Genomic DNA, 72,089 nt, shown 5'->3' with positions numbered 1-72,089 from the left:
AAGTACGTTGGATCCTGGGATAAAATGTCTCAAAGTTTTCTTCTCTAAAGTATTTTTAAAAAATCTACACACATAGGTTAACCAAAATTCAAAACACAATTTTGGGGTCTATATGCTTCTTTTGGCGCTACGGTGTATTTAACATGACCTTTCTGCACTGAAAGTTCAGATTACACATAAATCGCTTTTCCCTCTATATTTAATTATCTGAATGAACCATGGCATCAAATACAAATCTATATTATTTAAAATAAATAAAATTAAAATTATCATGAAAAAAAGGTTATAATATTTTCACCTCATTGATGTTTTGACCTTTTTGCACTGATAAAACGCTATTTTTATCCATTACCAATTTAATATGTAATGAAATTATTTAAATTCTCAAATTTTTTCTCAAATTATGATAAACTTGTCAGAAATATCTTAAAATTTTAGAAAATCAAACAAAAGTATGTGTCTATTATGTAAAATTTGAGATATCGAATGAAATAAGCTGTTTTTAGGCCAAAGTTGGGATTCATTTTTCCTTTACTCTTATGAAATATAAGTTAAATTTGCCAGTATATGTGCCGATAGAAATATTGAAAAATTGTAAAATTGTGTTTTTCGTAACAAATTGAAAATACCGTATAACGGGTATTTTTTAGGTGCTGCTAATTTTTACTCATTTTTACGAGTGTTATAAATCCGTAAAAATTAAACGCGTAAACTTTCACAGAAGTAACAAAACTTCGCACGTAAATTTTCTACATCGTACGTTTGAGAGAAATGTTCATGAACTTCAGTTCAGTCCCTGGCGGCTGTACATGTAGGTATATTTGAGCGTTTTTTGGTCACGTGGTGATAACAGTTCAGATCTTTCTATTCAGTCTTGAGTATTTTCTAAAGCTACGTTTTATGCCACGTTAGTAGCTAGATTTAAACAGCTCAGTCAATAACTATGGCAGTGATACGAAGCTATTTTAAGACCGCGGAACATTAACTGGCAAGATTGGAAACATACAGCTTACGTCAACTTCTGCAAGCTTATAGCTTGCCCTCCGGAACAGACTCCCTTTATCTGCAGACTACGCAACACCATGTTTGTAGACGTTTTTCAACATATCGCTTGTTCCTGCCCCTCTACTAATGACTGACGTACATACTGGTGGGATCAGATCACCAACTCCTTTGATATTCACCTCTCCGCGGACCTGTGTGCCATGACTGAGGATGATATATTCTTCTTCCTTCTAGGTGGAAAATATTTCACATGGTTGTCAGAAAAAGATCTACGTGCAGTTCGTATATTTAACTTTCGTTACATCCGAGACACTGCTGCACGCTAAAATCGGACCCTCAAAGCTCAACCTAACCGAATGTTAGCAGCATAACCTGATTACGTGTGGGCCCCGTCCCCCATGTAGGATCCCCCTTTTTTTTAAATTATTTGTATATATGTAAATACTTATGCTTTGTCTTATAATTATATGTGTTGCATGTATGTACAATTGTATGTTCTGAAATAATCCTCATATGAGGGAAATAAAGCATGAATGAATGAATGAACCTGTTACAGTCAAAACATTTGAAATGGGCGGGACAAATTGACGCGGACGTCTGAGAAAACATTGGATTGAAAAGCTGGTGAAAGTAAGAGTATCTTCAATCCACCTCAGCATTCCGTTTTTAACTTGCTATATAAGTTATATCGATCGAAAAAATATCTTATTTAGTATCAGAAAAGTGAGTGAAAATATTAAAGAGAAAATATGAGAAGATCCCAATTCGGGAGAGAATATACTCAAGGCAAGGCGTTGTCTGAAGACTTTAGAACATCAGTAGTAACAAGTTTAAAAACAAGTGGGGCCATCGCTGAGACGGGGTTCATTCCCAGAGGAGAGTTAGGTAAAGTTTCAAAAATGTTTAATATAAATTCTTCCACCGTCAAAAGAATTTGGCTGAAATATTGTAAAGAAGGGGTCGCTTGCGCAGGACAACGTGGTGGAAGAAACCCAAGGAAACTTAGCGAAGATGACTTCGTTTTTATTGAAGCTTGTTTACGTGAAAAACCGACTACTACTTACAAAGAAATAGTAGAAAAGCTGAAACAGTTTAGTCCCACCCCTGATATAACAGAAAAAGATATTTCCAATGCAGTTCTTAAATTTCTTCCATCTGGAAGAATTTACATTTAAAAAAATCACACGGATGGCAAAGGAGCGTTTTACTGCTGAAAATATGCAGTACACACAAAGATACATAGATTTTGTTAGCCAAATTAACCCGAGAAAAGTTAAATTTTTCGATGAAAGTGGGTTTAAAACAACTGTTGGTCATCGATTTTATGGCCACAGTAAATATAACGAAAGGGCAATTGAGCTAGGGAGATTTATTCCAAATGCAAATATTACTCTCAATCTGTTCGTTTCATTAGATGGACCTGCTTATTTCAATTTTGTAGATGGACCGTCTAATGCCCAAGCATTCTTGAACTTTTGGGCTGAAGCTTCGGAAACTTTTACGCCAAGTGGTGTTCCAGCGATAGAACCTGGCGACGTTATAATCGTGGACAATTGTTCTATACACAAATATCAAGCAGAGATTGAGCTAACAAGATTTTTTTAATCGAATGATGGTCACATATTTCTTTCTTCCGACATACTCCCCAGACTTGAATCCTGCAGAAAGATGCTTTAATAAATTAAAATTACTGTTAAAACAACAGCGCTACCATGATTTGGTAGAAAATAATCTCAAAGTTGCTGTAGGAAATGCAATTTAAGAATTAAACGCAGATGATCTTTGTCTGTTTTATAAGTGCACTGGGTGTTTTAATGTGTAATGTTTTCACGGACGTCTGCACTGAACACTTGGCGCAATTTTTGGTAAAATACATGTTATCCCGCCAGAGTTGGAAGTTTTAGTTGCGTCCTAGCGTTCAAGATGGAGACACGGGTATTAAGCATACGTACATGGCTCGGTGGAATCGATAGTTCCCTTTTAAAATACCAGGATGATTTTGAGAAATTAGATTTCATAAACAGTAATTGTGTGAATTTTTTGTGTCAATCGGACTTCACGAAATTCGAAGTTTATCCAAGCGATCTACACCAGCGCATGATACTGAATGCCGTAGCAAAGCTGCAGACTCCAAACAGCAAGAAAGGACTCGAACACGTTCAGGAGACACGTCGACTTGCGCCCCCAGAAACTTTATGATGAGAGCAACTCAACAGATTTCGGATGGGACGAAAACAAAGGTAGTGGTAGCGCTAGTACGTCATGGAGTGATTTTGAGTATAAATCGGATATCCCCTACTGAACTTATGATGACAGAATTGGAAGAGAATCTAAAAACAAAACGGGTCGAGCTGGAGAGTGCTAAAACTTATTTGTCAGATCTTAAAAAACGCTTTTGTTCCGATTCAGTAATCATTGACAAAACTATTCCACAATGTAGCAAATGTCACTTAAGAGATGGCCATTCTAGCAGACGCTGTCCGTGGGGCGAATGTCAGGGACCTTAGAGCTGCAGTGATGTCGATAAACATCCGAACGAGAAGAAAATGCTGTTAGAATCATCGGCCGATTGTCGTGCTAAAGAAAGCGAAATCCAAAAAATTGAAAGAGATATTGCAACCACAAAAATTGCGATAACTGAAACCCAAACGCCATTCAAGTACCGAGTAATGTCTACGTTGATAAATACCAACATTAATAAATATACATTTTCCACAACGGCGGGACGTGCTTTGCGTCAAACTATGATCAACAATGATGTCTACATTCTAGAAAAACAGTTCCAGTACACCTTAAAGAGGCCGCCAAAAATTTCCAAAGCATTATTAACGATTTCAATGGAAAAAATACTGATCAACAGGGATCTTGTGGATCCGGAAATCCGATGCAGAAAATCCTTGAGAATCACGATGTGGAATTTCCATCATTCACACCCAGGGCCACTACAACCCCGACTAAGAGGAGAGCGGGCAGAGAGCATCCAACATGTGTACCACCAAAAAAAACGATATACCTATTAAATTCTTGTAAGGAAAAATTTACTTTACTGTGACAGTTTTTGTCAATTTTAATTTTAAAATTAAATGAAGACATCACATATGTATTTTTTTAAAATTATACTTCTTGCAATAAATTGTTCTTGACAAATATACTCAATTAAACTTAAAAAATATTTGAAGGATTGACTGATTTTTTGGTTATGTATTGTGACAAAAAAGTAAAAATAAAATCAGATATGTGGTAACTGGAACTAATTTCCTTACTAAAAGGTGACTTTCGAGGATAAAATTGCGGGGTAGAGACGAGAAAGATAGCTATTCCTTTGAAATATTGGTAAATGTTTCGTAAAAAAAATTATAATAGAGAACCGAATATATGAAAGTATTGTAAATTCCGAAACATTTTTTCAAAACTTCAGTTAGCTGTGCATTGTTGGTGAATTTTCTTAAAACTTTGGTTGTCTGGCAAAAAGATATCCAATATATATTCTTGTAAATTGTTCTTAAATTAATCAATTATCTTTTACTTATAATTATACTATAAAATATTCATTATTATTAAAGTTACCGACTGTTGAAAACTACATTCATTTTATAATGTTCGACGGTCTTAATATTACTAACGAAATTTTCATAAATATTTACGTATATAAGTGAATTTTTTGTGTGTGTAAAGTTAGATTAACAATGAACGACTGATTCTCTGCAGTCATCGGACCATGATGCGTATAATCTCTTCCGAATTGGGATCTTCTTGTATTTGCTTATTATATACTTGTTGATGAAATAAAATGTTTTCAATCACTTTGGTTTTTAAATAAAAATGTTTTTTTGGCGCTTTTACTTGTATAGCAAGTTAGAATAGCTGAGGTGGATTGAAAGTTTCAATCCAATGTTTTCTCAGACGCCCGCGTCAATTTGTGCCGCCTATTTCAAATATTTTGACTGTAACAGGTGAAGTTGACGTAAGCTGTATATTTCCAATCTTGCCAGTTAATGTTCCGCGGTCTTAAATCAGTATCTACAATGCCAAATCCCAAGAGAGAGAGAGAGAGAGAGAGAGAGAGAGAGAGAGAGAGAGAGAGAGATTTTGAAATGGAGCTGTCTTTCTTTATTTCCCGGTAAATCGAACTGAGACGAGCACATGGTGTACATCAATGATGATACCCAGATTAATAGAAATAAGTTAAGTAGATATCACATGTGAAATAAAGGTAAATGAATAAACACAATCATAATAATTAAGGACTCGTTAACAGAAAAACGATTTTCTGATTTGTATGTGTGTTAACTGTAACAAAGTCACAGGGAAATCCCCCCCCCCCTTTTACCACAGATGATTTTAGTTTTTACGGACATGTCCAATACGTAAAAAAATATTGCGCGTAAAAATTCAAATGGCCCTAATTTAAGACACCTCTTAAAAATAAGATGTTCATTTGAGGGGGCTATTTAAGCCTCTTGTCATCAAATTATATTTCATTAATTTGCATAAACTTTCGAAGTTCAGCCTGTTAGAAAAGGTTGGTATTTTTTGTACTAAAAATTGATGAATTTTAATTATCATATCCTTTTTAAATATCGTTTTGATTGTTTTGAACATATTTCATTGACTAAACAAAAGGATCAGAAACAAGTTCTAACAACTTACAAGTTCCTCTCCTTAAATATAACAATAGGTGTCATGCATATGAATATAGAACAAAAGAAAATATAATATTGATATACACAAAGAAATATTATTCAAATCTCAAGGATTCGTCTATAAACTTTTGTACAGAAGCAAAAATGCTTTTGTTGATATGTAAAGTAAGGTTGTTGTTGCCATATAAAAGTAAATCAGTATCAATATTGACTTAATCTAACATAAATAATTGATCAAACATGTTGTTTCTCGCTCTAGAGTATTTTTGTACAAGAAAAAAAGAAATTAATGATACACATCTTCTGTTTGACCACATAAACACAACGGATCATTTATAATATAATTACGTTTACAAAGATCATAGTTTAATACACAGTTATGTCTCAGCTTTGTATGAATAATGTTGGTACAGCGTTTATCAAAAGAAAAATAAATAGGGGGTTTCGTAACTTTAGGCATATGTTTGCAAAACAAATTGATTGAGTTGGCTGTTCTGGCTTCTATATTTAGTGAAATCCATTGATTGACAGCATTGGGTACAAATGATTTTTTAAGTATATCTAACCTGCACTAAGGAACATTAAACTGATCCTTGTTTCGTGTGTTGTATCGCGATATATTTTCCCTCTTGTTAGGAATAATATCACATAAATAATCAGGCAGACTCCCCATGTTAAATTTGAACATAGTTTTCATCTTGGCGATGTATCGTCTGGTTTGTAAAATTTCCCACCCTGTTTCTAAGTAAAGCGCTTCCCTTGGTACAAAAATTGGCAACCCAGTGACAATTCGTGCAGCACACAATTGAACCTTTTCAAGTTTGTCCGCATCATGCACATAACAGCCATCCCACACATTTGGTATTTCAATATGTGTGATGTAATGTCAGCTATAATTATATGAAGTTTACCTGATAAATAATTATTTAGAAATAAATTAAAAACTTACTTTTATTTTGGACAACCAAGCCCGAAATAGCAAAAATGAGAGTAAGGTGGTGGACATGCTATGGCGGATCCAAGTCAATGGGAGTTTGCATCAAAATATATGCTTGCCAATGAAATAATATTGAATGATTACGTAAAGAATAAATATATTTCCTGGAAATTTATTTAGGGTATATATAGAAATTAAGATTTGACAAATGTTGAATAAATAACATGAGTCAATTCGGTTTTTTTAATGCACAGTTATAGCTTTGATGGATAGACGCTCGCAAAGCACAAGCTCTGGTGTTAAAATCTGATAGAATTTTCCAGAACGGGGTAACCAAGGATGCGGGTTGACAGGACGAGTTCGTCATGCATCGCAGGCTGATCACCTTGATTGGCAATCTATGGTTACTAGTAATTAAAAAAAAATAATAAATAAAATGGATTAATTTTAAACGATTTTTGTTCTGATTGAAAGAACATTCTAGAGCGGGGATGTCGAGGAACGCGGTTAGACTAATAACGTCATGGCGGAAAGTGAAGGGCGAGTTGACCATTGGGCAGATACTTTATATCTGACAACTGTGGTTTAAATTATGCAAATAATTATGCATTCACTTGTGTTTTGTTTTATTTCAGACGTTTTTTAACACGGCAGATTGGTAGTAAACATTATACAATAAATTGTTAAAGGGACTTAGACACGATTTCACTTAAAATGTTCAAATTTTATTTTTCCATTTTCAATGTTTATAATGATGAATATAGAAGTTTTTAATGCTATGTCAAAATTTGAAAGTCAAATATCTAGGTATAAGCAAGATACAGATTTCATAATTCTTTGTTTTGTAAACAAACTCGAATATTGTCATATTTACACATGTGTTGTATTGGTGTAAGTTTTAATGAAATATATCTTTCTTTTGTTGATAATAGTATTTATGAAGATACTGAATTAGTTTGAATTGTTTTTTACTTGTCATTTTGTCTAAGAAATGGCAATTCTCTACATAACATTTTTGTAAACAACTATAAGACTCGAGCTTTGTTTACATAACAATCAATTCTTACCTCTGTAGTTTGATTGTAACTTGACTTTAACATTCAATATTTTGGTCAATAATTTAAAATGTACCAGTAAACTATTTTATACATAAAAAATGAAAATAAATTATTGATCTCAAATCGTGTCCAAGTCCCTTTAACTATGAACATATTGTGTTCTACGTCGATCTATACATGTATTTATTTAATCATAGTGGAATTTGGCCTTAAGAACTAAATTAAAATATACGACGCACTAAATCCCGATTCACTGGCTTAAAATTAAATTTTAAAAAGTTTGCTATTTTATTCAGTCAGCTGCAAAGAAAAAAAAAGAGAATTAAGGCCACGTACAAGTATATATCATTCATTTCGTTTTATATATTTCATCGTTGTCCGTTCCTCTAAATATCCAGCCATGCTGTTTTTTATTTCAATTTTGAAGACTATGAAAGTAATAATGAATCTTTTATTATTCTTGTAATAACAGTTTCGTAAAAATCAATTAAATCTTTGATAAAATGAAGATAAAACAAACAGACTTCAATGTACGTAAACTGTTGTTGCGATAAAAAGGGCTAACTGTAAAACATGTTCCGCTACGTTGGTTAAACTTCAAGGGAAAAAAAGAAATTTTCTAAACTGAAAGCTAATTTTGTTGTTCGTTCCTTAAGAAAGTATGTCATAAACAAGCATGCATAATCAATACACACCCCCTACAGGTTTGTATTATTCTCTGAAAGCTTCGAACATCTATTTCAAAACTATTATAAACGAGATGTTATGCTTTAATCAGAGATAAAAATACAGAGGAAATTCAAACTACATTGTTGATAAAGAAATTAAATAAAAATAGGCAAAATAATACTCTTTATTTTATCTCCTGTAATTTCGCCAAGTCCAGAAATTTGTGAAAACAATGCACTGTTATGCAAAATATCATTTCTTACAGTCTTCTGTACCCCAATTCAACAGACCAACCCGATCACGAACCCGATTATAACTAGAACTTTTTTTGCCTTCAACAAAAAGTAAGGGCTTTTCGACATCCCATTTCCCCTTTTTTTAAATGCAAAAAAAAAATTCATCTCTCATCGATTTCCAAAATTTCTGAACGCCTTGGTATAACTAGTTGCAGAGATAGGAACTTATGAGTAGTGCAATGTCACAAGAAAGATAACTCCAGAACTTCACAAGTAGCTACACTTCTAATTTTCAGAAGAATATTTTCAAAAAATCATTTAAGGTAAGTATTCATTCCTGGAACACAAAACTTGGTATTCCTACAGTATTTATGCTTTACATTCTTATAGCAAAGCGAGATAACTCTTTCTAAAAAAAGTTTGAAAAGTTTGAAATTTAAACAAGTTGTGATCTTTAGGCCTTTCAAACCCCCTATAAGGAATCAAAAAACAATTTTTACATTTATCTTTATGTTTTTAACAATAAATTGAAAAGATTTTAAACATCGGACAAAAAATAAAAAAGTTACAGCTAAAGGGCTGTTTTCAACGTTGGCCCCTGCAGACCCCTAAATTTTTCGAATTGTCTACCCAAAACTTTTTCCGGTCTGCGGACTGAATGTGTCATTATATAGATGAAATATTGTAACATTTAACTGAAAACTTTTTGAGAAAACGAATGATGCGTGATTTTTGTTTAACATTGAAACTCCCATAGACGATTTTCATTGACCTATTAAACCGGAAGTAGTCAACATATTTTAATGAAACTCGGAATGTATATTAATTTCTTTTACCTTAATAATGTCCAGGCATCAAAAAAAATTTAAAGGTCATTTGAATGTTTTTGTTTTTTCATCCCCCCTTTTCTTAATTTTGTGGGCTTTATATTTCAAAAAACGGTAAGATATAGATACTTGTCAACGCTTACCATTTTGTAAGGCTAGACAAGGTACATCTAATTCTAAAATTTGAACGTTCAAACTTAAAAAATAAACAAAATATTGCGTTTTCTTTAATCTTTAGAATTGTCCCTCTAGGTTCCGGAAGTACCGGAACAGGTAGTCCAAAACCTTACATTCCATAGATTGAGGGGTTTACTGTATAACTGTAGCATAATTGAATCAATATATCTGACAGCTTTTAAAAAATCGCTGTCAGAATACTGTCTAGTATAATAATAAAAAAAGACGAAAACAATAGGTCTTTTCGACCGAAAGTCGAAAAGCCCTATTAATACAAAAAAAACCTGTCGATTAAATTTATGACACAATGCTTGACACTATTTTACAGAACTTATTTCTTTGTTAGAAACAATTAAAGGAAAGGTACAAGTAATGAACGACATTATTACTGACTACATACTTTCCTCGTTTATTCAATACACACCGAACCCATTAACGAACCCGAACATAAAAGAATTGGAATATGAAAAATTAATTTTCTCGAAAATGTGTCAACCAGACACTACAAAAGTGTAAACTTGATCTGTAGTTTGACATTTTGAAGCTGTTCAGCAAATTTCATATTATTTCTCAAATGCATAAAGAAAAAAAGTGTGGAAAACTAAAGTGGGACAGACAGACAGACGGACGGACGAACGGACGGACAGAAAGACGGACGGACTGACGGACGCAGAGAAAAGCTATAGTACCCTCCGATGAAACCGATAGGGGACTGATAAAGGTATCAATTATACGTTTCTTAAGTACGTCCCCCTCCCAATAAAATAAAAAAAAGAAAAGAAAGAAAAGAACCTCAAAATTCACTCCCTCTCCAAAATAAGAAAGAAATGGCACACGGTCAGCCGTGTACCTGATCCTATACAAAGACCTGTCAAAGATGTTTATATATGCATTTAATTAATAAATTTTATTCCGGAGTTTAAAAAATTTAAAATATTGTAATGACCCCCCCCCCCCCCCTTTACCTAAAATATTGCAATCACCACTTGCCAAATGCCTCTTGGAAAAATGTAAAAGCTTCCATTCAAAGTATACAGATATTCCACCTGCCTGTTGATTATTTCAACAGGTTGGAATTTATCCCTCAATATCGCAATTGTCTCTAAAATGAAGGATGTTTCCTTTATGGTCAAATAAATATCGTGTCTGCGAGACAGTGTTAACATCGTTCGTTATTTAAAGCTTTATAACACCCCTGCGAATGTGTTCGGAATATTTTCTTTATCGTTGCTAAATATGTAATAAATCCAGAGGTGCTCGAATGAAAGTTCACGAGACTTCACCGAGATTTGTTCAGTTCCTGTGAAGTTTCGAGCGGAAGTATAAGTGTTCGGATAATATTCTCAAAATACGTAAGTACTGGTCAATTTTCATATCATATCCTACTTTGATTTATGTTAAAACATCAAAATCTTTTAAGATGTATGTCTTATTTCACCATCTAGCGGTTATTTAAATTTAACGATGATATTCAGAACAGAGTTATCGTTCGTGTTCAACCACGTGTAGAGTGGTTGAAATATAAACATTGGGTTGCCAAATAAAATCATAGCCATGTTTGTTGCTTTTGGTGTGCAATACTATGTTTTTTAAAAAATAATGGGTGAATGTTTTGCCTAAAAACTTAGTATATCGAGCCATTTTCAAGGAACATTCTGCATAAAATAGTATAGTCTCTTTCACTATTGATGTTATTACTAGGTCAGGCGCGGATCGAAAATTAATTCCTAGTGGCGATCTCTACTACGCATGTTAATTGATGCAACAGCAGAAAAAAAACTATTTTTTGTATTGTCACATTTATTTCTAAAACACATTTTATCCACCAATTAATGGAAATAAAGTTTAAAATCAATATTCGTCTAGAATTTACATTTGACAAGTACCTAGATTCTATAAAATAGACTATAAATACGACGCACAATTTTTACTGCAAAATTGAAAGGGTCAAATTAAAACCACATGGTCTTAAATTTAAATGACAATAACATTCGCAGGGGTGTATAAGCAAAAGCGTGAAATTTCTGATACAGTTTATGTACACGTTCAGGAATATTTGAATAAGACTCCGGTGTTGCAACCACTATTTAAATAAAACCACTATTGCAACCACTATTGAAATAAAACCACTATTGAAATAAATTATTTCAATAAGAGTTTGGAATGTATTTCATTAGAAGAATCACTTTGCAACCACTATTGAAATAAAACCAGCATTGAAATAAATTATTACAATAGTGGTTGGGGTGTATTTCATTAGAAGAATCACTTTGAAACCACTATTGAAATAATATATTATTTGGTTATTACTGCACAACAGTCAAAATCCTAACATAAGTACATAAATTTCTTGGTCTTCATTATATCCGTAAAATATACACGTTTGTAAATCCTTACATGTAATTGTGTATTTGAAATTGGTCGTTAGATAAAGTGTGTTTAAAATAATTTGCAAAAATGATAAACAACTTCTTTCTTTCCAAATGTGTTGCAAAAGTGGTAATAAAGTTTATATATATATATATATATATATATATATATATATATATATATATATATATATATATATATATATATATATATATATATATATATATATATATATATATATTGCTTCTTGTGACGGAGTATGAATGATTTTCAGTTTCAAATATATGAAGCTCTTGATATGATGTTTAAATTAAATAATGTCTTCAATTATTTATCGCTTTCAGAGATAGACCAAACTATGTACAGTGGTTGTGCTAACACAGTCAATGCAATAAATGATTTAAAAACTGTATGTTAGCCGAGATAATCCCGTGAGAAGTTACTGTAAACTTATTCGCAAAGACTTTTTTATTTCGAGATTTACCTAAGATGAACTGGTTCGCGGCGACTAATTTTTGCGCCCAAGCCTTACCCACACCTGTGTTTTTAATACAACTTTAAAGCAAATACTGGTCTGCGAGTAATATTTGCGACAATGAAGTTCTCGCAAAAATTCTCGAACGCAAATGAACGTACAATGTAGTTTACAGTAGATCATCGTATGTGTTTTCGTTCAATTTTATCTTTTTAATTCATTCATATTCTTCCGGTGATAACAGTGATAAAATCGTTCAAAACAAAGTATGGCAGATACATGGGCCATGCAATGCACTTGCAATTTTTACGTTTGCACCTCTGCATTAAAGGCATATTACAAGGCAAATGCTTCCTCGGCCAGTTTCTAGGCAATGTCTTAGCATCAATCATCATAATAACATTTTAGTAACTTTTCTGATTAAAAAAGAATGGAGTGATATTATGTGTTTATGTCTTTAAACAAGCGTGGATCTAGAATTTTTTTCAATTGGGGGGGGGGGGGAGGGTAAATGAAGATAATGTAAACATGCGCGTAACATGGTTTTTTTGGTGATTCATGCAGGCTATGGAAGTGGCGACATTGCAGACAAAATACATTATCCGCTAACGAGGGTTATGTAATTTTTTTCTGCAATGATCGCCACCTTCATAACCCGCATGAATTATCAAAGAAAGAATTGCATTTTTTATATTTACATCTTTTTTTTATATAAATCATAAATTGATTGTAAAATTGAGTTACATTAACTATATTACTGTTAAATTACTGTTATTGTACATCAGTTCGGTGGCTAAAAAAACAGCCATATCGTGAGACACTAAAAACAAAGAACTGGTAGGGAAGGGGTCAAAGCCGTCGGGAGCTATTTAATTTTTGAGATGTTAAAGAGTAAAACGACAAAAATTGGAAAATGCAGAGGACAATATTTGTAAAAAAGAAGTGATAATAACGATCAAGGAATACCTTAATGATTCTTAAAAGGTATTGATTCTGGTCTGTTTTGTGAAGAAAGTCTAGGTAAAATAGCAGATAGTATAGGGCGGTTATTAGGAAAACAGGTTGTAGAAGATGTCAAACCCTGCTCCAATTGCTACAAAGAAGCAACTTTTATACAACAACTACAATATCATGGTAAGATGAAGCATTGAAACATAAATGAAAAAAATAATTGTTATGAAATAAATCGTTACCACTGAGCAAGTCAGGGATTTATTGCAATTTACTTTTAGATTTACTTTTATATTGGATGGAAAAACGCAATTCGGTGCTTGTTAATCTAATACACGTCTTCATGCATTAACAGTTAAGTTGAAATAAAAAGAAATTTAAAGATGAGAAATTAGTTTGTGTACTCATAATAGCATTAACAATTTAAAAAAAATATTTATAGAACATAGACGGTAAAATAGATATCACCCATTATTTTCTATGATAGAAAAATACTTGAGTTATATATTTTCTTAGCGTATCATTTGTGAGCTTGCTCACGGTATCTCTAGTTAAAGACTTTGATTTTCGAATAGCGAGTATAATTATGACTCAGAATACATCAGACACTAGGTTTGTGCCATTTTATGACACTGTCTAACAAAGTATCTCAAATAACGGCACTTATTTTATATTTTGGTTTTTAAAAAATTGATTCTCTAAAAAAAATGTATGCATCCATTTGTATTCCAGATATATGAAATGTATTTTTTTTTCATTTCTCACATGTAATCATTTTGTTACGAAACATTTTTTGTAATAATGATAGTCAGATTTTAAATGGTACACTGTACGATCAATTTTGATTGCAGATAGTTAACCAGAACACAACAATCAAGTGCTTCGAATTTATTGTGTATGCGGTCAAAAACTGAAACAAAATCAAAGTATGAATTACTCATACGTTCTCCATAACAATGTTCATGTAAAGACAAAGTGCATATAATAATAGTTTGTAAAGAAAGAATAGAAACAAAAATAACAGTATTAAAGATAAGGTTCAAAATAATGCATTTTAACACAAATGGGTTTCCATAGAAAATTGTTTTAAACGTACATGTAGTTTATATATTTAGATTGACAATGACACTAATGGTATTCCATACTTTTCCAAGAACATGAAAGATTTACTTATGAACTGCATTAATTATAAAATACAAAACAGTTAACATAAAAATGAATAGCCGCGTATGTAATATAAATCAATAGAACACTACTTACCGTGTGTGGAAGCATACAGATACAAAAATATGTTGACTGATTGTCCTTGTGTTGGTCACACAAACAACAAAACGAGAAGTCAACAATTAGGACAAGTAACTCTAAATTTGTAAAATGAAAGGATAACTCTAGGTTAAAAAAAGAAAGATAACTGCAGGAAATACACATCAATATGAAAATGGAAGATAACTCTAAATGTTTTTTTTTAAAACAATAATTAAACTTTAGCAAAATTCATATTTCGAAATCTTATAAACAATACATTGAATATTCTTAAATACATTGACAGTAAGAATATGTCAAATATCGATGCATCCGGAAACAAGAAGGAAATTATCTATCCAAGGGTGCTTTTTCGACTGGAGGGGCTATATACCGATTTTGGTTTCGGCATATGGAGAAATCACGTACACTTTATTCATGAGCTAAATGCCACGGGACACTGTTCTCATTAATATTTATGTCTCCAAATTGTCTCCCTTACGAATGAAAATTACATACCTTTTATGTATGAAATTTGTGTGATTACGTCAAAACTTTCATTTTTGAATGAGAACGTGTGTTTAGGCAATGTATAGATTATCTGAGTATGTTTTTTGTCACCACAATCAGTGATTCACACTTAAAATTCACTTTGAATACCTCTTTATCCAACCATAGATAATTTATAAAAAATATGACTATACCGGCTAAAATGAGTAAATAAATAGATAAACAGCTAAAAATATCAGCTTGAAACAGAATAAAATTATAAAATGAAAAATTTCATTCAATTTATAACGATAATTCTTAATAAAAAATATGCTATATGCCTAATGATTCAATATAAAGCCTATATGCCTAGTTGCAAGTCCGATGGCTTACAGAGAAAGTCTTGAAAATGCTAAATTGGAAGTAAAAAGGAACCGACAAGACTTTCTTAATTTAAGTCAAAATTTCTGACACAACTAGTTTGCAATGTAAACTTTGTAAATATATGAGGCACTACTTTACCTAGCTATGAATGGCAAATATTATAAAATAATTCCAAAATCCCTTCATGACGCCTTTCATCACTAAAACACACTTTATTCCTACAACGCCCCGCTTCGATATTTCAGATTCAAAAGGAACCGCCATCTCAATATCTAATGTAAACAAAACAAGCACATTCCAATCCCGGATGATGTAAATGACAGAACCAAATGAGGAGAAAATATTTCCGAAATACTTATTTTTTATAATTTGTGATTTTTCTCATTCCTTTCTATATATTCTATTGTAATGAAAATCAAAATGGCCGCTATGCAAATTAGTAAAATGTACACCATTTCTCCATATGGGGAAAATAATATGATGGGAAGCTTTTTCACCTATAAAGGGGATCTACTGGGGCCGTTTTCCGGTTGTGCAAATTATGCGTAAGTGGCGATCGTGTCGTATCTTGTTATTATCATAATACAAGGGACAATTTATTATCAAAAGAAATATTTTTAACGTCAGGCACCTGTTTGAGTTATATTCCATTTCCTAACCCAACTTCCTTTATACAAAAAGTAACACAAACACCAAGTTAGATAAATGAAATTGTAATTTATTAAAACTGATGACATGAAATTATAATAGATAAACAATTCAGTAAAGGTAGAATCTAAATTACACAATACATCACTTATAAAAACATGATACAAATTTCCTAAGTGTATCAAATTACCTTAATATTCAAATTAAACAATCCAGTGGGAAAATGATAACAGTGACGTGCAAAAGAGGTGGCAGACAAAATTTGAAACTATTTATCAATGGAAGAGTATCAACAATTATGTATATAAAAGCTATGAATTACACTAATACTTATACAACTATTACAGATGTGGTTGGTGGGGAAGAACTTGAAAACCCCCACTGTCCTAAGAAAAAGTGACGTACAATGATCAGCTCTCTTTCTCTCTCTCTCATTGGCTGATAAAATTACCCCCATTACCCCCATTGATAAGACTATAACCTAGGTAAAACATAATAAGGATAAACACGGATATAACATATAAAATATAAACATTGGACACGTTAAAATTCTAATTACATGTGTTCATAAATGCTATTATTTACAATAATGCGTTTCTCTGTACAGAGCTTCTTGATAAAACCCACAAGTCTACATGTATGTTTTCTTAGAAAAGTGACACACTGCACAACAATAGGTTTCTGTTTTCTGAATTAACCCCATTAAAACAGATATACATCAAGTCACAATTATGAAGCATTTTTTCCGAGTGATATTGAAAACTTGAGACAGCTCAATCAAATTCACACAAAATGTGGTGCAAGGAAAGATGTTCACAAGAATAATAGGATATGCAACCAGGTACTTTAAAAAGCCGATAATTTTTTGTTGTAATATTCTATAGTCATTGCTTACTTATAATAAATTTTAAGATGATCAGTCGAAGTCATTACATGTAAAGTACCGGTACGAATTTGGATATGTACTTTTGTTTAGCTGGAAAATCTTAAGTTGCCATGCATTGTAATCAAGTGCTACATGCACCTGTGTAACACCTGTACAGCATTTTACACGATTTTCAATAGAAATGATAGTATATCAAGCTACGCAGTTATTGGAATAACCTTTCATAAAACAAGATGAAGATTTATTGTGTAATTTTTGGGAATTTGATAAAAAAAAATGTGAAATTGGTTTAAAAAGAAAGTATTGGAAAGTTTTTAAAGTAGCTTAAAGAGACAGTACAGCTAAAAATACGTGTGAATAACTTCAGATTTACCCATAGTTTCGTTAGGAAATAAGAAATAACGTTGATTGTAACAGTTGAAATCGATAAAAATTCCTTTCACGTACCTAATTAATGTAATTATGAGCTTCCGGAAATTTAAGAGTCGTACAAACCAGAATAATCTTATATCGTTTATTTGTACCAAGTGGATTTTGATTGACAGTAATTGACACGTGCCGAAAACTACAAGCAATTAAGCAAAATGTGAATCCAGGATATCTTGGGACAGAGTATAGTCAACTCCTATGATAAGCACGCAAAATACATGCTTACAAAATAATAATTGTGGTTGTTTTAAAAACTTTGAACAAATATTACCTGGGAGAAGTAGAAAAAACTTATATTTATCAACAAACATGTACCATTGTGTACAGGAGAATCTTCGCGAGCCCTGCATGTGTTTTGTTTACATTAAATACGCATGCGTAATAGTATAGAAGGCTGACCCCGTAACACGTTGCGATGTATATATGTGATAGGTTATACGTAATTATTAATTTTAATGAAATAATTAGATTTATTTAATGGAGAACGTTGTAATTTTCTAAAGTTTATACATTAATGAGTAGTACAAAAATACCGAACCCGATCGGAAAATTTTTTCAAGTCGGTTTTTTGATAAGATGCGCCGTGGTGTCTCTTTAATATTTCTGAAAATTTTGATTTCAATGGAACCATTTTTGATTCTGACAAAGAGAGGGTTCCTCTAATTTTCCAAGCTTTTAATTCCACGAAAATGTATAGCCATGTTTCTCTGGCCCTTTTCAAGAATATATTTTAAAACCTTAAAATTCGTTTTTCTTTTGTATATCGATGAAAAAAGATGTAAACCCATATGACCTGACTATCTGTAGTAAGAAATGAAAACCATAAACAGGGATTCTGAAGTATATGCTCTGATTTAATTATGGTGAAAAATACAAATAACAGGAACGAAAAGAGATTCTTACGAAGATTAATAATGGGAAATGTTGACATCTTTTCTCCATTCGGAAGTCACTCTGAATACCTCGCACAATCTTTTAATGTTACTCTCCGGGTACTTTCATCTCGCTGGCAATGCAAAATCCCCGTAGACCCTTTTATTTTAAACCGTGTATTCAAAGCTGCCAAGCTAGAGGGGCGTTTAAAAGAAGAAATACTGTTGAATATGTACAATTGCAAATACATTTTCTTTCATGAACCTACAAAATAGCGAGAACGACTTAAATATAAGTAATAAACAGCAATGTTAAAAAGCTCAACGGGATATGAACTTGGTTGGTACGTGATCAAATCTTCTGAGAAGCCCTTCGGGCTTCACAGGACTTGATCAAGTGACCAACCAAGTTCATATCTCGGTGAACTTTTTAAATTGCTGTTTATTTCTTGAATATTTACATTTGCAAATATGTTTTCTTTCATGAACCTACAGAATTCTGCATCAACTTTTTCATGACGCCACAATGACTAAAGCACGCGCTAGTCGCTTGTTTACATGTAATTAAAAACATAAAATATCGAGCAGCCCTTCAGGCTTCACAGAATTTGATTACGTAACCAACAAAGTTCATATCTCGGTGAACTTTCAAAATTGTTGTTTATTTCTTAAATGAACATCATTTAAACTCCGAGGTACATTTTTATTTATAAATATCGAACAAGGACACCGCACAGCGGAGCATACCCTCGCGAAATGAATTATTGTAGGAGAGAATGCTTTAATAAGGAAAATACAGGTAAACGCAACAGATCAAAATAAATATGACACACGTTTTTATACACTTCCCACCAAGTTGATTTCATAATATCTATACTATCCCAAATCCCCTTGCTGTGTTGTGTATAAATTTGGGATGGGAGTACATTTACGTACATAATTATCATTGTTGGCATTCAATTTGAATTATGGGAATATTAAAAGTAAATGTGCATCAACTAAAATTAAAAATAAATTTCATATTGCATAAAATAAATTATCATACAAAGGGAAAATAATAGATTTTAATTCTTATTAAAATGTCTCTTAAACACTGTCTGTGTGAATCTTCCACCCACCGCCACATCACCAAGATACAAATGCATATGAATTGAAATTTTGTAAATATAGGTATATTTACATGAATGACTTGTGGTAATAACGAACAGTGTTCAAATAAAAATTCAAAGGAAAAATACAAAAAGGAGAATAGCAAACACGGACCTCTAAAAAAATTAGGGGAATGATCAGGTGTCATGGAGGAGTGAACATCCTCTGCTAACCAGTCACACCCGTCGTGTGCTCTTTGTCGTAATCAGAAAAGCGGGAAAAATCCGTAGACAATGAGGAGATTAATTATGGTCTAACAATAAGTATCAAAAACGTCGGTCACCATGCGACCCAGTGGATTATATTTGCTGACAAGGTCGTTGTATCGCCCATAGAACTTACGACAAGATGAATTCAATCGAGACTGTAGGTAGATGTAGTCCTGTTTTATCAACTTGTTTGTCAGTAGCTTGCCTCGCCTAAGAGACTGTTCATGCGTAGAGCATTGTCTTGCGTATCAAATCAACTGAGAAAATGTATGTTTTATGTCAATTATTCAACTTTAAATTAATTTATTCTCAGAGTACCATAAGGCATAAGTCAACAAAATTAAACATAATTCTATAATCACTACAAATAAATCAATTAACGTTTTCCAACCTAAATCATTCATTCTTTTACTTGCAAGTTCTAATATGAAAATGGTATATCATGATTTAATTGTTATATGGATTTTAATTTTAATATTAACGAATATAAAATTTTTTGTGCATACAACTATCAAAATAAACAATAAAATCAAGAAATTTTCATAAAAAATGGTTTCTTTCCCAGAGTTGTTACCTTACAGTGTAGCACAATAGCCCGCGGGGGTTTTGATAAATTTGACCATTCCAAAATTGTTACAAACATATTCTTTGAGTCAAATATTGTAAAATTAAAAAAAATTTAAACGGTGAAATTTTTTACATTATGAACTTTTATCCATATTATTAGCGGCAGGTGTCCTATAGCACCGTGTTTGAAACTAAAAATCAACGCCACAGTGATTTTTTTTACAAGAATTGTTTGTATTCACTTAATTTGGTCACTTGATATATCTCTTCTAAAAATTTCTTTCGCAAACAACTGGTCTAGTAACTGAGCATGGCATATCAACCCATACTCCCATATATCCAGTAGATGATGCAATACATTTCTCAGTACCAATGCCTGTAGAATCATTCGGTTCACCAGTGTACCAGTTAGTGTAGGTTGGCTGATTTTGACTGTCAATCCATGTAAACGTCCCGGAATTATCTGTATCGTATCCGTTCAGCCAGTATTCGTGTGGTACTTCACATAAGGTAGATGCTATGTATTGACAAAAATGATTTTATTAATAAATCACAACAAATTAAAATTCCAACTAAATGTTGAAGATTTATATTTTGTACCTATTTTTGTTTATCAAAACTTTCTTATCAGAAAACTCATGGTAAAAGAGTAAAAAAATTTAGTGCAAATGTATGAAAGCAAATGGTTCATTGAATTTCAGAGCTGAAAGGGAAGAGCTGCATGTCGGTTCAATTCCGAATATGAACAAGAAGCTCAGGATTGGACCGGAATATCATGCATATTATAGTTAGTATCGAACCATTTTTTAAATTTTAATTTTATTCGAGATAAATTACAAAATTACGGACAAACAGCAAGTTGGTAGCACGGTATCAATTTTAAGAATCGGTAAAATAGCCATACACCGACTTTTTGAAATACCCTTAATATGATGTCACACATTTCATAAAAAGGCGTTTCTCTGTGACCACCTTTTAATAAAATCTTCCGAGCTTTATTAGATTTTACTACCTGACAGACTGCTTTGAAATCCACATCAAAGTCAATGAATGATACCTTATATTTACAGTTACTTATATTAATAGAATTTCAATTATTGTAGGTACAATTTACAACGTACTTCATTCACACATATTAATTGTGCTGACCGCGTATTGCCAAGCGCACAGAGGAACCATGTGATGTTGATCACACCCATTTCAGTTCATGTGTAAACTAGCTCATTGAGATGGTGTCTATCTCAAAGGGCACCGCTTTCAGAAAACAAAATGAAGATGCCAGTTGCTGAAAAGTGTTTATTTTTAAGAGGAACATTTGTGTACTATTTAAGGAATGATTTGTTTGAAGCCCCCCCCCCCCGCCCCTGCATAAAGTGTACTATTCAAGAGTCTAAGACATAGCATAGACATAGCCCCCCCCCCCCCACTTTTTCTCGCAGCAACTATTTTTTTTTTAAATTTACATATAAAACATTGAATTATCATTGGAGTTTTCATTGATATGAAAATAAGGAAATTAGGATTGAAATTAAAGCTATATAGTACGCCCCCCCCCCCCCCCCCCCCGGATTAGGATTTGAAGATTTTGGGAAATTCCTAATTTCCTTTTTTTTTTCTTTCCGAGATTTTTTGTTGGATGAGTCTGCCCCCCCCCCCCCCCCCCACTTTCAAAAACGATGCTACGTGCCTGTTAAGGCACAGGTTCAACATGCTTGTCTGGGTTTTGGTGTTGTAAGTAGAGAAAGATGAATATGATCTTTCGTTGTGATGGAAATGCCACCACCTATACCTGCTGAACGGATTTTGCGCAACTGATGAGGAAAATCTTGAATGTTAATCTGTCTTGTTTTTTTTTAATTATGTTTTTGTAAAGGCTATAATATTTCCTGATCCAATAAACTGATCATTGTTTAGAAAGGTTTCCTTATGCTGCGAGTATTGAGCCAGACGATATGCAATTGGTTTAGATTTTGTTTTTGTGACAAATTCTTACATTTCCTAATTTCATATATGGTTGAAAGCGTATAATCTTTTGTTGCTTCTGAAACCTTAATGGAGTTTTCATGAAAATCTAATAGATATAGGCCCTCTTGATTAGTACTTCTGCTGAGGGCAACATACATCATTCCTGGTGTTCGTATAATAGCAGTAGATAAAGCAACATTTTGCAGTGTACCCCAGCGAACTTTATGCAAGGAGCAAGCAAAGCACAAAACCAGGGGAATTAGAATTTTGGTTATTTTTGGCGATTATGGTTTTCTGCCCACATGTATGACTTCTAATGGCAAGACAGGAGCTGTTATATTTGAAGCTTGACGTGTCATAGTTTAACAGGATGGATCATCAAATATGACAACAACGCAATTCGAAAGAGAAGGAAGCAGGCCAATATTTTCATAAATTAGGTCAAGAACTATTCCTGTAGATCCATTGACCATTCCGTCCGCAACATCAATATTCCTAATAAGCATAACTCTTGCTTGTGGGGTGATTCTCATTATATTTGGGATATCGCAGACTGATGAATCAAAGTGGCGTCGGAAGCAAATTTAAAGTTGGGGGGATGGGGCTAGACTAATCCTCAGAAATCTTGACAAGCAAAAAAAACCACCCTGATTTTCAAAATCATGAAAATCCTTATCCGTGGAGGGGGGGGGGGGGGTGTACACCTATAGTTAAAAAAAATTCTTTCCTACCAAAAAAATGTTCTTCCCCAAATCATGAAATTCCTAATGCGGGGGGGGGGGGGGGGGGGGGGGGGAGGGAATATACCTATGACTCCAACTTCTCAATATTCCAATCTTTTCAAAGTAAAATTAGGAACAATTATCTTTGCTGCGATAAAAAAAAAGCCCCCCCCCCCCGGTTCCCCGCCTATGAATCAACATCAAATGATGTTACTGTTGATTGAAAATTCGTTATGGCTTAAATAACTTTATGAGTACTTGGTCGTGAGGAGTTTATTATCATTTCATTGTGCTCTTGAACACTTGCTCTGGTAGAAAAAAATGTGTAATGCTGACATAGGATACTCTTCATCATATCTGATTCTGGATTTGAGAGTGTTAGTTTCCGTTTTAGATGTTCTCCTGTTTTTATATTGTGTGTATTGTGGCAAATGAGGTATCATCTCTTTGTCGCATGATTGTGTGTAGTTCATGAAGTTTGAAATTTTCTGACCACAATTCTGATAAAATAATGCTCATTTCCTGAGGATCTACATAAGGAGGTTCATCAAACAGCTTATATTCTTTCACTGGTGGTTACTGGAACATATCTCCGACTGCCAATGTTCAAACTCCTCCAACTATACTGTTATATACTGTCAGTATTGTCAACATTTTTTGTATCTTGTAGGTGCTTGTGCACATTTGCAAAAGTCTTTCTCTTAGCATCGAAGCCTCACGAATAATGAGAATTTTCAAATTTGCTTTGGTATGTTGCAATTAATGAAATATTTTCTTTTAAACTATAAAATCCTTTTAGTGAAAGTATTCATGCTGAACGCAATGTAGCACCTCCAGTATTGAATGCTGCACATCCTGTCGGAGCTGTGAGTTGAACTGAAGGATGTTCTAGGTTTTGTCCTTGTGTCTGTAAGATACAAGAAGCTTGATGGGACAAAGCTTTTATAAGTCTGATTTTTCCAGTACCTGTACCTCCACTCAGGAGACATTCCTATTTTCAAACGAGTGCACCAATCAGTAATGTGTATAAAGAGTTCTTTTTAATCACTGTTAAGAATTCACACAATTTCTTGAAGTTGGTTATCTGATAATTCCCGAGGTATTATTGTTGATAATGAGGTACCTGTGTGTACGTGAACTCATTGATGATCTTCAGAGTCTTCAATTTTATTTGAATCACAATTTCATCCTTGATTGACACATATTTACCTCAGGAGCAAGCATTTGAGGCATCCCATCATAAATACATTGTTCCACTGCATATGTTGCATTGTCTAAATGTTTTTCTATTTCATTCTTGTTTTATAGAATAATTGGTTTCATGTCTTGATAAGATTCATCATACAGTGTGTAGCCTTCAAGTAGATCTTCCTCTTCTTTTCTCCATGGAATGAAAAGTAAGAGCTGCTGATGATAACATTTTTCCAGAATCTTCGTTTTCAGATACTACATGATATCTGGGAACAGCTGGTGTGTTTCTTCTCTTCTTTTCAATACATGTGCCATGTAGTACAATGGTTTTAGTCATGATGAGTTTGGTTTTCTAATGGTGGGTCATCTAGAAGATCGTTTTCATGAACTGATGTAGATGAAGAGGAACTTTATTCAACACAGATGCAAACTTTGCTAGACACAAGTCAGTAAAGAGAGTGGTGTATGGTCTTATTGCATACTTATCAACAATGCTCCTGTAATTTATGTCTGTGGATTCTTTCTCTAAGGTGTCTTTATATATATGTACTTTTTGACTTGAAAATACAAATACTTATTCTATTTGGAGTCAGTTGATATCCAGATAATTTGAATAATGCACCTTTTCAAAGGTAAGCCAATAATTATATGGGCAGCCTCTTGGGCACTTATTTCTCTATTTCTTAAGAAAACATGACCTATGTGTTTTAGCCGTGTTTTAACATCAGGATTTCTCATTTCAGTAGCTCCATTTTTTAGCATTGGTGACATTTCTTTCTCATCTTTTGTGACATATGCCACAATGTAGACAACACAGGAGTATTGATCACATATATCCTGGAGATCCATATTGGCTTCCAGTATTTAATATACGACTATCTGGATTGTAGTTGTTGATGTTCCGTTCTGCTGGTGTTCTTTACCAAAAACAGTTCTGGATTTGGATACAGTCAAGGTTTTGTGGTATGTGTCTGATGACAAAATACAATTCTAAAGTATGTCTTTGACATTTGTGGTATGTGTCTGATGACAAAATACAATTCTAAAGTATGTCTTTGACACTGACATTATCAAGATAACCAGCAGTTGTTATATAAACTAAAACTGTTTACAAAGCCATTTTGCTTCTCCCTGTGTTATGTCTGTTGCAGCAGCTGGATAACTTAATATTGTTTTTTCATTAGGCGGCTTTGGATAATGGAATCTGCAATTGTTGCTGTATTTCTTGGAGCCAACAGAATGACCGTGACTCTGTTTTTTCTAACATGTTCATACGATGATTGGTTTTTAGGAGGTAAAGCACAGGTAACATGCATATCTATAAATGATGTAATTGCATCTTCTGTAGCTGTGTCTAATTGTCTTCACATTTTCTACTCATTATGCAATATGAAAATGTGAAGACCCTGAAGTGAAATTGTGTACGTTGAATATAGCAAGTAACCTTTCCTAAAGGATATCTTTTGCTTAAGACCACATGCTAAAAAGTGGTTTGTTTTCCCCTTGGATATTCTTAAGGTTATAATCAAGTTTCTTTTTTTTCTTTTCTAACAGGGTGATTTTCTAGTCATATTACATGTTGAGCTTTACAGTTCTAAAAAAAAGATCATAAACAATTGTTAATTTCTTTATGGGATGTAAACCAATATCAAACACTGAACCCCCTTGTGAGGCCCAAGAATCGCCAAGGGGTCAGAGTTTAAACGAGGATGCTTCCACGTAAGTTTCAGCTTTCCTGGCCTATTGGTATCTGAGAAAAAGATTTTAACCTACATATTCATATGTAAAAATTTCCGCCCCCCCCCCCCCCCCCCCCCCCGATTGTGGCCCTTGTCCCCAACCCTACTCCTGGTGTCATGATATTCACATATTCTATGTAAAATTTATTGATGATATTACTAGGTCAGGCGCGGATCGATAATTAAACCTTCCGGGGGGTGGGGGTTGCTACTAAGCATGTTAATTTTTGCAACAGCAAAAAGAAAAAAACCTATATTTTCTATTGTCACATTTATTTCTAGAACTCATTTGTCCATTAATTAAATTAATTAATGAAGATGAAGTTTAAAATCAATTAACGTCTGGATTTTATGTTTGATTACAAGTATCTAGATTCTAGAAAAATAGACTAAAGACACTTGGCACGATTTTTTACTGCGTAACTGAAAGGGTCAAATAAAAATACGTGGTCTAAATTTAAATGACAACAAGCATTCTGAGAGTATTGCATAAGCAATACACGTCCCCTACCGGTTTGTATTATTCTATGAAAGCTTCCAAGCACACAACTATTTCAGAGCTATTGTAAACGAGATGTCATGCTTAAATGAGAGATAAAAGAACTGAGGAAATTAAAACTATATAGTTGATATAGAAATTAAATACAAAATAGTTAAAATAATACTCTTTATTTCATCTCCTGTAATTTCGCCAAGTCTATTCTGTATTCGCTGGTAAAAATTTGTGAAAACAATGCACTGTCATGCACAAAATCATTTCTTACCGTCTTCTGTACCCCGAATCAAACCAAACAGTTAAACAGCCCAACCCGACAACGAACCCGATTGTAGTAATACAAAAAAAACCCTGCCGATAAAATCTACAACACAATGCTTGACACTATTTTACAGAATTTATTTGTTTGTTAGAAATGATAAAAGGAATGGTACAAGTAACGCACGATATTATTACTGACTACATACTGGCCTCGTTTATTCAATACACACCGAACCCGATAACGAACCCGAACATTAAAAAATTGGAATATAAAAAATTGATTTTCTCGAAAATATGTCAATCAGACGCTACAAAAGTGTAAACTTGATCTGTAGTTTGACAATTTGAAGCTGTTCAGCAAGTTTCATATTATTCCTCAAATGCATAAAGAAAAAAAGTGTGGAAAACTGAAGTGGGACAGACAGACGGAAGGACAGACGGACTGACGGACGCAGAGGAAAGCTATAGTCTCCACCAGTGAAAACCGGTAGGGGACTAATAATATTCGTAGGGGTGTTTATTGTTCAAGAATAGTAAAAGTGTCTCCTATGCTACTGCATCCTGGCAGTTCAGTGTCGCTGTTGCCTTCCTTCTGACTTCCGACATATGGGTCTTCTTGGCTCTTGCACTCGGGGTTCTCTTAACTTTCTTATTTTGGCTTAAAATTGCACCAATGCATCTATTTTGCAGTACTTCTCCCCAAATTGTGCCATTTCATATAGATGTATTTGAAAGGCAAACGCAACACTTTTTCCATCCATTTCTTTAATTGAAAAAGCAAATGTGCATTTACGAAAGAAGATCGAAGTTTGATATACAAAATGCACAAATCTGCATAAAAAATTAATGCCATTAATTTTAAAAAAGAAAAAAAAAAGCCCACTGATGTAATTGAACCAGGGCACAAAAAGATCATGTGTGACATAGCCAGCGTTTTTTTTTTGTTTTTGTTTTATCTTTTATTAGCCAGCGGTTTAACATATGGAGCTATCCAGGACTTTACATTTTCGAAATGTAAATGTACACCACTATTATAGAAATCGGTTTCCGAAACTTGTGTCTTTTTATGGAAAAATTCGACTCCAGGGCGGGGGTGTCCTTAAAAAAATTTCTACCTTCATTTATTCATTTGAACAAAACCTATCAAAACATTTAAGATTTTTAAGGGACGGGCCGGTCTTGAAGGATATCTAGGCGAAAGTGAATTTTCCGAGAATTCCATCTCACCATTAGGTCCATTCTTTTGTTATTTGCATTATAAATCGACACCCCCCACCTAGCAAACCCAGTTATCCTTCTGACCCCCTTCTCTTGGGAAATAAATAAAATATCCAGGTTCCGCGCATGAACATGTATGTACGTTTTAATCGCCAATTAACTTTGTGAGATAGAATTTATTACGGAGATCTGAATAAGGCAGACATTAGGGTTAAAGCATTGCAAAAGATAATAGATTTAAGGATAAAATATTAATTTTGTAATAGTATCAATCGTAAACTTTAGGATTTCTCAAAATGCGTGTTCAAAATGAGAATACATGCAGTGGGTGTAGAGCATGTTTGATGGTTACATTAATCTAGATGCTGAAAACAAATAAGTTTTATTACGAGTGCAATTCTTTTTTGGATTGTTTTCCTTTAAACCTTGACCCGTATGATTGAATAATCGTTACATACATACTTAATAATTATGAATAAAAATTATTAAATATAGTCTTTTTCAATTACAGTAAAACTTTTTTCTTAATAGTAGTCAATTAGTGGAACCTTGTATTGATTTTCAATCATCCGTTATTTTTTTGTGAACTCTGAATTAAATAAACCTTTTAAGATAAATTTAATGAAAATTTTAAAAAAAGTTTAAAGTGAATGTAGGAAGGAATCAAGCGTTAGCTGTGTAGTTCTTAAACAGGTGTGACATTTATTCATTAGTAATTTTAAACTAGATGCTGTCATTAGACAGTAATACCCGCACCAAGTGTTTGCCCCTAAATAACACTGTTTTGTACCAGTTTAATTAAAAATGAAGGCCACATGCAAACTCCGGTTATACATTTAAAAATTATAATTTTCATAACTGAAGGATGAGATCCCTTCCCATATGATAATACACATGAGCAGCACTTTATGTGCAATTTGGGGTTGAACTATTTGCAGTGAATTTTCAGTTAATCAATAATCTTAACATTTCATGTCATAGAAAGTATTACGGTCTATATAATTATTACAAACAAAATTAAAAATTAAATTATGCCCCCTCCCCGTGGCGGTTGCCGGTTTTAGATTTGCTTCTGAGTGCATACATATGCACATCATCGTGTTCACAGATTTAGAGAAGGAGTGGGAGTGAGGGGTCCAGGCCCCCCCCCCCCCCCCCCATGAAAATTCATTTATATCAATTGTAAAATTACCAAAAATACACCTTGGACCCCAATGCTCTTACATACATGTAAACGCTCTAACCCACTGCGCTTCAATGTTAGGTAACATTATTGGGGGGGGGGGGGGGTTAATATTTAATTAATATTTATTTATTATACTTTATTGTTTATCTCAATAGGAAGTATACATCACAATGTGCAGGTGTCCTGCACCACCTTAAAACTGTTTTTTACCTAATAAAATGGTGCAAGTGGATTTGAAGAACAGGTCATAAAAATACATGCATGTTACAAATAACTGATCTTTGTCTGAAGTTACGTACACAACACAGGTCTGCAGGTATCATTAGCGGGTACTAGTTTTACCCAGCTCTTCGATTAGATGGGATACATGTCTGTGTTTTCCATATGCAGAAAAGGATTAGTTAAGATAAGCTAAAGGAATTCATTATTGTGTTTTAATTGGATTATCATTATGATGCTGACCAATATAGGTAAGCATAATACATGTAGTAGCAGTAGCACAATATAATGAGATGCCAGCATACAAAAATTCTACTTTCACTTTCTAAATGTGATCTCCCTTTGACAGCATACTGTATCATCATCTTTTAATATTTAAATAAGCTTATCATCGTTACCTATCCTATCACATTTGTAAAGTTTCAAAAGTGTCATTTTAGTTGCAAAAGTTATTTTTTCATTTGTCAGACTTGCACTATTGAGTTGACCCCATCTTGACCCTGTATAAACAATTTCTTATTAAATTTGTGTATTACATGTAAGTAAGTGTACTAGACACTTAATTATCATTTTTATATGAGTTATAATAGGAAGGAACGAGTATTTCTTTCTTAATGTATTATAATGCATCAAATACAATGTAGGTCATGACCTTATGGGACTAGCTGTTCTGACCCCACGAAACAGGAAAATACAAAATATTTTCTAATGTCATTATGATGCATCAAATGGTTTAAAAAATCAACTCCCAATTAAGTATTTTATCATATGTTACAGTAGTGTTTGATCCATGTGGGTAATTCCAAGCCTAATTATGTCACTGCTTTGTTTAGGAGACTTTACAATTGCCCCAAATAGGCGAATACACATGCATATAACATTTTGTTTATAAATCTTAAAAATTTAATTAAGCAATTTCAAAATGTTAATGTGCATCAGGAGAGAAAAAGCAATCAAGAAATGATTTAAAATTTGCTACTGCACACATGTAAGAATGTATTAAGAAGACTGAATCTTAAGTACCAGGTTAGAATGGGGGGGGGGGGGGGGTGAATGTGGAGTATAAACATTTATAATTTGATCATTTATTGTTATTAATTTTAACTTGTCAATGAATACTAGTTATTGATCCCAAGGTAGAAATATGACCTCTGATCATATCTCAATAGATCATTTGTCAATTATGAAAGGTGTAATGTAATTTTTCTTTAAGAATAACATTTTTTTACCAGTTTATAAAAGTTTTTAGACACCCAAATTATATTTTTATTTAATAGATCATTCGACAATTAAGGGGGGAGGACCGGTTAATATTTGAGTTTGTTTGGGGGTGGGGGTTCCAAGTCATATATTTGACAATTTTTTTATTGTAAATTAAAATAAGACTAAGCCATACTACATTCATGAACATGAATAGTATAGAACAAAACACAAACTAATACATGTATATACACAGGAAGTATTACAAAACATAGATGATTGATCTAAATCTGGGTTCTTAAATTGAATCATATATCATGTACATATTACGTTATTGTTTCTTTGTTCAAGGCATTTCAGATGGTATGTAGGTCATGATCCTAAGTACTCTACCTGAAATTATCAAATATCATAAAAACCATTGAGATACCCACCTTAATTCAAAGATATTATTCCTCCTTAGGTCATGGCGCATCAGATCATTATGGCATGTAAGTCATGACCCTAACGGGTGTCAAAAAGGTGTGGGGTCTAACATTGAACCTTGTAGGAAGAATCGTAGGCTCTATTTTAACGAGGCCGGGTCTAATTAGTTCTGCCCTAGATTTTTTAATGAAATTTTTTACCTGAATTTCTACTGATATAATTATTATTTTAAGATTAAAAAATAAGACATTTACCACACCGTTTGTTTAGGGGGTCATCTCAAAGTTTGGTAATCTTTAACATAGGACCCTATGGGATTTCGCTTGAAATGTATCAATTTTGCACATATTTTTAAACTTCTGCCCTAGGGATTTCTTTTTCTGTTCTACATATTAAAGTTATTGCTAAAAGGCATCAAATGGTCAAACAAAAAAAACCTTTTACCTCCTGGTTTGTTTCAGGGGTCTTATCAAAGTTGATTTTGTATGCCCAATTTCCCAGATTTGTCAGATAATGGCTATTTTTTATTTGACAAAGGCGGAAAAGGTGATCTTTATAGTATTATTAAAGCCTTCAGACATATTTAAGTAATAAAAAAATATAAAACATCACATATTAAGGGTCATTAATATAAAATACATGGTTACTGTCTTGAAATATATGAATTAAGCTATATTTAGGCGGGTTAAGAAAACGTGACAGAGGGTTTGGCCTGCTGAACCCTCTTCACTTTTTCGACCCGAGCCCAAATATAGCTTATACTTCGAGACAGTTATGTTTATTCTACAATATAACATTAATTTTACGCATTAAACGAGCCATTTTCAACAAATTTCGCTGAATATCTGCAGATAAAACTATCACGCCATGGCGTCAAACAAGCAAAAAGATGACGTCACAATACAAATGAAACGCTGCGCGAAAGCGTGCGTACTCGTTCTGTACTCGGCCTCGTTAAATGGTAACTTGAAAACGGACAAAGATAATAATATAGGGTTTTCATAATCATATATTGACTGTTACTGGCAATATATAGTGTTTATTAGATCTGACCCCTGGGGTCATCTCCACCCCCAGGAATTTGAAATTACCATATATCTCAGAAACTGTTATAATCATCCCCTAAACTATAGATATTCATGTTTCTGATGTCAAGGGGCATCAAATGTTATGTAGGTCATGGGCCCTGTGGGTGGTTCTGACCCTCTCAAACAGCAAGTCCCTTAATATCTTCAAAACAGTTGAGATCCCCACCCTTAAACCATATATATTCTTGTTCCTTGTATCAAGGGGCATCAAACGGTATGTAGGTCATGGGCCCCGGGGGTGGTCGTGACCCCCCTCGAACAGGTAGTACACGAATATCTCGAAAACGGTTGAGATCCCCACCCCTTAACCATATATTAATATATTCTTGATCCTTAAAGGACATCAAAAGATATGTAGGTAATGGGCCTCAGGGTTAAATTTAATTTTTCAAAACCGTAATGCACATCTACATTGATCTATGGAACAGTTTTTATCATATCCCAAGATAAGATGTGTCTATCCATGTAATCATAAGAGGAGTTCTGGGATCTATGGTTTTTTTTAGTGATAAACGTCAATTTTCTGTTACTATTTGACTCCCTGGATGAAATTTAGATTTTTAAAATCTTATTGCACATCTATAGGACAGCCCCAATTATATCCCAAGATATGACGTAGCTACCCCAAAAGTTGTAAGAGGAGTTCTGGGAACCATACTTTTTTTGCAAAAAACGTCATTTTTTGTTGCCCACTGATCCCCTTAATAAAAAAAAATTCTGAAACCTGATCACACTTCAATATGACACCCCCAATCATATTCTAGAAGATCATTTGGCTACTGCAAAAAGAAAATGACGTTTTTGAAACCAGTTTTTTTGTAAAAAAAAACAACGTCATTTTTTAGCAATTAATTGACCCCCAGGACAAAATTAAAAATTCCGAAACCTTACTGCGCATCTATAGGATACCCTAAAACATATTCCAAGAGATGATTTGTCTACTGTTGAAAATGTAGGAGGAGTTCGAGGAAGAAGGTTTTTTGTGAAAAAACGTCATTTTTTACCAATTATTTGACCCCCAGGACTACCAGAGAATTTTTGAAACCTTTTTACAATACAACATGACACCCCAAATCAAACTCTAAGAGTTCAGATTGCTGGTTCATAAGATGTAAGAGCAGTTTGAGAAAGTAAAACGTGACAGACGGACGGACGGACGGACGGACGGACGGAACAGGGTAACAACAATATATATCCGAACTTTCTTTAGAAAGTGCAGGTATAAATACAATAAGGATTGTTGAAATATTACCATACATGTAAAACAGCGTAGAAACCTACTTAATACGATGAGCCAATCATTTTCCTCTTGAGATTGTACTTCAATGACGTAAGATGGCGGAGACAGGCTGGCGCAGAATGTCTGTGAAAAAATAAAACTACACGTATATGTACTTTGTAGTATAGGGAATATTAAAACAACGAATACAATCAAACTATACGTTTGAAAACGTTCGTTACTGTGTTTTGTGATAGCAAATTAAGACTTTTAAATCATATATTAATTCTATTCTAATATTTGTATTTTACAATGCCAAATACACGATATTAAATTAAATAGTAAAAGGAAAATTAGATATTTACAGAGTTTAATACGAGACTATGTTATGTCGCGAAAGGAGTTCAAGAAACAAGAGGCCCATGAGCCACATCGCTCACCTGAGCAACAATAGACATGATAAAATCAGCTTCATAGAGTCATAATACAAAATATCTGGACAATGTGGTATAATACATGTAGATCCTGTATAAAAAAATCAATTTTCCCCTGAATATTCTTATATTCATAATCAAGTCCCTTTTCTAACCTGATGATTTTATAGTCATATCACATTCAACATTGCAGTTCTCAAAAGACCCTAAACAATTGTTTATATACAGGAAATAAACCTACATCAAACTCTGAGCCTCTTGTGAGGCCCAATAATCGTCTAGGGACCAAAATTTAAACAATTTTAAAGAATCAGCAACATGTAAAAATGCTTGCGTATAAGTAAAAGCATAGATAATAACATTTCACATTTGTGAATAATTAAAATGTTTTCCTTTGTACAACTGGATCCCCAGTGTAGCCACAACCTTCTCCTAAAGATTTAGATTTGAACACTATCTGAACTTGCTTTCACTAAAGCAAATGTTTTTTTTTTAAAATTAAAGGATTTTAAAGCTTTACTCTATATATCTACACTACCTGAGGATGCTTCTACACAAGTGTCAGTTTTCTTGGCCTAATAGTTTCTGAGAAGATTTTTAAAGATTTACTCTATATATTCCTATGTAAAAAGTCGGACCCCCGTTGTGGCCCCACCCTACCCCCGAGGGTCTTGATTTTCACAACTTTGAATCTACACTACCTGAGGATACTTCCACACAAGTTTCAGCTTTCCTGGCTGATTAGTTTCTGAGAAAAAGATTTTTAAGTATTTACTCTATATATTCTTTACTACCTGAGAATGCTTTCACATCAGGTTTAGCTTTCCTGGCCAAATGGTTCTTAAGAAGGAGATTTTTTTTTATAGATTTACGTAATATACTCGTATGTTAAATTCTACCCCCATTGAGGCCCCACCCTACCCCTGGGGGTCATGTTTTTCACAAAGTTTGGCTTCTTAACGGCTTTTCCCACAAAACTGTGGCTAACAGAAATTTAAAATCCATGATATTTTTGTTATTATAGTAAAAAATAACATTTTCATAAAAAATAATTTCAACATTGAAATTGCAGTTCATATTGCTTTAATCATTTTTGTTAAATTCCAAATTCAGATATAACCTTACATTATTCATTTTGAAAAGGTCAAGAAAAACTGTATCCCATTTTTTGAAATTAATTTTATTTCTTCCGTAGTATAACCAGATGGACATATAAGACTTTCAATGTCCCCCAAAAATTATGCTGTTTTAATTCCTTTAGAAAAATTTTTCAGATATTCAGAATTTTTCTGACACAAAACGTGGTATACATAGAGTGAATATGCTTATCAACCTTTGTGCAAAGCGAAATACCAATTTCACAATGATGTTTTTTTAACAAACGTATCATTTTTAGACTAAAAAGTCTTTTGATACCCCTACATGTAACCTAAAAATGTTACAATAAAACCCCCTTTTTTTAAATATGTATTTTTTATTTTTATGAACCGAAACAAAAGCGAATGAAAAATAAATAAAAACAAGTTTCATTATCTTGTAAAACTAGTGATTTTAAAAAAGGCAAAGGTTTTTGGAAATTTAATAATTCTTTACTAACAGATAATGAATATGTTACTTTAATTAAGGAAGAAATTAACAAAGTGAAGCTTCAGTATGCATGCCCCATATATGAGAGAGAAAGCGTTACAAATATAGACAATGAGCTTACAATTACTGACCAAACCTTCATTGATATTCTGCTCACAGAATCAATATCTTTTGCAGCATTTAAGAAAAAACAAATAAATAACAAAGAAAAACTACCTGAGGATGCTTCCACACAAGTTTCATCTTTCCTGGCTGATTAGTTTTTGAGAAGAAGATTTTTAAAGATTTACTCTATATATTCCTATGTTAAACTTCGACCCCCCCCCCCCATTGTGGCCCCACCCTACCCCCGGGAGTCATGATTTTCACAAATTTAAATCTACACTAACTGAGGATGCTTTCACATAAGTTTTAGCTTTCCTGGTCTTATGGTTCATGAGAAGAAGATTTTTGAAATTTTTTGGAAAATTTTCATAAATTCCTAATTATCTCCCTTTGCAAAAGATCGTGATCCTTATTTTTCACAACTTTGAATCCCCTTAGGCTAAGGATGCTTTGTGCCAAGTTTGGTTAAAATTGGCCCAGTGGTTCTTGAGAAGATGTTGAAAATGTGAAAAGTTTACAGACAGACGGATAGACAGACAGACAGACGGACTGACGGACGCAGAGGAAAGCTATAGTCCCCTCCGGTGAAACCGGTAGGGGACTAATAATACATAAAATCCTGTTGATTAAATTTACAACACAATGTTTGACACTATTTTACAGAACTTATCTGTTTGTTATAAACAACAAGCATTTTGAGAGTATTGCATAAGCAATACACGTCCCCTACCGGTTTGTATTATTCTATGAAAGCTTCCAAGCACACAACTATTTCAGAGCTTTTGTAAACGAGATGTCATGCTTTAATCAGAGATAAAAGGAACTGAGGAAATTAAAACTATATAGTTGAGATAGAAATTAAATACAAAATAGGTAAAACAAGCATTCTGAGAGTATTGCATAAGCGATACACGTCCCCTTCCGGTTTGTGTTATTTTATGAAAGCTTCCAAGCACACAACTATTTCAGATGTCATGCTTTAATCAGAGATAAAAGAACAGAGGAAATTAAAACTATATAGTTGATATAGAAATTAAATACAAAATAGGTAAAATTATACTCTTTATTTCATCTCCTGTAATTTTGCCAAGTCTATTCTGTATTCGCTGGTTTGACATTTTGAAGCTGTTCAGTAAGTTTCATATAATTCCTTAAATGCATAAAGAAAAAAAGTGTGGAAAACTGAAGTGGGACAGACAGACGGACGACGGACGGACGGACGGACGGACGCAAAGGAAAGCTATAGTCCCCTCCAGTGAAACCAGTAGGGGACTAATAATACTCTTTATTTCATCTCCTGTAATTTCGCCAAGTCTATTCTGTATTCTCTGGTAAAAATTTGTGAAAACAATGCACTGTTATGCACAATATCATTGGTGAAAACCGGTAGGGGACTAATAAATGATCAAACCGTTTTTACGCTAAACAACCTTGAATTTTTGTAAATTGTAATTCATTTCAACTATAATTGAATTTGTTCGGAATCAGTTTAATTAGTCCCCTACCGGTTTCACCGGAGGGGACTATAGCTTTCCTCTGCGTCCGTCAGTCCGTCCGTCCGTCTGTCTGTCCGTCCGTCAGTCTGTCCCACTTCAGTTTTCCACACTTTTTTTCTTTATGCATTTGAGGAATAATATGAAACTTGCTGAACAGCTTCAAAATGTCAAACTACAGATCAAGTTTACACTTTTGTAGCGTCTGATTGACATATTTTTCGAGAAAATTAATTTTTTATATTGACGTCGCGCACGGTGTTGGTGTTAATTTCGGTAACGTCAAAAAAGTCATTTTCACGCATAACGTAATGAAACATTTTATTAAGCACAGCATACGAAAAATTAAAAAAATAAGAACTTTATATTAATTTTTTTCTGCGTGTAAGAGATTTTGTATTTCAAAACTGCAATTTCAAAATATCTTTTTAATATGTACAACCAATTCTGAAGTTCACAACGTTAAAATGTTTCAATTTTAGTTCAGTTCAGCGATATCAGTGTTCAAAAGCATGTGATTCACTCACGGCTTGTAATATTGTTAAATGAACTTCCTCTGAAATTTGTAATATGTCATTGTCAAGAATATCACCCGATTCACAAATGATATACAAAACTGATTGGGAAGGTACAATCGCCGGTTTGCGTTTAATTAATTTGTATTTCAAAGGCGTTTCAGGAGATTTTTCGAAGTAATGGCCCCGGATAACTTGTGTACCTCTTCTGTAAGCAGCCCCCCACCTGTCCATGTCATCTTTTTGTAGAACAACTGATTTTGAACTTGCTTTCATTACATAATAATCATTTACATTATCGTCACAAAGTACCGCAAATATACAGTCTTTTGTAATTAAATTTGATAATATTTGTGATTCCGATGTTTCGTTCTCTGGGTCTGATGTGTCATTATCCGAGCCTTCTTTTGTGAAATAAATCAGTGTTGCATTGCCTAAACTGTTACTGAGATCGCATTGCTCAGAATTGCCCTCAATGCAATCTTCGCAATTGTAACAAGATAGGTGACGAATGTAGTTTTCACCAGAAATAACTGACACGAGCTGATGAACAGATCTGATTCCCGTCAAAGGTTTATATAATCTTGCTTTTTCTCTAGGAATTTCTTCTACATATTCAAAAATCCTTCGTCGAACATTTGTAGAGTCCTTGGGAGTTTCAAGTTTTTCTTTTGCAAACAAATAGAGGCCTTTCGCATCTTGTATGATGCAGGTACCCCTAATGACGGCAAGATCAGCCTGATTTTTTAAAAATCCTCCTGCTGCATCTTGTGGGCCCTTTGCGTGGCTGGTTTCAAAAAAATTTCTAATTAACTTTTGATAACAAAATTCTGAAAGAGAATCTGATAAGTCGCCGAAACAATGGCGACTTTTATATTGTGCAGCACAACCATCGCAAAATTCATGCATTGTTTTGACCTCGTACGAAATAGACTTTAGGTAGTCAGAAATAAGTTTTTGACAATAATGGGTAAAATGTTGATCATGCTTCTCATCAGGAGATATGACATAAAAGTGTTCCGTAACTATTTCTGGTTTTTCCGTAGTACTTTCCAAACCGTCTAATTCAAGGATAGCATGCCTGTGAAGTATGGTTACATGAATGGAGACTTCCGTTTTTTGAAAATAATTTGATTGTATTTCGTTCCTTTTACTACAACGATAATTTTCGGAAAAGTCGTGAATCGTAACGCAGTGATTTTGAGGTAAATTCTGAACCAAATTTCTCAATTGTTGGACTTGCCATTGAGCCCCCATATTATGCATTGGAAATTTTTCGAGAAGCTTAATCATATATTGGAAAAGTTCAGCAGGCTTTGTAACCTTTTTCACGAGCATCAGTTTCTTGGTTTCGCCTCTTTTTGACTTAATGTTTACATAATCAAAACACTCCCAAGAAACATCAGGGGAAGCGTCGTCAGTTCTCAGTTCCTCGGGGTGCAAGTGCAGTTTCTGAACACCACAATCCAAGCAAGTTCTGTCTAAACATGATTTGTTATGTAGACCGTCGGAATTAGAAGGACAGAGAGTTTGATTACTTATTTCATACATATCATGATATATTACAGGGTCTGTAACATAAGTCTTTCTGAATGACATGCATGCTTTAAAAACGTATTTCATTTCAAGATGATAACGGCAGCAACAAGTAACTCGATCCTTTTGACGAGCTGGGCGAATATAGTAGGGTTTACATGCCTCAAAAAGTCTTTGAGAAATACGAATTTCTGGGTTTTTTGAAATAAAGTCGGCATATATTTCTGTTTGTGTTTTTTCTAAGATATGAACAACGTGAGATGAATACTGTTTTGGGCCTATTCGAACCCTTTTCACGTCATTTTTGTTTCCAGTTGGGTGCGAATTTTCACCCAAACACCAAAAATCATACACACGTTTTCGGGTATCATCAGACAGAGCATCAGATCTTGTTTTCCGCTTTGTATAAGTGAACGATGATGATTCCGAATGCAAGATTTTTGTACGAACTTTGTACCCTTTTGATATTCTACGGATCGGAAGACCAAGTTTTTTTGCTAGTGAAGACTTTGCTCTTGATTTTTTAACATTTTCGCCGCTGAAAGAAGCTGTTAGAAAATCCATGGCCTCCCTTGCTTTGTCGCAGCGTTTAAGTTTTAGCTTTGAAACCGATTCTTTTATGTCACACAGAACGGACAATTGAAGTGTAGCTGATTCCTTTTCCTCTGGAGAAGGAATAATTTTGCAATTTTGAAGTAATTTAACAGTTGGAGAGTTAGCATTTTTTAGAAAGGCCGCAATGGTGGCTGCTCTTTTTGTCGGGGATGTCGGTAAATTTCTTTTCAATTTTCTCACAGCTCGACATTTTTGCATTTTGTTATCAAATGGTGACCTTAGGTTACCGTCCTCTGTATTTTTGCTCCGAATTTGGCTGTTGTGTTTTTTTTGGCGCCATCTCTTTTGTGCAAGCGATTTTCGTTTCCGCATTGATTCCTCGTGTTCAATTAATTTTAATCTACTTTCCTTTTCTTTTTTCTTTCTGTTCTGATTATTTTCTATTTTGATACGTTCTCTTTCGCGCTGTTTACGTTTTCTCAGCGTCGCAGCTTTGACTGTCTCTTCTGAAATTCGATGTAAATTCATTGTAAAATTTATCAGTAGTCTACTGTTTTAAAAATTAAAATCGGCAAATTTTAAACTTTATGAATCTATACGTATGTTTTTTATCAGTATTATACTCTGCGGAACAAAAATATCTAATTTTGTTTGTTTTAGCACTTAACCGAAATCATTACTGCCCATTTACTTGCAGTGAACCCGTTTTACCTTTCGGCGGAAAGATATTGGAGTTGGAATCAGTTTTCTGTTTTTCCTTCACTCTCCTCCTCCATTCCTGAGTCTGTTCTACCCTTCTCTGTTTCCTTTTTTCTTTATTAATTTTAATTCTTTGTGCAGCAGTCAAAGACCCTGTTTAATTAATTAAAATACATGTTCATCGTCACATCACGTCATTGCGTCATTTTACATATACATATGGCAAATAATGTCGTTATTATTTCATTTGTATTAATGAATTAATTCGACTCGCTAAGTTTGGATATTTGGCATCAATTTAATTTTTAAATTGTTATTCCTATTTTTTAAATTATTTTTCTTAGTATATATATTTTGCTACTTTTTTCACAAAATAATGTGTAGGTACATGTATTTATAATGTTCACTATAACTGTTTTTATGAGGAAAAAAAACCGTACACATAACGTTTTGAGCCCTTGCGTCATTTTACGTACCCGTGACATATAATGTTGACATCATTTTATTTGTAAAAATCAATTATCTTGATTCGTAATGTTTGTATATTTGGCATCAAAATGTTTTGGAGAAAAAGCACATTTCTAACTGCGATTCATTTTTGTGAATTTTTTGCACCACTTTTTGAAAGAAGTGTCCAAGTTATTTTCTCTTTTCATTGCTAATGTAATTTAATGTATTTTTATGAAAGTGTGACATTCATGTTGACATTTTGATACGTCTCTATTAAAAAAAATTGCGGACACATGTACTTCTTTTTAATGGTTATACAACCTATGAAAATGCACATTCTATAATGATTTTTATTATTATGAAATATAGCCAAGAATTGTTTTTATAAGCATGATACTTGTGATCGCCATTCTGCGCATAACGTTCGACTGTGAAATATCTCTCTTGTGACACGTGTTTTAAAAAAATAGTTGAATAACGGTTTTTGTCAACAAATGCGTTTAAATGAGGAATTAATAGAAGATATATGTATACAGTTTTACTGCAACAATGCATATACATATTATTTTTAAAAAAGCTTCAATAGATCATTGCAAGATCCTGGATCACAATTTATATTTTGTAATTTACCTGAGCCTGGCGTGGCCATTTTCAAGTTTTGTTACCCATCTACATCTTCATTCTGAGATTTCTTTGACCCGGCGTTGATTTCTGGCATTGATTACGTCAAAAACGTTATGACGTATATCTGTTACATCATCACAGTAATTAGTCCGCCAAAAATGTTCCCCCCAAAATGAACATTCACTGAGATATTGTAGTTTATTTGAGATATGTATCTTAAAAGTGTTACCTATCTACATGCCATTTTTTGTAAAATTTTAAGGTTTTAACACCGATTTATCAAATATAAATAAAAATCCTAGCTGTTATTACATTTTTTATTGAAGTCCACACGCATTCGAACAGATTGGTATATAAAATTACATATTTACTTATTTCCTGTTTTAAAAAAATAGTCTAATACTGTGCGCGCACTCTGAAAGGACATTTTAACACCAACACCGTGCGCGACGTCATTCCAATTTTTTAATGTTCGGGTTCGTTATCGGGTTCGGTGTGTAACTGAATAAACGAGGTCAGTATATAGTCAGTAATATCTTGCGTTACTTGTACCATTCCTTTTCCTGTACCATTCCTTTTATCATTTCTAACAAACAAATAAATTCTATAAAATAGTGTCAAGCATTGTGTTGTAAATTTAATCGGCAAGGTTTTTTTTGTATTATAATTACAATCGGGTTCGTTGTGGAGTTGGGCTGTTTAACTGTTTGGTTTGATTCGGGGTACAGAAGACGGTAAGAAATGATATTGTGCATAACAGTGCATTGTTTTCACAAATTTTTACCAGCGAATACAGAATAGACTTGACGAAATTACAAGAGATGAAATAAAGAGTATTATTTTACCTATTTCCTATTTTTCTATATCAACTATATAGTTTTAATTTCCTCTGTTCTTTTATCTCTGATTAAAGCATGACATCTCGTTTACAAAAGCTCTGAAATAGTTGTGTGCTTGGTAGCTTTCATAGAATAGTACAAACCGGTAGGGGACGTGTATTGCTTATGCAATACTCTCAGAATGCTTGTTACAATTGAGATCGGTTGGATTTAAAGATTTTCCAATTGTTCTTGCATTTCTATTTGATCGTATTTGACGTGTATTTATATATAATTGTATTGTGCATCAATTGAGAACAATTTTAAGCTCTAAAATATCTTTTTTGCAATTAAAACGATGTGTAGTGTTTGTGGACTCGTCCCCCTACCGGTTTCTAATAGTCTGTGACGTCACTACGCGGGAATCTGCACGAGCGAGGATTCTACCGTCTGCAGCCAGCGAGAGAGGACGTAGGACATGTGCTAGACGAGGCGACAGGCAAGTCCAGCGGCAACCCACGGATATTATCAGTGATAGTGACTGAGAAATACTATATTGGCGCCCAACTCGAGGCCCTGGACTTGCCAGTAATTCCGAGAAAATTTTTTTTCCCGTAGAGTAAGCCTGTATCATTTTGTTTAAGCAGTTTGACTAAATCGCGTTGAGGCCGCCATTTTGGGGGCCCTCGCGTGGTCAACTTTCCTGTTAGTTTTTGTAAACATTGAGCCAGTTTTAGCTTTGTTTGTGCTACTTGCTTTGATTTATCATCATGTCATTTGAAGAGGCTCTGTTTGCTTTGGGGTTGGATGAGAGATCGCCCCGATTTATGTCTATGTCTCATGGTAGGGATGAGTTTTCACGGGGTATTAGGCCCGGCTGTGTGTACGGGCCAGATCCCGTAAGTATTGTTAAGCAACCCACATACTTGGACACTACAGGGCATGTCAAGGTAGGCTATGATGAGAGAGCACCCCACAGTGATTACATAGGTCCTCCCCATGTTTGGGTTGAGTCTCCTGAAAGATTTGAGAGGGGGAGGGGTGAAACTATAGATCCTGTTCGTTTGTGGGCCAAGGGTTTAAGTTCGTCAGTTGGTGTTGGGGACTTTGTTCCACCTAGTAACTATTTAGGGGTCCCCATGTCACAATGTTCCCATGTGGCCCTTAACCCTGGGGAAGCACCTACTGTCAGGGATACTACTTTATGCCCACCTGAGCCTCAGGGGCAAACCCCAAATTTGTTGGATTTTGATCCCCTTACTACCCAGGATTCACCCCCCAGTAATCCAATGCCCACCGGGCCTGTACGGCCCGGATGCCAGTCCTTAGATAGCTAACATGTCTATTCACAAGGGGTTACACCGAGTCTAGAGATGTAGGTCAGGGGCAGCAGTACGATAGACCAGTTCAGGCATTTGACTTAAAGCCCCAGGTTCCACCCACCCAGAACCCCACTGTCCCAGATGCACAGTCTCAGCTCAGTGGTAGCCATCGAGAGGATCGGTATTCACCGTTTGTTATGGGCGGGTGTTCGGATCATCGGCCTAGTAGTTATCTTGTACCAGTACCTGAGGTCTCCTCCCAACCTTGTCACTTTGGGGTGAAGGAGGGGGGGGGGGGAGAATGGCACATACATATGAGCCCCCCACCACTGAAAGACCTTATAATGTAAGTCATGCGCGGATTTCCGCAGCGTCTCAATGTCCCTCAAATTACGCGCGGAATACTCCATCCATCCATCCCCCGGAATACTCGTGGAGACCAGCAGCAGCCTATGGTTTACCTGGAGATGTGCAGACCCCTGCAGCGCGCTTCAACCTCCAAGAGTTTCTTGCACCGCCCACCAGCTACCACAATCCGACAACCTGGAGTAGGCCGAGGTATAAAGATTTGGATTTTGATGGGAGATCCAGCTGGAAGCCATACCTGCACAAATTTGTTAGATTGTCACGAAGCCAGCGCTGGACAGAGACTGAGCAACACGACCAGTTCTGCTTCTTGGAAGGAACCGCTAGTGAGTACTACACTCTGTTACTGGAGACCAGCCCTGATTTGCGCTTCGCCGACATCCTGAGGAAGTTTGACAAGCGCTTTGGCTCAGCAGCACCTGATTTGGCCCACCAGCTCAACTTCGAGTCTTCAGTCCAAAACAGCGGTGAGTCCCTGAGGCAGTGGTCAGACCGAGTACTGATGTTGGCTACTCGTGCCTTCCCCCAGCTACCGGATGTTCACTCTCAGGCTATACCCCGCCTGTATTACGGGGCAGAGGACCGGGAGGCAGGCCTATATGCCCTGGATGGCCAGCCCAAGACCGTCGATGAGGCTGTAGACCGGATGCAGTTCTACCAGCATTCCCGACGGGGCAGACCCCCAGGCAATAACTACAATGCAGTGAGGAGTTTGGTAGTAGATGAGGAGTCGAGTAAAAGAGATGGGAAAGCTGAAAGTCAGATACGGGAGTTGAAAAGCCGAGTGCAGCATCTTGAGAAGACCCTAAAGGAAGTTCTCGATTCGGTCCGGCTTGAGATCCCGACGACTTCTTTCCCTAGATGGCAACCTGGCCCAAGGACAGCTCAGTGTTTCAGATGCAGAAAGACTGGGCATTTCCGGAAAGAGTGTCCTGCTGTCCTTAGACGGAAGGCGGAAGGAAGCGCTGGAGAGGTTGTAGATCACTCCCTGCGTAGCCGTGGTGCCTGTCAAGGAGTTGCAGATGAAGAGACTAAGACTTGCAGTCAAGCGCCCAGCGGGCAGCTTCGCACACTGTGTGCTTACTAACCCAGGATGAGAAGACCAGTTTTAGGAAGCACCCTGCAGATGACTCATGTGTTGTGGACAAGGACGCCCCTTGTCCCAACATAAGGCGCAGGAGGAAGCGTGGTAGGCGTAGGATGCAACACAGGAAACCAAACTTGCTGAAGTCCTTCTCCACAGATCCTGATGTCTCTGAAGAGGAAGTTACTCCAGTGGACAGTAATTGTCTGCTGAAAGTGCTGCGCAGCAAAGTGATTCCTACGGAATCCAAGTGCCCCGAGGCCAAGGGCAAGGATGACATAGTGGGAGACTCTTGGCCCCCAACCCAGGGGGCCGTCTCAGATGATCTGTTTGTCATGGCAGCTCGGACTGCCAGTAAAGCCAAGCTGAACATACCAGGAAGCAGTCTTGAGACAACGGTTGAGGATGTCCATGTTCCTGCAACTAGGAACTCCCTTGCTTGGGAGTCAGTTGGAAGAGGACAGCCTTTAGAAGCAGCCCCGAACTTGGAGTATCTCCATTCAGGTGTCCAGACTAGGGTTACGGACGCACGGGAGATGCAGTCATCGCCATCTGGATTGTGCAGGACATGTCTCGTGGATCAGACGTAGTAGAGCTGCCCTCCCAGGACTGGACTAGCAACCTCAAAGAACTACTTGGACTGTCCCCGGATTATCATTTTTGTGTGTGGAGGCCCTTGTCATTTGGACGGGCCCTGCTCTAGTGACTTAGTATCCCGGCTGTTGCTGGGATTGGCATAACCGCCGGTGGGACTGGGTTCCCTGGAAGTTATCCCGGCTGTTGCTGGGATGGCGTTCCAACGCCCCTTGTTATTCGATGGTCCCGTTGGTACATGTACCAGGCGTGGACCTACTCCCCACAAGGAAAACGGAGGGGAGTGTAGTGTTTGTGGACTCGTTCCCCGTACGGGTTACTAATAGTCTGTGACGTCGCTACGTGGGAATCTGCACGAGCGAGGATTCTACCGTCTGCAGCCAGCGAGAGGGGACGTAGGACATGTGCTAGACGAGGCGACAGGCAAGTCCAGCGGCAACCCACGGATATTATCAGTGATAGTGACTGAGAAATACTATAATATATAGATGTTTACGGTTTCTTTTAAAAAGTACAAAGGAATTCATATAAAAAATCGAAAGGTGATATTGGTCTCATTTTTGTAAAATTTCATTTCAAAAATGGTTCTTTATTGAACCTTCATATAATGCAATGGTGTGTCGAGTCACCTTAATAATTTACGATTTTTTCACGTTTCCAGGCAATTTTCGTGAATGGTGAGCATTCATGGTGATGTAATTTTGTGGGTGCGTCGGTTTCAGCTTCAGTAGAAAAACTAAATCCTTTAAAATCAGTTTTCATCGAGGATGTTTATTAAAATGCCATTAAAATTGAGCAACCACGTATTTTTATGATTCCACAGTATTTGGTAGCATGCATTTCAAGTAATGAGATATGTTAAATGGACGATAAAACATCAATTTTATCACCCGAATTGTTTTAAATCTGTTTACAAATATTCACCCAGCTTTAAATTGTTAAAGAAATTTACTGGCATTTTAAGATGATGCTTGATTATTTCTAGTGTGCTTTCTGTACCTTGATAATTATAAAATATGCCACAGAACTCACTTGATATTTTCTACTGAGATCATGTACATTAAAAAGCTTTCTATGTTATGCTTGTTTAAAAGTGGTATAACATGAAACAGCATTTGAAAAAAAAGTTATACATTGAATAGCTGTCCGTTAATAGTGATTCGTTCTGAAGCAAGTGTACTGTAATATAAATATTAATATTTATTTACAATTGATGTTCATAGTGTTATTTTTAGAAATTTAGAAATTTCATTATCAAATTCCTATGAAATTAAATCCTAAGAGGAAACGGAATGTTTTAAGTGCTAAATGTTATCTTACCCGTGAGTCATTGAATGTTCTGTAATTAGAATCCAACAAGTACCAATGATCGAAACGTTGGTGCCATATTGTACAATCTGTGAAAAAAAATGTTTCACTTCGTTATGCGTACATATGTATGTATGATATACAAACTAATAACAGTTATCTTTATAAACAGATGATGGGCGGTTGGATTTTCACCGAAAGTCTAGTTTTAATACTCTGCGTTATAAAAATGTATCAAAATTTAATGTTAAATGACACACGATATACCATTTGGATACTTACCAAATGTAGTTGTAGTTTCAAAGTTAACTACTGTTGTCAAGTCAGTCGCAACATTAGCTGTAAATGTAATTGACATCGACTGAGCTTCAGTCGTTTAAATGAATAAATTTATTAGTAAAATATTAAATTGCATTTAGTGAATTTTAATATATAAATGACCCCCTCCCCAGTACAATAATTTTATTTAAGGATTACGTTTACTCAAGAGCAAAAAAAAAATCCACTAATAGGAACGAAAAACTAATTATTCTACATTTTACCCTTACTACTGTGGTGATGTTTGTCACTTTCAAATAACTAGGTCAATGACCTACTTTTAATGCTAGTGACCTCTAAATTTTTATTGAAAAAATTGTCAAAATTCTTCACCCTTTCTAAGGTTTTTTTTATTTTGCAATTATTAAAAATAATAAAACAATTTGTTGATTAGAAAATTATAAAATATGAATAGTTTTACTATTTTCATATTTCAAAGAATCGTTTAAGCTCATATTTTAAATTATATTTAGTCCGAATTTCCTCTATCCATTTTCAAAATTCTACCCATTTTTATCGAGTTTTACAAAAAAAATGACTAATAGGAGCTCCAAACCATTGATTGCCTAAAACTACTTACATTGTCTTTATTCTGTTGACATCAACATTATATAAGGTAAATGATCAAATTTTCAAGATATTCTATCAGGAATTAATTCTAAGTACTTTAAAGATTTTTTCCATCGCGTGCCAGCCAGTGATATAAAATAATACACGATATAATACAAAATAAAATATGTAAAATGATATGGAAAAACACGTAGAAACTTAACTTTTGCAATTACACTGCTACAAAAAGTTGTTAAGGGAAAATAAGAAAATGAAAAAATTAGTCCGAATTTCCTCTGTTTCAATTTTTATCTATCTTTATCGTAGCATATCTTCCTCAAATGAACAAAACATGGATATCAATATTGATTTTTATGAATAAAATTGTTATTTTGTGTTTTTAAAACAACTTTTGACTTCAGATATTGAACTTTGTAAAAATATTTTTTTGAAATCTCAAACCCTGAGTAAATGTCAGCCTTAACAGAAAAATTATCTCTACGATTATATATTTAAATAATAAGAAATTGGGCGCACGTAATATTTAGTGCGCAGGAATCATCGACACGAATCAATTGGGATTTAAGGTGAAATGCTACACCAATATTTTTTTATGGATCGTTAAGAGTATCATTTCTGAAGCAAGATTGCGTTGTTAAAAGAAGGATATATGCCCTTAATATTTTATGGGAATGTTTATGCATTTTTTACGAAAAAGTAGAAAATCTATTTTAGTTGCAAGTAACGCACAGTAGGGTTTAAAGTTTGATGTGAATAGATGCATAATATATATATATATATATATATATCTAAAATAAGACCAGTTATGTCAACAAGATGTTTGGAATTTTTTTTATAAAAAATTATTTATGTAATTTGCATTTCAAGCATATTTCTTCCCATTCCACGTCCAACAGAAACCAAATAACGGTAATAATTCGAAAAATGTAGCAAAACTTATCGATGAAATTTTCACTCTCCCTGTGCGCCGAGATTCCTGTCGAATCTACATCTTAAGCGCCCACTTTATACATTCATGTTATATAAAGGTTTTTGGAAATAAGTTGACAAAAATATTTACGAGATAATGACTGCTAAGTTTCAGTGCTAATTACTGTTGTCGGCAGATCGGCTGTCTCAGTGGCTTTATTTGGTTCATCTTCAATAAAAATGTGTAAAAATGAAAAATGACTGTTTGATAAAAAAAAATACTTGTACAATAACGTATTTATCTAACAATGAAATTTTGGTTGAAAGGAATACGAATAATAACTAATTAAAGACAATCACATAATAATAAATATTTCTAAAATCTAAAAACACCGCTGCACTGACAAAAGGAATTCCTTTATACTACTTTCTATACATAATACAAATTACATAACCATGAATATTAACATGAAGAATGACGGATGTTGACTTTTAAGATTCAGCGCTAATTAATTAATGTTGTCTGCCGATTACTGTATATGAAGTGAAACGTAATTTAAGTTATCGTAAACGAAGGAGTATTCTAAAAATCAAATAGACAGGGCATTGCAACAACATTTTTACATGAAAAAAGGAGGACCCGGTCATTCTTGAAATTTAACAGTATCATACATCGGATTAAGTTGGTAGAACTTTTGACTCAATTAATTTTACAGTTCAATGCAACTTGATATACCTTAGCAAAGCTGCCATCTCAATAGAAGAACACCAATTCCCTTCTCCGATAAACACATAAAAATGAAGAAATAATATTTTTCTTTCGGTTAATTAAAGCGGATTTAGGAAACTTAACAACATACGGAAATGCTATTTTATTTTAATGAAGCCATCTCATCTCCCCCAAAGAGCCTAAAAAGCTTACAAAAACCATAAACACCCCTTTTACCATGGAGAAAATACCCGAAATGTATTTACCAGTTTTCCTCTCATAGTACAGCCATCGTAGGGAATTGTGTGGTCCTGCGACTGATTGGCCATCCATGTGGACAGACAGAAGTTGACATTGACGTGTGTCCATGTTGAACATCACAGATTTACACTCACCCCAAGCTGCACATTGAGATGCACAGTCTATACGACTACGGCAATTTGACGTAAAAATTACATTGATTGCGTAAGTTGCTCTATTGTCGTAGGACGAATTTCTTGCCATGAAATTAGAAATGAATTCTCCTTGTACCGATATAATCATCAAAAAAGCAAAATATGCGTTGACTTCCATTCTAACATTCACCATCGACATTTTTGTGTATAGTTTGCATCTAGTTTTTGAATTTCAGATTATTTAAACAAATTATTTTCTAAGCATGCACAGCGATTGGTCAGGTGTTCACACATTAATCGATATTGTTTTTTTTTTTTGCGTCTTCTTATATCGATCAAACACCAAACTTAAACAGCTTCATTTCCAAAGGTAAATTACGCTGGTTGCTACCAACACCCCCTTGGAAATGCATAAAAAGAAAGAAAATAAAGGAAAAATAAGGAGTAAAGAAAGGAAGGTTAAAGAGAAAAAAGGTGTGAACTAACATCGGCCAAAATAATATCATAATGTCTTATTTACAATATTATTTAGAGAATTTTTTGGCAGTGTTTGGACGTATGAGTAGAATAATTTGAAATGTCAAATGCCAACGAATGGTTGCAATTGATCCACAAATATATGTTCATTGATGTGTAATATCTAAAACAAATTGTATAATCCTAGAAACTGTAATTTTCTCTCGATAGCACTTTACGACATACAACTATAACGGCTTGCCGTGCACCCACATCCAGTCATGTCAGTAATCAAGAAGTCGGCTTTATTATCCCCTCTCAAAACTTGTTGCGAAAGGGGTATATATGTAGAATCGCTTTTAAGCGTGTGTGTGTGTGTGTGTATGTATGTATGTCTGTCCATTTCTTAGCAAGATTTATAGAAAACCCTCGCATGCATGTTTATATCAAACTTTTTACGCTTCATTAGCATGGTTAAAGGACGAATCTTAGTCATTTTCAAGAAATTCTGTTATAATTATATCGATGTGAAATAGGATACGTTAGTTATCATATGGATATCAAAAACAATATGATCTTTTAGAGGATCAGTGCGAGAAAAAACAATCACCCTTATGTTTATTTTTAAGAATATTAATATAATGTTTTCTCAATGTAATTTTTTTTTTACAATGAAGTGATTTATTTGATTTTAATTTGAAAAGAGGGTTTATGATGAAACACTATAGATTCTTTAACATACTATTGGTGAAATTATTGTTTGACCAGCTCCTGTATCTTTAATTACCCCCCCCCCCCAACCCCACCCCATTAAGTCCAAAACTAGCGCACTGTTTGAGCGCAATAAATATACAATTTAACAATGGGTGGCACTGAAGCTCCAAGGTCGTCCATCCGAATTTTTTCAGACCAGGAGCTACTTACCTGCAGCTAACATTAAGCTATTATATTGAAAGTTAACAAATTTGGGGAAATTATTTTCTATCAGTCTTGCACCTTTCCAATATAAGGTCATGCATTCTATTATGATCTTAAAGTTTTTTTTTTTTAAATATAGGTTTCATAGTCCTTTTAGAAAGATTTCCTATTGGCCTCTTCTGTTTGATGGCTGCATTTGCCGCTATCGCATTTACTTTGTGCTTTCATTTCCTATGAATTATATTTAACATTTATTTTGTTACAGTGGCAACGGGATAACACCGCAACAATAAAACGACGTTTTCTTCTGGGTACATCAAATTGTACCAACAATTTGTTTGATGAATAAGACAAGTTTTAAGAAATCTTATATATAATTTTGGGTCTTGAAGAGAGTAATGATAATCAATATTTGCTTTTATTCTCGGTGTGAAAAACGTTTGAACAGAAACGTGTTTTAAGTGATTTACATACATTACTTTAAAGGGGCATGGACATGATTTTGGTCAAATTTTATTTTTCTGTTTTTATTATTTATAATGCTTTAGAAATGCATTTCTAATGATCAAATAAAATTTGAAGGTCAGTCGAAGAGTTATAAGCAAGATACAAAGCAATTCTTTGTCATGTAAACAAGGCGGGTGCCCTTAAGTTGTTAACATAGGTTCAATATATCAAATTAGTTCCTTGGGGTCCTTTTACAGCATTAAAAAGATGTAATTAAAACGATTATTTATTTTTTAAATCTGTTAAGAGAGGATCGATACCGCGTTTGAATAAACAAACTTCTAAAATAAATTTGTTTACGCTTCAAAACGTGGTCCAAAATCTAAACAGCTTTTTTCTTTTATATTTTCTTTCCCAGTTTGTTCTATGATATTTGTTTTTATAAGTAAATATATAACCTCATATTGAACGGATGTAACGAAGAACATCAGTGTTCAGGACATACGAAGTTCACATTATTAAAATCATTAAATGAAATAATTTTAAAGATTTCAAAGCTCCCCAGCCTTGGATATAAGAATACACATACGTGCTCTGAGGTACAATATTTTCAATCTGATTGTTTAATGGCAGCCTCAGATCATGCCTTAAAGTGATATTTTAAACTAGTCTTTACTAACATATATATACATGTATGTATGTGTACTATATTAATGTCTTGGAAACAAAGGTTGATTACAGTCTTCCTTGGAAGACGGTATAAAGAGTTGAAATAATTTACAGTCTCCGGGTTGTGCACTTCCTTTCCTTTGTGATTGGTTGAAAATACATGATGTGAAAATTTACATTTATTTCATTGGTTGAAATACTGTTCGGCGCAAGGGAGATAATTTTCTGATGATCTTTTTCACGTAAGAGTTAACAAATTTCGTAGATTTCAAATCTTAAAAAGTGAGAACATGAAAAAGCAATTCAAATTGCTATGAATGAAATTCAGCCTTTGGTTTTCAGGTCCAACTAGTTGAAAGTAATAAATTGGTTGAAATACTGTTCGGCGCAAGGGAGATAATTTTCTGATGATCTTTTTCACGTAAGAGTTAACAAATTTCGTAGATTTCAAATCTTAAAAAGTGAGAACATGAAAAAGCAATTCAAATTGCTATGAATGAAATTCAGCCTTTGGTTTTCAGGTCCAACTAGTTGAAAGTAACATTCTACAATAGCTATTGAAATTGTTTGTTTTTCTTTTAACATTGTTTATTCAAATCACTACTGGCTCTAAAAAGTACTGAAAGTGCCATTTTTTACTGATAATTTCTGATATTTACTGATATTGTACTGTTAGTGCTGAGAATTGCTGATATTTACTGATAATTTTACTGCTGTTACTGATAATTGCTGTTGGTTCTGATATTTACTGATATTTACTGATACTTTTGCTGTGAGCTCTGATAATTACTGATATTTACTGAGATTTACTGTTGGTACTGAGAATTGCTAATAATTACTGAGAATATTTTAAGGCCCAAAACATTGTCTTTTAATTATTAAAAAACACATATTTCAGATTTAACACAATTTATTTATTTATATATTCTTAAGTTTTATTTATTTGATATTAAGCTTGTTTTGAACTTCGGAAACTCACATATCACATTTTAGACAATATTAGAAAGCCGGTCAAAAATTGGTACTTAAACTTAAGGCAGACTCCACAAAAAATTTAATTTCTAAATGCGGTGGACATTTTTTTTTAACAATGAAAACCCCCATAATTGTTAACATGATTATTTTTCTTTCCAAAATAGAGAGATACCCGGTCAGGACTTTATAATGTCTTTGAGGTTTTACTTCACAGGAAGATTAGCGAGGCAGTATCTGTGTATAGTATACATACTTTCAGCAGATCAAGAGGTTTGAATGTCGCAATTCAACCTTGTAAATTGTCAGTCTGGCACCTTGTGTATTACATTACGTAATATCCGTATATTATATTCATACCAAAATGTAAAAAAAAAAATATTAAAAAATTGATGCAGTATGCCTAATATCGGTTAAGTTATTTGCACCTTAGATAGATAAATGCAGTGGTATAACTTTGATTTTATCAAAATAATACGAGTCTACGACCCTACCTAAGATCTCTTTCACCCTATAGTCGATCTCAACTTACAAGCTCGGGTACACAGTTCTCAATTTTAGACACGCAGGATTAAACGACACATGACACAAAAATGTTCGGATAAATCCACTCGCCATGCTATGTAGAGGAAGGTGATTTTTATATATAAAAGGAATTAAACTGTCTATGATAACTAATTGCTGTTTAGGGTTTGCTCTAAAGACGGTAAGCTTTTTTTTTAAAAAGCTAAACTTGTCACATTAATAACATCATCAACAGACCCATTCTTTGCTGTTTTTTTTAATAATGTTAACAACACATCGCGTGTCCATATTAACATATATGTCTTTCCAAAAAGAATCCTTTAACTAAAGGAACTCAAATGTAAATATATGTCAGGAAAATCACAAAAGGTCTAAAAGTTCTTTACCATGAATGCGTCGGGTTACGTATTTAACCCGCAAAATTGTTACGATCTTTAGGTGCAGCAAAATTGTGAAAACTTCAATATTTGGAAATTGAACTCAAGTTGCAGCAAAGTAAGACATAAAGCAGTCTAAATTATACCGGTACGTATAATCTTTAAACTTTGACTGGTTTCCCACATGGATACACACTAAATACTTCTACGTGCATGTTCATTTGTCACAATCAATTCAAAATGATTAACTTTAACAATAATCAAAATCAGTTTAACAAGAGTACATAGGTAATCAAAGATTACAAAGCTCTCCAAGACGAGGCATCACCTTTATGCAACAACCTTTATCATATTATATGAAAATCATAGTTAAAGGTCTTGGATATTCATTGATATTCTAGTGTGGTTTGACACAATATCGTATATCATATGTTGAAATATTGTCAGGTGCGTTATTATCTAAGATTCAATGTCAAGTGAATCATTATTATAAGATGCACGATCCATACACGTTTCTTGAAGGATTAGTAATAGCTGAGATATGATCATCACAGGGCACCTGCTAAAAAAACTGTAATAAACTCCAAAATCCTTCATCTCCTCAAGCATGCAAAACATCTGGCTTAGATTCAGCATTTAAGACTGTTAGGTACATCAATATCCGAAGGCGAACTATTGTTGCAAGTTAAGTAAAGCTAGGACCAGTAGTTACTTAGAAATAGCTATCAAAGTGCACCTGCTCCAAATCCCTTTACTACTCCAGCATGTAAAATTCATGGCCCAGATTCAGCAGCCATGCCTTACTAGTCTATTAGTAGGTCAAGATGCATCATCCATGAAAGTTTGGTGAAGATTGAAACTTAGATACAGGACCAACAAGAGGAACTGTGAGCAAGCTCACAAATAATACCCCTACAAAGAAAGAATCATAATTCAAGTATTTTTTCAATTAAAGAAAATAGTGGATGGTATCTATTTCACTGTTCACATTCTATAAATAACAACTGCTATATGTTTTCAAAATTATCAATGCTCATGCGAGTACACGAACCAATTTCTATTCTTTAAATTCCATTTTATTTCAACTAAACTGTTAATGCATAAAGACATTTGTATTCTTATGATAACAAAACATGACTAGAATCAAACGATAATCCTTATGTCAATCAACCATGAAAGGTTTTCAAATTTTGGTATACCGAGCCCGTTTTTTTCCAAAAAAAAATTTCTCAATTAAAAAAATAAAATACATCGGGACACGCCAGTTTCTCAGACGCGGGCGGGGATGAGAATCAAAAGATTAATTTAATGTTGCCTGACACGGACAAGCTTTCTGTCAAATGTTAGCTTCGAATCATTTCCAATAATACAGAACATGACACAGGCAGGAATTAAGCATTTTTAACAAGGACCTTGAACTTTTCCAAATGACCTTTGGTCAAGGTCATGATACTTTCATCGCATAAGCAATCTTCTAATGTTTCTCTAGGAGAAACATATGGATTGGACATGAAATTTGCAGTCATAAGCAATCTTTGTGTGAAGTAGGAACTTCTAATGTTTTTCTGTAAGAGAGATATGGACTGCACACGAATTTTGCACTTTTTTCTGCCAATAATCCCGACCTTATCCAAAGGACCTTGGGTCAAGATCGTCACCCTTAGGTCATAAGCAATCTTTGTATGAAGTAAGTAAGAACTCTCAATATTTCTCCTTTAATTGTAATAAGATATGGACAGGACACGAATTTTGCATAGACAGACGGACGGAAGAACCAGGTGATTGCTATATACCCCCCCCCCCCCCAAAAAAAAAAAAAACTTCGTTAGCAGGGGGTATAAACACTTTAACAGGTCCGGATGCCGACGCCGGGGGTATAGCATATATATAGCTTAATCTTCCCCAGCTCCCGAGCTACGAGCAAATATTTAAGCCCATTTTTCGAAAGGTACATGATATACTTTTGTTTAAAGATTTAAAAACTCTTAGATTTAAGGCAAAAAGACACTACACCGCCATGCGTAGCCTATTTCCGAAGGCCTTACGAAATGCAACTATCACAAGATCCATGCGTAGCATTGTTCCCACATCCTTTAGACGTACAAGCACTCTCTCTCTCTCTCTCTCTCTCTCTCTCTGAGATTATCTAGTCCTAAAATTTGAGGTCCCGAATCGGAAATGGTATAAGCACGATAAAATCCGAACACAGCCAAAAGTTTCTCTTTTTATGATAATTAATAAAATCACGATTAATGATATAAAGAATATTGCCGTTAAATGACCTCTGGTCTTTTGTACTTTTACTGATAACAACATATTGTGTCATGTTGTGTTGGATAATTCCTTCATAATGTGTTGGTATTCCGGGCAAAACCTTTTTGCGTCGTCTTCGGAATTATCCGAGTTTATCGAAGATATTGGTCGTTTTCTGCACTTCATTGATCCCTGTGATGATAAAGACGGTTTCAGCGACTCCTGGGTTTGTGACGATTTCAGCGACTCCTCCAATGTTAATATAGGTGGACCCCAGATCTTGCAAATACTTTTTGCAATAGACTTTATAAAAGTGTTTAATTATTTCCACTTTCCACTGTGTCGTAGCGTTTTGACTTGTCGGGGGTTCCAGGTAGAGGACGACGATAGAATGGCCCGTGGCCCTATAAATTATCAAGATATATTCGGAAATCCTCTTCTAAGCACCGATTACCTACAAATTTTAAAACAAACAAAACATTTTCAAATCAAATCAATTTTAAAACAATACATTGCTTAGATATATATGTAATTTAATAATGATCTCTGGCGTCGGAAGTTAACTGATAGTAGGGATAGAGTAGGGGGCTAAAGTTATCAGAAATAATGATAGATTAACCAAATAAACAAGCATTCTGAGAGTATTGCATAAGCAATACACGTCCCCTACCGGCTTGTATTATTCTATGAAAGCTTCGAAGCATACATCTATTTCATAATTATTATTAACGAGATATTATGCTTTAATCAGAAATAAAAGAACAGAGGAAATTCAAACTACTTTGTTGATATAGAAATTCAATAATAAATGGGTAAAATAATACTCTTTATTTTATCTCCTGTGATTTAGTATTTGCCGGTAGAAATTTGTGAAAACAATGCACTGTTATGCAGAATATCATTTCTTACCGTCTTCTGTACCCCGAATCAACAGACCAACCCGATAACGAACCCGATTGTAATTATACATAAAATCCTGTCGATTAAATTTACAACACAATGCTTGACACTATTTTACAGAACTTATTTGTTTGTTAGAAACAAGAAAAGGAATGGTACATGGTGAAACCGGTAGGGGACTAATAAATAAATGAAATGCCCAACTGTACGAAAAAAGGGGGTGCAAAGCCTCCCCTCCCCGTTTCCGACGCCTTTGATGATTATCTATTGAAATACAAGCTAGTGACACCACACTTTAATTGAATCAAATACACGCTAATACGAGGGTTGTCCCAAAATAATGTAGACAGGACACATAATTTATAATCTGTTCACTGCAATTTCATTAAACTTCTGTATTTTCTTCAATGACCCTTTGGCAAACAATGTTGAAAAGTTCAAATCTGTTCTTTATTTATTTCTCGAGAAAATTAATAATTAGTAACAACAAGTTTTGTCAGGCGGCGCAATGTGCGACGTCGAAAAATTTCAGTTTTACGTTGTTGCTAAACCCTCCATATCGTTTACGATAACACTTACGTTTTATTTCCGAAAATGTCTTAGAAAAAATATTATCTTTGAACATGTACCCTGCGTGCACGTTCAATATATATTTCTAGTTTTGTTTTGTTTTTTTTTAAATATTTTTTTTAAGTACAAACGATCTGTCGGCTCCAAACTTGCCCCGTATTACTTGTTGTCTAACGTCCGTCTTACCGAAATGTGTCTTTCAACATTTTGATGTCCATTGATATCGTTCGGGGTTTCTTTTTCCACTTATTGTCATCATACTTGTTCAAATATTTTCAATGTTGTTTAACGACTTATTCACAAAACGCATTTCTCATCGATTTTGTTAACTTCATTTACTTCCAAAGCCGCTTAGGATTTATTTCATGGTCTTATCAAAATTGTATCAGTTACTGCTGCGCCGCCTTAAACGCTGACAACGACATTTTATTACCAGTTGACTTTTCAACTTGTCACAAAACGCGCTATAAAATATTTAAAAGTTTTGTTATAGCCAAAACATTTGCTGAATAAATAATAGAATTATTATCAAATATTAGTGTATGTTTTATTTGAATTTTTTCATTCGAAAAGTACTTTTCCGCCCAATTTTCAATTCATTATGTTAATTTTAACTTTTTGTTTTTGACATTGCGCCGCATGTCGAATTTCTGATCTAACATGCTTTCATTTCACTAATTTAATCTCAAACAATATTCGATTTTAAAACATTATTTGAATGCATATTTCTTCAACCCTTTGTGGCAAAAATTCTATCTTCCTTTGTCTTCGATTAACTGAAAAACGCCACTTGTCTACGCTATTTTGGGACAACCCTCGTACATACCAGGCTCATTGTAATGCTTCAAATTCTTCATCTGTACATTCATCAGCCCTAAACCGCCTCTGTAAGTTTTCGATGCTTCTTACAAGAAATTGAATAAACTGTTCATGAACATCGTTTTCAATGGAGAATTGTTCGCACTGCAATTTGTGGTGCTCATCACACAACCTTTATCCAAACAATTTACAAGAATAATAAAACGTGTGTGTTGTATTTGTTCACTGTTCTGTTTACCAGTTTACCAAAAACACCCTCTTGCCATAATTTCTCTTCGTCTTCCAGCCATATAGGATCAGCTTGGCGGATCTCAATGTTGTTCAAAATGATGATATGTGTACATATATATATATATATATATATATATATATATATATATATATATATATATATATAAAAAGGATGAAGTATCAAACATGAATAATGTACAGAATGAGTGATGGATGAATAGCACCTTCTTGGGGATGAACATGAATAAGCATACATACACATGCAAATAACAACAATGTAAAATGAAACAAAGTGTTCGACAACCACAGTACAGCTATAATGTCTGTAAGTATCTACAAATCAAACAGGTCTTCACTTTCTTTGACTCTTAATTTTCTGCCCATTTTCATGGAATTTGGTGATGGTGATTTCCTTCACTCTGCGATGATAGCCCTCCGTTTGAGTAGCTTCATCTACCATGATCTTGGATAGGACAGGATCCAGGTTGTCAGTTTGAATCCCAAACTCCACACTTTTCTTCGATTCGGTTTCTTCAACAACACCAAGGTTGGTTCGTTTAGACGAAAACACTGGATTGGGCGCTCTTCTTTTTCGAATCAATCTTCCTGAGAGTTTGATGGTAAAACTTCCATCTATTTTTCTGCAGGTTCAGTCTGAACCTCGCCGGGTTGAACTTCAGGGTCCACGTCCCAGTCACTGTCGTCTTCCTGATCATTACTTGTGTCCTTTTGTGTTGCGGAAGGGGCATCGGGATGCTTTGTCCGCATATGATTCTGCAGGTACTCCTTCTTCTTAAAGGATACATGACAGGCTTTGCACACCATCATACTGCTTGCACAGCTCAGCACATGTTCGGACCACGCGTCCTTACCATCCAATTCAACAAAACACACAGGACATATTTCCTTTGACCTCCGAGGGGTCGTCATACTACAATGTAAAATAAAAGCTTTCATAAAAATCGATGATGCATCCGAGTATGAACATTCCTTTATATGAATAAGTCTATCTATCCACTATACATAAAATTTGAATCATTACAATAAACAACAGAAATAATATGTACAAGATCTAATTGTTTTATTGAACAATTTAATCTGTCACATAATCTCTCATCCAGACTGGAGCACGTCTGTTGAGCTTGGACTCGAATTCCCCAGCTAGTTCATCTGTAACCTCTACCTTAGACTGACGCTCATCAATAACCTCTGACTCAAACTGAACGTAAGATGGGCTTTCCGTGTTGTTTTACAGAGGGGCCTGCAATTCGTCCTCTTCTTTCAATGTATAACCTGGTCTTTACCATTCCGACCACCTTTGTACAAAATTTCCGATAGTTTTGAGAGTATATTGAACGGTCCCGGCCAGTATGACGTGAACGTCGGTGAGCATCCAACTTTGCACTGAGTTAAGTACACGTATACGTTTTCTCCTTCCTTGAACTTCTTATAGGACATTTTGATGTCATGATAATGTTTCTGACGAAACATTGCGCCTTCTGCATGACGTCAGACTAAGGCGTGTGCTCTCTCCATCCGATCTTGCATTATCCAAACCCATTCACTTCTAGGTACTTCTTTCCAAAACGAAGGCATATCATACATGATATCTAGAGGCGTACCGATCTCCCTTCCTAACATAAGCATGTTAGGACTATAGCCAGTGGATTCATGTTGAGACGCCCTATAAGCCATCATCACAAACGGAATGCTTTCATTTCAATCTCGATGATTTTCATCCAGGTAGGCGCTCAACCATACCATCTGACTGCGGAACATTTTGAACGAAACAACACATTAAGGGGGCTGGGGGTGGCTGCCATTTTAGACAATATTGATCTCCTTTAAAAGAAGAGCTCCATATAAAGATAATGGAAAATGATAAAAATTAATAATAAAATATATGAAATTTTTCTTTATCAAATAGTAGTTGATAGCTTCAGAAATCGCATATAAAATTTTCAAATAAATCTGATGGTTGTTTTATATTATATTTTGACCCCCCAGCCTCCTTAAGTCGAACAGAAATTCATGTACTGTATAAAATCACAATGATATAGTTATTAAGCTATCTAGTACATTATAAATACACTGTATATCTATTCTACGTACCTGATAAATCATAAAAAACGCTGTGATCGGGAATACCAGCTACACGTGTTTACATCGTCTGACGAGCGCTTTTAGGACGCAGATTCACACCCATATGATAGATGTGTTATGGGCATTCTTCGTATATTCTGATTGTTCTAAACTTATGAGTGATTCGTAGTGATATTTTTCTTACGAAGTATTACATCAGCCGTATTTTTTGCTTAAACTGCTGTTTTCAGCATATTTTCTAAATAAAGAGGCGGGGCGTTTTTTAAGACGTCACATCTCATTATCCCTTCATGAGCATATCAAAACGATGTGTAGCCTTATCTGTCTTGCGAAGGCGGAGGGGGTGATGGTAGTCCCAGTATGGTCTGCACAGACATGGTACACAAGTCTGTTGGAACTTTTAGTAAATGTTCCTCGGATTATTCGAAAAGACCAGGACTGGCTGAAATTACCTTATTCCGAGAAGAAGCATTCGATGAAAATGACTTTGATGGCATGTCGAGTGTCTGGATCAAATATCAAGAAGAGGGAATTTCGCGAGACGTATTACAAATAATCAAAGAATCGTGAAGAGGATCTACTAGAAATCAGTATGCAACAGTCATAGGAATGGACGAGCTTCTATGGTAAAAGCAGTATTCATTTTTTCAACCAACTGTAAATGTTTTAGAATTCTTGTTAAAATTATACAAGGGAAATTTAATTTACAGTTGTATAAATACTGCCAGGTCGGCATTATCATGTTTTGTAAAGATCAATGGTACTGATGTTGGGAAACCCATAAGTCTCAAGATTCATGAAAGGTGTTTTTCAATTAAGGCCTACTATATCTTGATACAATGAGATTTGGGAATGTTGTTTTTGATTACATTAGAAGTATGAACTGCTATGAAATGTTATCTTTAAAACAGCTGACATTGAAACCTGCTTCATAAGTGGCACTAATTTCATCCTAAATAGTGCAATATAGATGTATTCATAATATATGTTTGTCAAATATGAATGTTGATGATTCAAAATATGTGATTTATTTAGGTAAGATTAAACAAACCAGACCTAGTTGTAAATCTTTTTATACGAGTTTACAAAGGTTTCCTGAAGAGGAAAATTTGTGCATTTTTAAGACTTTGTCAGAATATTTAAAAAAAACCCAGAAGGTATCAGAAATGGTTGTAATAAAGTTTTTTATTAGTCATTTGAAACCCCAAAAGCAAGTGAGGAAAAAAATGTATTTCGAGATGGATCAACACATTTCTGGATTTTGCTGAAATCAGTATCAATAAATTCTCGGCACATAGCACCAGAGCTGCTCCATCTTCAGCTGCAAGACGGAATGGTGTACCCATTACAGAAATTCAAAGAAAGCAGGATGGAGTTCTGAAAAAAAAACTTTCAAGTGTATCAAAAACCAAATAATGATGTATTTGTGTCTCTTTAGATATTTGTGGAAACATGCTTTATTAAAAAAGAAATAAACCAGTAATCAAGTTAATTGTTGTATATTTCAAACAAGACGGTGCATTTCAAAACCTTAAGTTCTGTAAGGAGAGGCTTGGTTGGTATTCACGTACTGGTTTATTTTGAAACAAATTGACACATCAATGCTTTAAAATCTCACGTGATTCCCTTAGAATGATGACGTTACAGAATTAGAAATTTAAACAATACTTACCTGTAAGTTGAGGTTTGATTGGAATTCTGTTTCGTCTTTTTTATACCAAGAGGATTACGTGCCCACACTTTTACGCCCTCCCATATTTATATGGACTGATTGGGTGTTTAATTGGTTTTGGTATTGATCAGCCAAGTTTTGATTTTAAAAACTGACCCGTCTGCGCAGATGCAATGCTTTTCTCCCGTAATCCCCTTGGTATAAAATGACGAAACAGAATTCCAATTCAAACTCAACTTAAGTAAGGCAACAGGTAAGTCTCGTTTAATTTTCTGATTATATATTGTGTTTCGGCTTTCCTGACCTTCAATAAGATTTCTTAATTTGTCATCGTTTACGACTGGCAACGTCACAGTCCATTAAAGTCGTAATATCCCCGCAATCAAAGTCCATTGAACAGCTGTCTGCAGCGACCGCATTCAAATCTTTGCAAAACTAAGATTTTGAAGACCAAAAATACATGATTTTCTCTCTCTATATATATTTTCTCATATCTACGATAAGGCAGTGTCGTCTATCTTTTCCGTTAGAAATCAAGAGAGCTCATGTCCATCTGGTCCTAGCCTAGCTGTGGTTAATCTAGACTGATTCAAAGTCTCACGCCATCTGCGGAATATGTGTAACAAGGGCACTGCAAAGCATCACCTCGCGAAATAAAAATATTGTGCGGTAAATGCTTATTTCGGAATAAATATGCAATTGAGGAGGCCAATAATTTAACTTGTTAAAAACCACTTTGAATTAAAATATTTCGTTTTTCCTATCCCATGCACAAGAGGTTGAAAAATTCCTCCCATTGCTAGACAAAACACACCACAAAGTGTTAAACTTTAGTAATATAGATAGGTCTTTTCACCTTTAAAGTGAAAGACCTTTTGTATTTTTATGTTAATTATTAGGTCTTTCCACCTTTCAGGTGAAAGACCTCTTGTTTTCTTTATGTATTTTTTCTTCTTTTTTTCTATTTACCTCGGGGTCACTTTTTTGTTATAAGGGTATAAGGGTTATTCAAACAATTTCAACTTTATGTACATGTAATTGCTCAATAAAAGTTATGGTACCAATTGACCCTGTGTCAAACATCACTCAAAACTCACAGAGTTATTGCCCTTTGAGAAGGAAATGCTTGTTATCTCTACTCCTCTGAAACCATAAGAGATATAGACTTGGAACTTTTACCAAAGTCTTAAGTACAATTTATTCATACCGAAAGGATCTGAGCCCCCCGCCCCCTTCTAGTAGTTATTGCCCCTGAAAGTATTTAAATTTCCATTAAATCACTTCTTACTTTTTTATTACTTATCATAGAGTCTTCGGACCACTTGGGATGGAAGCGTCTACCCTGGCCAAACAAAATGAAATAAAGGTCAATGTCATTTGGAGGTCTGTTAATTAATGAATTTTCATATCATTTGAAATTCAGAATTATATATTTTTATTTCAAAAGATATTCAAATAATGTTTTCATTATGTTATTTGCCATTAAAAATATGGTTCCAAATGACCCTTTGCTTGATAAGTCTCAGAACTTACCAAGTCGTTGCCCTTGTGTACGAAAAGCTTGTTATCGCTACTCCTCTGAAACCATAAGAGATAGACACTTGGAACTTTTACCAATGTCTATAGTACACTTAGAGGGTTCTTCAATTTATTCATACCGAAAGGATCTGAGCCCCCCGCCCCCTTCTAGTAGTTATTGTCCCTGAAAGTAATTAATTTTCTATAAAAAAAAAATCACTTCCAACGTTTTTATTATTTGTCATAGAGACTTCGGACCACTTAGGATGGAAGCGTCTACCTTGGCCAAACAAAATGACATAAAGGTCAAACGTCGAGGTCATTTGGTAATCCGTTAATTAATGAGTTTTTAGATCTCTATTGTTTAGGATGGTAGAAAAAAATGATAATGAATGTAGTAGGACTTCTTGAGACATTTCAAAACATAACCCTTTAGCCCCTACCTTGAAACAATTATAGAGTTATTGCCCCTATTGTACAAAATGGTTGTTATCGCTACTTCTCTGACCGTTTGAGGTAGACACTTCAAACTTTTACTAATGTATTCAGTACATTTAGGTGCTCCTTCAATCTATTCATGCCGAAAGGGCCCGAGGCCTCCTTCTAGCAGTTATAGCCCCTGAAAGTTTCTTAATTTTGTTAAAATCATTTACAAATTTTGAATCTTACATCGTAGGGCCATCAAACCACTTTGAATTGAAATGTTAACCTTTATCAGTCAATATGACATAGAGGTCAAAGGTCAAGGTAAAAAAAAAATTGCATATAAAAATTTTTACTTTTTTTTTTAATAAAGTAACGCAGAGAAAATGTTTTATTAATTATATTGAAACATAACATAAAGAAATAAGGAGGTGGAAAGACCTCTAATTGTTCGTGAACAATTAGTCTACTAGTTTTATAAATTCTCTTTATCCAGTGACATACGTTACGCATTTAGACAATTAGTGTCGGCAAATTTAAGTATCATATTGAAAATTTTGACGATATTCGTCAGAGTCTTTTCTGAATTATGAGACTGTTCTTCTCTACGTAATTCCTTAAATATAGCCCGAAATTCGGCTCAGACGGCTGCTTTGTTTCTAATACTCCATGAAAATGCCTTATTTTTATAACATATATATCTTGGAACACCATTAGTAATACATATTCATGTTGAAGTTGCATTATGCTTTTGGAGTATTTGTAGATGTAATCTCCAACATGTAATACCCTATCTAAATCAATTGCATGTCTTACATTTGCACTCAAAGGTTTTGATAGTGTGTGCATGAAAAAACTCAAACAACAAAGTACACACTGTCTTCATCGTGAATCATTACTAAAAATATCTTGTCCTTGATGCAAATTACCCTGCCGAGGAAAGTTCATAGTAGTGGGGTAAGGGGCAATATTTTTTCTTCATCACCACAAAGCACTTACAGTATTTAATTAACAGAGTAATTCTTTTTTACTTTGAATTCAACCAATTTGTTTATATAAACCGAAAAGAAGAAGCTGAAAATTTGCTTCTGAAATTGTGGATCTTTCTAATATGACACCCAATTCTACATTTCCAAGTGTTTAAATCTTCACCCACCTTGTTCTAAATTGGTAAACAATGTGTTGCAAAGTGTGTTATAACGCCAATAATTTTTAATGTACAAAATGATCTCGAGTTCTCCAAGCGTAAATAAATGAATTTAATCTCCAAGTAACAATAATAAATTATTTCTCCTAGTAACAATAACGGAATTCAAACTCCAAGTAACGACTAGATTTTAACCCGTGCATGCACGGGTTGACATTGCGGACATTTTACGAGATAGATTCATCGACACACCGTATTGTTGACATTTACATAACCACTACAATAATGCTATTAATTTCACTACACTCTGCTAATAATCTAACTGTGTCTCGGGACAGGCCTTCGCCACAGTTAAAATTGCTCCCATATACCCGTAATGTAGCAAAAATTTGCAGAATCGCTCCGAAACGATTTTTGAGAAAATTAATAAAATAACAGTCAAATAATTCATAACAAACCATTTTGAGCCTGTAAATACCTTTCATCTAAAAATTTAATTCATATCAATGAAGAATTCAACACTTTTTCACCAACTTTTCTTACTCGCTTCGAAATGACACACCACGTTGACATTCGAAACTCTCGGGAATTTTCATATTAAATGCACTGAGTAAGAGTAATCTCCCGTATTTTCTTTGATAAACAGAATAAATGAAAAATTTTCAATAAAAATTTACACGTACATGTATTTGTAATATCCATGCAAATGTGATATTGTGGAAACATAAACTAAAGAGCCTCTCGTGATTTAGCGTAAATGTAATGCGGGCAAGATTGTAAAATCCAAATAATCCTGATAATTTCCGAATTTTTTAAAGGAGTTTTCGTTGATTATTAATAAGCGAGGCTTAATTGAGAAAAAATAAAAATAAATTGGTATTTTTCAAGTTCCAATGATGTTTAAAAATATAAAACATAGATAGCACTTTTCGATTTCTCGGTATTAAAGCCCAAAAGTTCCGAGTCTTTTTTTTTTAATATAGTAGTATAGATAATGAATTTAATCTCCAATTAACATTGAGCGTTATTCTGATCTCCAAGACAGAAACAGTATAAGTAAATATAGCAATTGCACGAACATGACACTAACGACAGAGTAACGGTCGACAGTAAAACAAACTCATCAGTGACTGGGTGTTTATTCAGATTATTTTATTTTAGCGAAAAAAATGTATTTTAAAATCTAAATATTTTTTCTAGAGTCAAAGAGTACATTAAAATAAAACACAGGGTACACGATTAGCTTTGCAGTCTAGCAAATTCTTAACAAATATCAAAAAATACAAACCGTTATAAAACTGTCCAAAGTTAAATAAGGTGCAAAACAAATTACTGGGAGTTGATTTTAATCAACTCTCCTATGAAGTTACTCTGACAAACCGAAAGTGAAACAGTGTTTGGACCAAAGCATAACTCATCGCCGCTGACAAGAATTAGTTCTTGAGAATAATTGATAAATTCGAAATAATGTATGCTAAAGCATTGTTTTCAAGGAAACATATTTATAAATACCTTGAAAATAGTCAGATTTTAAATGGTACGAACAATATAGATATTTTTTGTAGTTGTATGTATTCTTACGCCAGAGTTCAATATAGTTTCGTTCAACTCGACGCTCGGCTGTCTCCGTAAATCTCTGACAAGCAGAGAGTCTCTCTTGCTTGTCAGGGATTAACGGCGAGAGCCGAGCGTTTGGATGAACGAGACGAAAGTTCAATATTGCTTGGATCCATAAATTTTCCAGAAATATTTCTATCACTGATATATAGTTTGATTGAATTTATTCTATTTTTGAATATTACTTATCATGATTCATATGGGGTTTTATCAACATTCTTGTCCGAAAATAAATATTATAAAAAATGTGCATAATTCAAATACAGATTAGAAACTACCTGTACTTATGCAAAATAACATATCATTGATTTTAAGATAAATTAACATCGATAAAATCATCTCCCGTCAGTTCTCCGGGACTTTAATTATAAGATGCAATGACTTACTGTAGTAAAGTTTTGACGATCTCCACTGCTCAGCTTGAAAACTTCTCGTGATTCTGTTTACTCAACAGCTTCCCGCGAAAAAAAGTCAGGTGACTTATCGTGAAAGTTAATTTGTTCGTAATATTATTCTGCGGGTGTTTCAATATCAGTTACATTAGCTCAGAGTTTTTGGATTGTTTTAAGTTGTCAATGAAAAAAATACTACGCTAACGAAGTAGAAAATTTTAATAAAAAAAATAACGTTTCCTTCGGATTGTTTCATACTTAAAACAAAGTTGAGGTCAAAACAATCAGCAGATCTTTTGTGGAAACAATGCAGACATAAATATTCCAACGGCTCAGGCTGTGTAAGCAGTGATCATTTTGGTCATATTAAGTGATTACGGGCCGCCAGGAGGCGGTCCGTTATTTGATATACATTTAGAAAGTGTTCCTGCGTTTCTGCGGGATAGTTTTTTTTTTTTTTTTTTTTAGAATTAATATTATATTTATTACTATTTGTATTAAAAGTAAATTTTCATGTATAAATTAAAAGTAAATGTTAAATGGCTTTTTTTTTTATATTTCTTCTCGTATAGTAGATAATGCCTGTCTGCTTTTTATCGAGACTATAATCTATTCGGAACTTTTCGGAGTTTTTTCATTGTTTTCAAGGCACTGTATCGGGATCGGTATTCACTATTTTTCACCAAGGCAATTTTTTCCCGCGCTTCCTGTGGTACTTTTGGAGGAAGACTGTGATCTTACGATTCACAACGCACGTGGTTGCGGTTTCCACAAGCAGGAAAAATGGTGAGAAGTTTGTTAGCAAATTGCCATCAAGGCTGTGTCGAATTCCAACCTTATAATGGTGTACAATGTACTGCGATAGCTTTAGTTGCTCTGCTCATGTTTGTTAAACATATGCCTGATTTATCAGAATTATCTCCCAGTGATTTGAATCAAACTGTTGCGAACGGTACACATTTTTATGGTCATATTTTGTCCTCTGGTCGTGAGTATGGATATTTATCTCACAGAGATTTACCACCAACATTTTACTCGTGGAACGGGTTACCTGGTGAGATAGAGTATTTTTTTGACAGATATTATGGCGTTGTTAATGGCGTTGTTAATGTAGATGCTGGTGAAATGTCATTTGAACATGCTTTCTTAGAGGCTAATGGAATAACAAGTTTTCATTTGGTTACTTTTGGTGGAAATACTGTGGCAGTTTATAGTAATATATGTGACAACACTGTTTATGTTTTTGACTCGCATCAAAGAGATTCTTTAGGTTTTCCTAATGAAAATGGGAATGCTGTCATGCTTCAGTTTGAAAATTTTGAAGAATTTTTCCAATATGTAACAACGTTGTTTAGCAATATGAGGTATGAAATAACTCCGTTGCTTTTTCCTTGGTACAATTTTGATTGTAGTACAATTGTGACAAATTCAAGAAGTTCTTTTCTCTCAAATGAAGATGAAGTGATTAACTTGTGTGAAAAGCAAAAAGAAAGGCAATATGGATATGCATGCAACAAAACAAATTCTGATTTTTCCAGTTTTAGTAGTACATGTAGTAGTAATAAAAATTTTCATACTTATTGTAAATCAAGCGAAAAAATTTGTTCGATAAAGAAAAAAAAGAGAAAGCAAGTTGCACATGAAGTTCATGTTCCTCAAAATTACTTTCATGAAAATGTGTCTTTTGAAAATAGTGAAAGATCTGCGCACAATTTGATACTGAAAGACTTGAATAGCAGTGGTGGCAGTATTAACAGTTTTGATAATGTTTCATGTTTTTTTACAATATCAGATCATTCAGATGCATATCCTACAAGACTTGATATTAATTATTTGCATGATGAAAATCATGTACAAGCTTATGAGAGTAGAATAAGAGAATGTCCAATTTTTTCATGTGCTTGTTGTGACAGATTTTTATTTCAGAACCAAACTCACAGTTTTAAGAATGCAGAGCTAAAAAACTTCACACATATAACAACTAATGGAAGTGATGTGTTGTGTCAAACTTGTCATTCTTTAATAAAGAAAAAAGAAGTTCCATATTTATGCACGGAAGCTAATTGCTTGAAAACATTTGAAATTCCTTCAGAACTGAGAACTTTGTCATTAATTGAAAAAAGATTAATTGCACTGATTCAGATATTTATGACAGTCATTATTTTACCAGGGGGTCAAATGGCTGAAAAAGGGTTAATTCTAAATTTGCCAACAAATGTGCAAGTTATTGCAAATCAACTACCCGAAGGTATTAATGATGGATGTTTTTTTGCTGTAAATTTTGAACACAAAGGTTATGTGGAATCTGAAAAATTTAAATATTTTGTTTCCCCCCAAAAAGTTAAAAAGGCACTTTTATGGTTGAAAAGAAATAACTTGCTGTATGAACACATTGCTATTTCTGAAGAAAATGAAGAATTATTGACAGATACAGAAATGGATTTTCAAGATTTTGATATGGAAAGTGCTACCCTTACACCAATAAATAGTACAATGCCTAACGACATTTCTGTAATCGGAAATGAGGGCATTATTAATGTACCTCATATTTCAGAAAAACCTGTAAGGGTGTACGAAATGGAAAGTGGTGAGGAAATGGCATTTCCATGGCTATTCCCATATGGTAAAAATGGTTTAAATTACAATAGACCTATGAAAATTTCAAAGTCCATGTATTTTAAATATAGGTTATATAACAAAAATGGAAATTTTAGGAAAGATTTGACTTATCTGTTACATTCTGCTGTCTCATATGATCTTGCCTGTCTGAAATCAGAGATAAATATAAACATGCGAATAAAGAAGGGTCAAAATAATGCTGTGTCTGTGAATGCATGTGACATTAAAAATTTGCAGAATAATGCAGAGTTAAAAGAAAATTCTTACATGTTCATGAAAAATATTCGTGGAACCGTGGCTTATTTCAGAAACCAGCTGTATAATTTACTGGCGATGTTTCGATGTTTAGGTCCACCAACACTTTTCATGACCTTATCAGCAGATGATTTGCATTGGCCAGAATTGGGAATGATGTTACATAATATTGATTTTGATGAAGCTAAACAATGGAATAGTTTTGGAAGTGGTATGAGAAGTGATCCTTTAATGACTGCAATACACTTTGAGCGCAGATTCAAGTCTTTAATGAAATATGTAATTCAGAGTGAAAAATATCCTTTAGGTAAAGTTCTTGATTACTTTGCAAGAGTAGAATTTCAAAATAGGGGAAGCCCACACATTCATATGTTTTTATGGATTGAAGATGTACCCAATGAAATTTCAAATTTAACAATTCCAACACTGGTTCGTTATATAGATAAAACAATATGTTCTGTTATTCCCAACTGTGAGCATGATGCTGAACTGTTTCAATTAGTGACTACATTACAAAGTCATTCTCATACTTCTTATTGCAGTAAAGGATTTAAGTCTTGTTGTAGATTTGGTTTTCCAAAACGAGAATGTGAAAAAACTTTTGTTGTTGGAAATATAAATTTGTCAGATAAAAATAAAGGAAAGTTTTACACAACAAAAAGAACAAGTAAAGATGTGATGATAAATTCATACAATCCTGATATATTAAGACACTGGAGAGCAAATATGGATATCCAGATGATTTGTAATGCTGAGGGTGCAGCATATTATGTGTGTAGCTATATTTGCAAGTCAGAGCCGGATGAGTTAAAAAATGCACTGGGTCAACTAATTCACAATGTCTTTAGAGAAAATCCTATTCCACGGCATGAGCGGTTGTTGAAAATAGGACTCACAGTTTTGCGCCATAGACGATTGAGTTCCCAAGAAGCTGCTTACAGATTAAGCAATTTGAATTTGATTCATGTAACCAGGTGTTTTGTTTATCTGAATACAAGGCAACCAAGCAAAAGATACAGAATTTTGAAAAGTAGAAAAGAAATTGAAATTCTTGATGACAATTCTACAGAAGTGTTTCAAACAAATATTATTGATTATTATCATTGTCGTCCTGTGGAATTAAGTGATATTTGTTTATTCAAATTTTGTTCCTGGTACAAGAAATGTAGCAATGAAATGCCTAAGAGAGTTTCTCTGTCTCGTATATATATTGAAAAGTATGATGTGGTTATGAAGAAATGCAAGAAACCAAGTGTTGTACGATTTCCACATTTTCCTCCATCTTCAGATGATCATTTTTATTCAATGTTACTTTTATTATTGCCACACAAATCTGAAAATGAGCTTGTTGTTCCCTATTCCAACCCTAGAGAAGCATTCATTAACAAGAGACAGTTGTTCAATACAAGCATTGATTTCATTAACTTTTCATTCACGGAACAAATCGAAAATACAATACGGAAGCTGAAATTGATGTCAGAGTTGTCTTGTAACTCTTCTTCTGAAAACACCAAAAATGACACTTTGTTTTCTTTGAATAATGATCTTGTATTAGAAAAATTATTCTTTGCTGATGTGAATGAATCTGCGTCTTTAAATACAAGTAAAAATGCAACAGAAATATTTGATGATGATTTGCATATGCACAGTTTTTCATGTTTA

General features: G+C 34.2%; 2 protein-coding genes and 1 pseudogene across 2 annotated transcripts in view; 1 reads left to right on the top strand and 2 right to left on the bottom strand.

The window, feature by feature from the left end:
• Positions 1-20,316: 20,316 nt before the first annotated feature.
• LOC128176394 (uncharacterized) lies at positions 20,317-49,722 on the bottom strand. The gene is made up of 5 exons (XM_052842695.1): positions 49,416-49,722; positions 46,926-47,009; positions 46,656-46,732; positions 33,216-33,297; positions 20,317-20,740 (listed from the first exon to the last, which is right to left on the bottom strand). Exons 1-5 carry the CDS (start codon positions 49,720-49,722, stop codon positions 20,493-20,495), a joined length of 798 nt encoding a protein of 265 aa, XP_052698655.1. The 3' UTR covers positions 20,317-20,492.
• Positions 37,110-39,545, bottom strand: LOC128176392 (uncharacterized; annotated as a pseudogene).
• Positions 49,723-68,262: 18,540 nt separating the features above from the next.
• LOC128175321 (uncharacterized) overlaps positions 68,263-72,089 on the top strand; it is a 7,844-nt gene continuing 4,017 nt past the window's right edge. The window contains exon 1 of the mRNA XM_052840856.1: positions 68,263-68,339. Within this exon, the coding sequence (XP_052696816.1) occupies positions 68,337-68,339 (3 nt within the window). The 5' untranslated portion in view covers positions 68,263-68,336. The remainder of the gene's footprint in view (positions 68,340-72,089) is intronic.

Source organism: Crassostrea angulata, chromosome 3, assembly GCF_025612915.1.
Source record: "Crassostrea angulata isolate pt1a10 chromosome 3, ASM2561291v2, whole genome shotgun sequence".
Lineage (NCBI taxonomy): Eukaryota > Metazoa > Mollusca > Bivalvia > Ostreida > Ostreidae > Magallana > Magallana angulata.
Note: the sequence above shows the minus strand (reverse complement) of the source record. Positions and strands in the feature narration are given on the sequence as shown.

Coding starts and splice junctions, on each gene's coding strand:
- LOC128176394 (XM_052842695.1), bottom strand. CDS start 49,722: ATGGAAGTCAACGCATATTTTGCTTTTTTGATGATTATATCGGTACAA. Junction 47,010..49,415: donor GTACTATGAGAGGAAAACTG/GTAAATACATTT, acceptor AAACGACTGAAG/CTCAGTCGATGTCAATTACA. Junction 46,733..46,925: donor TGAAACTACAACTACATTTG/GTAAGTATCCAA, acceptor TTTTTTTCACAG/ATTGTACAATATGGCACCAA.